The sequence below is a fragment of the Epinephelus fuscoguttatus genome, linkage group LG13 (genome assembly GCF_011397635.1).
Source record: "Epinephelus fuscoguttatus linkage group LG13, E.fuscoguttatus.final_Chr_v1".
NCBI classification, from domain to species: Eukaryota; Metazoa; Chordata; class Actinopteri; order Perciformes; family Serranidae; genus Epinephelus; species Epinephelus fuscoguttatus.
In genome coordinates, this window is record NC_064764.1 from 4753916 (window position 1) to 4826004 (window position 72089).

A 72089-nucleotide genomic window follows, 5' to 3' on the forward strand; every position below is an offset into this window, starting at 1 on the left:
ATTTTCATTTGTGGGTGCACTATCCCTTTAAAAGCAAAGGTAAATGTGAGTTTCGGTTATATTATGTCAATTCCACTATACAGTTATCAGTTTTGTCATTATCAGCTACTAAAATGCAAATGTTGGACTTATTTCAGCCAATAAAAACATTATGTTTTATTATTATGCTCTTTAGTTTTTCACACACTATATTGATCTGTTGCCATGAACCACCCACTGGCCTCTCTTTCATACTCTGCTACATGTGTGGTCTTGAGATTGGGTTGCCTTCTTGACTAAAAAATGAATAAATAAAAAATCTAACACTTTCTTCTTGATGTGAAGCTGCTTGTATTAACATAGACATAGGCTGAGACATTTCACAGTAATCAACCATCTGCATCTTAACCATTAATTGGTGATATTATGCTTCAAACATTAGCATGTGCTGCATGCTAATCTGCAAACACCTGTAATGAACCAACAGAAATGAACGGCAGCATTTTGCAGCCACCCCGTGTCAGTGGGGTGGCTGCATGCTGCTGCGTTGATCATTACTGAAATCTTGTCTTGCACAGAGGCAGGCAGGTAAAAACTGTTCACACACATGCTGCAGGTGTTTAGGACCATAGCAGAAATACACACACACAGAACAGTTTTACAGTAATCTACCCACAACGCCAGTCACATGAAATACATGCACAAACACACATACGGCTATTTCACACATACAGATTGAGTGTAGCACACACAGTAATTCCCTCCTTCAATCTACTGTCCATTCAGTGTAACAGTGGTGTGCCAGTGTGTGGGGTTTATAATAATGGGTTGGTTGGTTGGTGGTAGAGGGGGGTTGACAGAGCGCCTCACATGTATTAGTGTGGTACAAGCTCACTGATGAGGCCCGCTGAGAGACTAGCGTACGGCCTCATCTCGGAGAACAGGCTCACTCTGTGCAATGGGACTTGATGAGAGAGGATATGATTCATGGTTCCTGTTGGCTTCCCAATGCAGATTCCTCCATTTCCCCCCTTTGTCTGTGTCTCTTTCTCTCAAACTGAGGCTGACGACGGTAGAACTGGGGGCCCTGTTTTTTAAGTCGCACCAGATGGCAAGAAATTTTCATTTTTCATTTGGATTGTATATGAAATGGGGAAAATGGCAGAGGGATGTTTGACATGTACTGTAATTGAAGCAGTTGTATTAACTGCTGCAATATTAGCTGATTAATTGGAGACAGAAGAGGGGCCCTGAGGAGTAATTACCTGCTTTTTTCAATGTATGTATGTACGTGTGTGTGTGTGTGTGTGTGTGTGTGTTATTCAGTGACAATGACTTTGTGTTGACAGGTCATGAACATCAACATTTGTTTCCTATTTCCCATTTGGATGAGGGAAAATGATCTGCATCTCAAGCTGCTTCAAGCGTCTGTCTTAATTAAAATGTCCTCACTGAAGAAGAAGTCAAAGGGTCAAATATTTCCTCCCTTGCTTCCTTTCAGCTACAGCCTCAAACGCACACGTGGAAACATCAAGTCAAAGGTCAGAGCTTTGAACTTTAGCTGCCATAGCTGGACAGAGCAGTGCTGACAACTCATTCATAAAGTCACAGTTTTGCGTGAGAGCACTGCATGGTTACAGTCACTTGCCTGATTTATTAGACCAGTACAAGCATCCGTAACACATTTGTTATCCTGCTCTCAATTTAAAGAGCCCATTCATTACACATTAATTAGTTGTTGATAACAGCCCCCAAACACCACAGCACAATACCAAAACACTGGAAAGATGGTCGAGATCGGGTTTGTTGCCAAAGTCTTTATTAACTTGGGGGCCTGTGAAAGTTGATCACCCGTGCACTTGGCTGCAGAGGCGGCTCCGCTGGGGCTTATACTGTTATGTGGAAGTCATAAACACAGGAACTACAGAAATGCATTAGTCAAGTGAGTGCTAATGGCTTAAGAAGCTTTCATTCATGGCCTTTGCAAAACATAAAGTGTATTGGAAATCCTTCAGGCCAGTTGGGAATTTGTTCTAAATGTACTGTCAACATATATTTGGCAGGTAATTATACAAACCGTGTTTTCCAGCGGGGGTTACACAATATGGCTCAAAGTTGAACACACTCCCCTTAAAACAAGAGGAAGATGAACATATTGAGACACAGCTAGTTGATAACAAGACTGCAGTGGATAGGTATGCTAGTGGCTCTGTGAGGATGCAATGATCACTGGTGCTAGAGGAAACGTCAGGGGATCACAGTGTTGGCATGATTTATCCTCTGGGGATCATGAATGTCTGGACACATTTTCATGATAACTAAACCATACCAAGCAACCCCAGTGCCACGTCACTAACAAGGCTAGCAGGTTCTATCTATACACAATTAACCAATGATTAGCAGGCATTTAAACTGAAAATAGTACTGTTTAATTAACAAAAGGCCAAGAGCTGTATTGTTGTTGTGTGCTGTGAAGACATCTCTGTGACAGTCATTTCACAAAGTTAACTATGCATCTGCAAAGTTATGCCAATGTGGAGGTGCCAAAAACTGGAGTTCCTCAAATGGCCACTTGAGGCTGGCTCCAAGAACGAGTCAAACCCCATAGACCCCAATGATAAAATGCTTTTACAGTTTACAGCAGAAATAAACATGTTTACGGCCTGGTACAAAAAACAGTTTTGGTCTCTATAGCCAATTTCCCCCTTCATGACAACTGCATGGGGCTGAATTTCTATATAGCTCACCCATTTAATGTTCTTAAGCCTTAAAATTAAGTATTAGAAAGGGCGTGGGCACTTTGAGTGACAGGTAGGTGCCATGCATAGGCAAGTTGCTACCACAGCAACAACATTGGTAAGGTAACGTAATCATAGCATAACTCCAGATTCACAAAGTATAGGTGTAGCTGTAGCTGTCACTGTTTCAACATGTTTTCAGTTCAGTGCCTAAAAGAACACCCTGCTCATTGTTTAGTTGTATTAAAAGACCCTTTAAGGACCCCCTTTTTCTGGCAAGTACATTTGAAAACTAGCATAAGCACTATCACAATTAAACATAGCTGTAAATGCAACATGCTAACCAAGCTAGCAGCTGGCGTTACAGTTAGCTCAACCCCCTCGTCAAGTCATGGTCACTTCTGGCTCCAAAAATCCAAGATGGTGACAACCAAAAGTCAGATTTGAGGCTTCAAAACAGGAGTCCACAAACCGGTGGATGACTACATGGTGACTACATCCATTATTTTATATGTCTATGGTTGCAAAGTAATGCTCCATCTTTAATGTATTTCATTGCTCAATGCTGTATATAATGTATTGCAGCAAATCTTAAAACAGGTTTTAACTGTTTTGCAGGATGACACAGACGACAGCCTAAGCTTTGCGCCATCTCCGAAGATACCACTGACTGTATAGAATAATTGTCATAGTCACTGTGATATCACCCATTGGTTTGTGTTTTCCCATTTTCAAGCCTAGAGTTTAAGATATGGACCATTACTATCTTGGTTTTTTTTTTTTGTTTTTTTTTTTAGCCAGAAGTGATCATATTTGCGTCATAGGGTGGATCTGACTGAGAGTTGAGGGTCACCGACAGCAACTTGTCAGTGACAAGGCAGCCAAGCCTTAAAGCATTCCCTGATTTAATTGTCTATTTACTTAAATTAGGACTATAATTTAGAGATTGCACATCATGCTGTATTGAAGAAGACATGAAATGACCATGGACTAGGCAGAGATGGGACCAAATCACACATGTGCAAGTCTCAAGTAAGTCTCAAGTCTTAACCTTCAAGTCTCAAGTAAGTCCCAAGTCATTTTTTCTTGGTCAAGTCCCAGGTTATGTCAAGTCAAGTCAAGTCCTGTAATAGGTCAAGTCCAAGTCAAGTCACCTTATTATTGTAATTTTACCTGCAGAATCTGATCTTAATAAAGTGAAAAGACAAGATAACTGTCAGTAAACACTGACTTCATCGCTGCAATGTTTACTTTGCAGGGACGACCCCCATGCGTGTACGCGCACACACACACACACACACACACACACACACACTAACCAATGCAGTGGCCAAACTCGCCCATTTCGCTCATTTAACCCTGTGTTGCTCGTTCATAAAACGTACAGCTGGTCTTAGATTGAACCGGTCAGAATGTTCGCTCACGTTTTCTGGAGTTAAAAATAAATTTAAAAACAAGCCAAACCGACCAAACCACCCCCCCCGCCTTTTCGTATCAAGCTAACGTTAGCTAACCACCGACTAACCAGATAATATTAGCTAATTGACAAGCACTTACTGGGCAGAATGGCTCTTCAAATGACGAACAAAGTTTGAAGTTGTCGCCTGGCGGTCCGAGATGTTTATGCCGCATGTCTTGCACTGTGCTGTTCGTCTTTTGCCGTAATAATGGTAATTCCGAAAGCCGAAGACGATGACTCTCATTACCCCTCCCGCTGACATGTTGATGCCTATCTGATATAAGAGGGCCTGTTTCTCCAATAAACACGTAAGGTACGTAGAGAGGGCATGACTGATTTACAGGGTAGTGATCCAGTCATGACAACGCCATTCTCAGCCTGCGCTCCTACCGGGTAATTTAAAATAAAAAAAATACCGGGTAGTTTAAATTAATTTATTAATTTTATATTCTAACCGAAAACATGATGTGAATAACACTCAAGTCATTCAAGTCATCGTGTCTCAAGTCAAGTCAAGTCCTGAGTCTTTAACTTCCGAGTCGAGTCGCAAGTCTTTTATTTTTTGTCAAGTCAAGTCACAAGTCATCAAAACAGCGACTCGAGTCGACTCGAGTCCAAGTCACAATGACTCGAGTCCCCATCTCTGGGACTAGGTATGAAAATGTTTACTGAGGTAGTAAGTTAAGTGAGAAGCTGGCCAAGAGAAAGAATGCAGGTTTAAGGTTCCTCTGCATTGGCTTCACTTTTCAGACCTGCAGATATCCCCTTGGAAGATACACATACATCTTTTTTTTGCAGGTCTATGCATAGAAGGGAGATCTGGGTAATAGAGCTGGGTTGAAAAAATCGATTTAATCAATTTGAAATGATTTTCCTTTAAATGGCACAATATCGACTCATTAATTAAAAAATCGATCTTTTACTATGAGTATTTTCCTCCGTGGACGTGTTGTACAGCCGGTAGCATACTGCAGCAGCCTGCAGTACTATCAACCCAGGTAGTCTTGCGAGATCAGCATTTAGCACCTTAGGTCATGGCAAGAGATCTTGCGAGACGGTGGGACACTGAATGAAGAAAGAGCAGCAAACAATGGTGGGAGCGCGTCCACTCAAGGCATGGGTCTACAATGCGAGTATTTTCACTCGCATTTTCCCCTAAAAATATAACGCTAATAATGTACGCATGTTTATTAAATGCACATTAGTTTCACAGAAAAGATTAAGAAATACCACTAAGCATCAGCACACTGCTAACTGTAGCCTCAGTTTGTACCTCATACAGATCTGCTGGTAAAGTTAACTTAGCGTTAGCAAGAGTGATAAAAGACGGCAGAGAGGCGACGTTGTGCAAATAAACCAAAGATTTATTATTTTTCTGTAGCAGTAAACACATGGGCCGATAACAAATGTGTTAACTAACTATGCTAAAGCTTTACAAGCTATTCAGGGCTGCCGACGATAACGTTAATATGACAAACAGCAAGACTAACGTTACGGCTAACAAGCTAACGTACTGATGCTCCTCAGACACTCAGACACACACACACACACACACACACACACAAACACTGGACAGCCTCTCAGTCCTTAACCGCTAACGTTAGCTCATGTACAACACAAATACCACACAGAAACTTTTACAAAGGGTCATAATGTGCTTCTAGTGACTGTCAAATCGCCAGCGAAGTTGTTTACACTGCGGACACGGAGAGCAGCATGCCTGCTCTCACGGGACAAAGATCCTCTGAGAAGAAAGACAGTTCACTCTGCTCTGCTGCCAGGAACAAACTGGGAGGCAAAGATCCTCTCTGTGGAAGAGGGTTCACTTTGCTGCAGGGTTCACCTACGTATATTGTTTCTCCTCTGATACAGTCAATGTATGCATCACAGCCACTGTGGTGTATTGCGGAAAAAGCTTTATAAGACGGTTACAGGCAGCAAACTTGTGGATGTCCTTTGTTTACATTTTTTGTAGCCACTTCATTTAAATTGTCTGCCTTGTGATTAAAATATTTATTTTGTATGTGTTGGTCAGGTAATGTTAAATAAAAGTACATGATGACTAATGTACTTCTTTGGGGTCAATTCTTAATGTAAACAGTATTTTTAATAGTAATGCACCAGGTCAGAGGGTTCCTTGTTAAATATACTTCGTTAGTTCTCAGAAAATATCTTAATATCCAAGCAAGTTTTGTATCATAATTGAAATATACTTGACTGAATCGATATTGAACTGAATTGAATTGAATCGAATCAAATCGTGAATCAGATCGAACTGAGTCCTTGAAAATCGAATTGAATCGATCTGGAAAATCTGAATTGATACCCAGCCCTACTGGGTAACTAAGCTTAGTGCATACACCTCCCAGATCTCAGAGCACTGTGTGAAGTCATGCGTCAAGAAAGCTGATTGGCCAATCCAGTTCCTGTTTAAAGTTCTAAATGGCAAAGGAAAACATAACATTATACTCACCTTTGTACAAATAGAAAAAGAAACATCCATGTGCATGTCTACAACCTACACCCATGTTCATATTCATGTTCATGCCACCTAGAGAAGTAGGCCTACATCTCAGAGTTTTTACAGTTTACAGTAGGGTCCATGTCATTGGTCCGACAGCCCATTGGTCCGACATTCCATTGTTCTGATATGTGATTATACTAGGCTATATTGTATTTGTGTACCACAGAGGATCAGCAAACGCACCAAAAGTAGGCTACTGGTTGAGATACAAGTGTCATAGAGAGAAGAGAGTGAAACACCATAACCTCCAGTTATTAACTCTGGGGTCCGGGTTGTGTGGGGAGCTCTCCGTGGTGCTGAATGGCTCCCGGCGGGCGTATTTCTGCCTTGATGGTGCAGCGCGACCGACTCTGGGTCAGCTGGGAAAGGCTTGAGGCGAAGCAGGCTCACAGCTTATGTGTTTGCCACTTTCTTTTTTATTTTAACCCACACCATGATCTTTTCCTGAACCTAACCAAGTGGTTTTTGTGCCTAAACCTAATCAGACCTTAACCACATGGCATCATCATGATTTCGGAACAACAGGACTTCGGAACAATGGGTTTAATATGGTCGGAACAATGGGATGTCGTCGGACCAATGGGTTGTCGGAATAATGGGCTGTCGGACCAATGGGCAGGCCCCTTACAGTATGTTATCATCATTTTGAACAGTACTACAGTATCAGCTGTGTATATTTTCTTTCTTTTCATGTAATTAAATAGATTGCACACATGAATTAAATCACCTTTTGACTCTCAATAGCTGGTGGCAACTCATTTGAGTGCATTACCTTTATGTCAGAATAGTAAATCACTGTAAGGGGTGTGCACTTAGATCCTTCTCTGATATACAGTGTTAATACTCATCACATCAAACCAATATAATACCCAGTTCTGATGCACGCATCCTTTATCATTACACATGCTTCGGTATAACATTTCAGATCCAATAAATAGCAGAACAGTTTGTCTCATATTTTGCTATTGGTTGTTCCTTTATATCTATCCTTTTAAGAATTCATGTAACCCAAATTAATACATTTTTCCAAGGTGGTCAAAACTGTGAAAATCCTCCAGTAAATGCTGACAATGAATAATTGTTCCCCCCTCTCCCTCTTTCATCAGCTCTCACATTTTTGGGAGCATGGGACAGTTGTGAAGGTGTGATGGTGGTAGGGGATTTTGGAGGGGGTCATTTAAAGTGCATGGCACATTTCCCCCAGTGAAGATCAAGAGGTTAACTTCTATCGGATAGGGGCTGGGGGACTAATCTGTCACACCCTCAATAGGACAGGCCATATCAAAATGTCTTCATGTCCCGTTTTTTTCCATTGGCGCCAGTTGTCGGCTAGTGGGTTAATCGGCTTTCATTTCGTGCTGGGTCTTTGGGAGAACATGAGTTCTCGATAATAAAAAGATGACATGCTTGACCCTGACTTCCAAAGGCTGAGTGGGGAGGTGTGAACATCAGCTGGCGGCACGTCTGCCTGCTGAACAGACCAAGCATGACATAAAGTTCTCCAAAAGGAAGGGAAGCAGCAAGCGCTAACAAAGGTCTGCCAGAATCGGTCATTGAGAGGTTTCTGGGTCAATCTCAACTTAGTACTGTCAGATTTAGCTCAACATATTTTGACTACTATAATAACAACAATAATAATGATGATAATAATAATAATAATAATAATAATAATAATAATAATGATGATTATAATAAGCCTCTGGACTCATTTTAAGGCATTTTTGCGCCATTTGTATTCTTTCATATGGGTAGACAAGAATCATTATCCCATATTAATATTTTGCTCATGTAGGGTTCATGCAGAGTTCAAATTGAAGTGCACAATGAAAAAAATGTGCATCTCACAGAGTTCAGTTCGCCTCCAGTAAATATTCTCTCTCGCTCCAATTAAGAAATGTTAAAGATGCAGTCCAGACACTCTGTTCATATTTCTTTTGTTTGAAATGAAAAATAGGGGATAATTATTACAGTAATGTAATGTACATTAATGTGATTTATGTATGCATTTTATCTGTATAAAATGAAAAAAAGCAAAGCCATTCATTTGCAATTATGCTAATTTGAAAGTATGAGAAAATGATGGATGCTTTTTCCCCTCCTCTTTTGGTTATTAGACTTTTTTCACAGTCATACAATCTTAACAATATTTGTAGGCTGACACATTTTTTGGGGCCCCCTATTATTCTGTTTGCAGTATTTGCTGACTGATATGCAGTGATCAAGATATTCAGCATTAAGTTAGAAGAATTACATGTGACGCTGAATACATGCATAAGCCCACTGCACCTGCCAATTTTGGACTCTGCTCTCTTCTAATTTAAGGATATAGCTCCAACTGCTGCTCGCTGCCGGTGGCACTTTTTGAACCATTCTTTTACAGTGGCCCACATGAAGACTATCAGAGGTCAAGGTAGGTAGGATTTTCCAAGGGCTTTGACAAATTGGTGAAAAATTTATGGCAGGGGGAAAACGGCTCAAGTGTAGCTGTCTGAGCCCTGCTGAAGCCCTGGTCCGATCTTGTCACTTGCACCGTCCTACAGTAGAAGCACAGACAGAGACAGACAGAGAGGAAGGCATTTGAGTGCTCACTATTTATTATTTAGTGCAGTAATGTAGCGAAGAGGAAATTCAGTTTGTTCACGAGAATCCATCTGCAAGTAAACACTCATGCAGTAGTATTTTCTTTTGAGCTGAAAGATGTGTTTACACAGTGACGGCAGGCAAGCCCATGTTTCAGATTCGAGAAATTAATATGAAATTGAGTTTACTATTAATTATCAAGGGGTTCAGTATCATGGGCTATCCTTTTAAGAACCATATCTGCACACCTTAGATGGTTGTTGTGATGTGATTTTCTCTCTCGACAATTTTTATGTTGGTGATGGAAATAAATCTTGTGTTACAAGTCCCCACAGATGAGTCAGAGCTATGAATCACAGTTTTACAGTTTACTCAGGATGCTGGTTGTGGCAGAGCAGTAACAGCCGGATGCACTCACATGATGAAGTTATCATTTAACATGAGAAAAGGATGAGTACTATAACGGACATGAATGAAACATACAGACATTTTTGCAAGCAGAGACACATCCACACACACACACACACACACACACTCAGAGCCTGAAGCTATGATCCATCAGGTTGGGTTCAGCACTCGGAACAAATTTCTCTGTCATCATTTATCTGGATTCTTTTACGAAGCTCTCCAACTTCACATGCGGGCCGTCAAGCTCATTTCTCCTCCCACTAATCCCTCCATTCTAATGCTTGTCCACAGTCGGGCTTGGCCACAGTAAACCGATGATTAATGATGTATTGATTGGACTGTTTTCTACCACCAAGCTAAGGTGCTGAGTTGACAGCACGCTTGCTTATCGGAGCCACCCAGCTTGCCAGAGGAGAATGTTTCCTGCGGGAAAATGAAAGCTCAGTACATACTAGAGAGCTCAGACACATTTGTACACTTTTGTTTTCCCACTGAACGTTCAGATAAACACCGAGGCAAAAAAAGAAAAAAAAAATATTTGAATAATATTTCCTGTTTCTTTGTTAACTGAAAATTCCCCATTTTTGTAATTATGTGCTTTTCAAAAAATATTTTAGAGAGCCCCAGAGTGTCCAGTATTAAATAAATAAATAAGACATCATATAATTTCAATTATACAACAGTTAGTTCCGGCCCTGCAATCTGATTGGTTGAGAGACAGTAAAACCGTGACGATATTGGAGTACAAGATCACGGTTATTTCACTGTGTATGTATCACTCCGCCTCACAGCTGATTGCAATCAACAATCAAATCAAAGCTGACAGTTAGTGTCAGTTAGGTCAGCAGTTGCGTTGTAGGCTAATTAATTCATCCACTGTCAAACAGCCAAAAATATGGATTTATTTCCTAAAATAAGTTTTGAATTGAACTATGAATGGTCATCAGAGGAAGATGAGGGAGAGGAGAAGCTGAATCCATCTGAGCACACATCCAGGTTTGTCAGTGTTTCATCAGCGGAGCTCAATGACTTGGAGAAAAGCAACATACTGTCAGATCAGAAGGCAGAGTCGGCTGTGCCTGTGAAGCGACAGTCCACCATGCAGTCACCAGAGACTTATTTCACCGGCTGCACAATTAATGGAAACGTGCAGATAAATGTGTATAAAGAGTAAGTGCCTGGCGCACCATGTCTGCGTTACATAGCAACAGTGACAGGGAGTCCTGAGGGAACTATTTTTGTTGGCGGAAGACAAATAAAACGCTTAAATTATCTATTTTGTCCTCATTTTTCAACATTTCTTAATCAGCCTTGCTTATTTAACTGTTGAACTGCGGCCTCGTGCCTACGATGGAATCACAGCCGTGACACTATCACAGTACAACATCACTACCTCTCGTGTGATATTGCTTAATCATGTATGAAAAAAACACATTGTGAAATAAATGAATTAGTTATGATAAAAAAAAACTGAAATGTTTTTTTATGAAAACTAATTCTTATGATACATTTTGATTTCATTATTGAAAAATGCACTTTTCAAAAGTTTGCTCCTATTTCATAATCACATCCTTGCATAGGCTCTGTTCACTCGTTACCTACTGCCTATTAAATGGACTTTCAGTAGTTTACTTAACAATAAACACTAACAGCTGTTGAGTCATGCAAGTGAAATTTTCACATTTATAAAATGTGGTGCTTTGCATCGTGGGACTGTTTGCAGAAAGTAGTGTACATGCAATGGGCACAGTTTAAAAAAAATATGTTTTTAAGTGCAATATGTAGAACCCATTCTTGAGAAGCAGGGCTAATCATGTCCTACCATGACCAAAAAAAAAGAACTTTAAGATTATAATTTCTCAACACACTTCTTTGGAAAATGAGGTCGTGGTGGTGTGCTTGAGGACTGTCTTTATTATGAAACTCAAGAAAAACACAAGTGCTCTTGAAGAAATGGGTCAGCACATGGGAAGAAAAAAATGAACTCATGCTTGGAGCAGGAATAAATGCACATGAATTAAGTTAAAAAGCCTTTTTCAAAAAACATGGCTGCTTTGATTAAAACACAACCTGCTTTAGACCCCAAGGTCAGGGTGCAAGAGGGACAGGAGTCAAACAAACACCTGCCTCTCCTTGTCTCCATAGGTTTTACTTCCTGTCTGGCGCTGTCACACCCGCTCCCTAATTGTTCCTCCCCAGCTGTGTCTCATTAACCCCTATTACCTCATGTATTTAACCCTCATGTCTTCCCCTGTCTTGTTGCCAGTTCGTCGTACTTCACAGTCCTCGTTCCAGCACTCTATCTTGTCTCGTCTTGCCGGTAATAACAGTTTTGTCTTTTGATCAAGTCTTTGTCTCACGATTTGGATACCTTTGCCAGTCCTGATTGATATTCTGCGTACCGAACCCTGCCTGTCTTTTTGAATAAACCTTGTTCTTGTCTAACCGGAAAAGAATCAAGCCTTTGTGTCCTTCCCGAGCCACGTTCATGACACTAACTGTGCGTTCACACCGGGCTTGAGTGAAGCGAATTACTTGCACGTAACGCGAGTAACGCATGAGTTTGGATGCCTGACCATTTTGTTAATTTGCGTTATCGCGTCAGTCGCGCAAGTAGCGAGCCCGCCCATTTTCACTAGATAACAACATCTGGCCCGCAATTCTCTCCTCAATCATGGCTGAGATAACCACCATCGCTGCTTTGTACCTGCTCTGGAAGTCCCAGATGCGTCAGAGGGCCCAACGCCGTCGTTTTTGGGTTCACCTTATCCTGCAGAAGCGCATCCAGCTCGGCAAGTTTCACCACCTCCTCCAGGAACTCCGTCTGGATGATAGCCGCTTTCAGCGGTACTCTAGGCTGACTGGGGCCCAGTTTGAGGACCTGTTGGTGAGGGTTGGCGCCAGGATCTCCCGGCAGGACACCAACTACAGGCACTCCATTTTAGCTGCGGAGCGCCTGTCCATCTGTCTCCGGTGAGTAGCAGTTCGTTGTTGTGTAAACAACTGGACGTCAGGGCGTCAAGAATCTCAACGCTGATTGGCTTTCGTGGCACGGCGTCACGCAAATTCGCCTACGTGTCAATCGCGTCGCGCTACACGCGTCCATTGCGTCGCGCTAGACGCGTCCATCTCGCCACCCGGCGCGAATTCGCGTCTAATCATGTCTTTGCCAAACGAGGTGTCAATCACTCAAATCGACCAATCCGTTGTGGAGATATAGCCTCCAAAGCACAGAAGAGAAAATCTGCTTCACATTTAGATGGTGTGTTGTGGTCAGTTTGGAGTGGGAAATACATGATAAAAAGGAAACGGACAGTTGTATGTGTAGAAGACTAAGCAAAACACGACGAATCGTGCTGGCCACCAGTATGCACAATAAATACACACTTGTAATACGGAGTAGCTTGCTGCCTTGCGCGCATCAGATTCAAGCTAACGTTAGAACCTAGAAGGGGTGGGGCCCCTACCAAGGGGGTTTCAGAGCTGCAGAGCTGCGGTTGCACTGGGAGGTTTAAGATGGTTGTCATTGCAAAATGTGCTTGTACGAGTGGCCGTTGGAGTCCCTTTCTCCTGCTTCAGCTAGAAGGGGCCCCACAAGGGGGGTTGGGAGAAGCGCAGCAGTGGTGGTGCAGACAGTTGCACTTCATGTCATTGCAAATGTGCCTAATGGAGCCTACCCCAGCTGACATTGGGCGAGAGGCAGGGTATACCCTGGACAGGTTGACAGGGCAAGGGCTGTACAGTATCGCAGGGCTGACATATAGAGACAGTCAACCATTCACACTCACATTGACGCAGTTTCACTGACAAAGACCACGCCATGTCTTATCCGTTGTATAAGGGGAAAAAAATCAATAAATACTGTTAAAAAAAACAAACAAAGACCATGCCAACAGAGATTGCATACAAACAGTTTATTGGTTATGATGGATTAATGAGAGCTTGGATGATGAAGTAGCGGTCCTGAAGAGGGATGCAGGTAAGGAGGTAAGGGGGAAGGGGTTAGGGTTTGAGGGATGGTGGGATGAGGGTAAAGGGATGCGGGATGAAGGGAGGGGGATGAGGGTAAGGGTAAGCTGGGGAGTCATGATGGACCAGCGACCAAGAATTTTGATAATGTGGTCAGAGATCTGGACAGGATGTGACGGAAATGGTGATGGAACCAGAAGCGGGAGGTGGCTGTACCTGCCTCAGTGATGAATAGAGGGTCTTGCGGGAATGCTCGACTGGCTAGTCTCGAGGTAATGTAGTCATGTATTGGTTCATATGGACTCAGGTATGAGTCTAATCGGAAGAGGTAAATGGGTTGAGGTGGGCTGGACTGGTTTGTTTTGCTGCATTTAAGGTGGAAGACCAGGGTGTCAGTCGACTGAATTGTCATGTCCAACAAGGTTGCATGTCGCAATGGTTGGAAGTTAAGGGAGGAAGTGGTGAACTCAGCAGGAACATTGATTCTAGGACCTTGTCTATGGGAGAAGTCAGATAGCCCGAACGGAGTGTTGCGATGCAGCAGGCAAGGAGGTCTGATGTGAGGGGCAAACGTTTTGGTTAGGTATGCACCGAAATGAAAATTTGTGGCAGGAGCCAAAGCCGAATATTATTAAACGCTTGGCCGAATACCGAGTACCGAATACTGAATGCCGTTGTTTAGTTTTTCATTAGTTTTTGCAGATGAACCCCCTCCAGATTAGTGTTGTCACGGTACCAAAATTGGGACCCACTGTGCGATACCAATGAAAATACCATGGTTCTGAGTAGTATCACGATACCACAGCGAAAATGAGGCAGATGTGCCTTTTGTCATTTATGAAAAGATAAATCACTTTTCTACAATACACCAATGATATTTCAATGGAATAAATTACTTATTGACTTATTCATACTTCAAAAACAGCATCAATAAGTGATTAACATAGGGGGGATCAAAATAAAATAAATAAATAAAATAAAAATCAACCAGCCACCCTCCTTCCCTGCCAGTCCCTTCATAAGTAATGAACAGTCCCTAAAGTGCGGTGAGGTTTGTGGCCCGTTACCTGCGACAAGAGAGAAATGTGAAAGGCTCGTTTCTCCTCTGACACGTCACATACCTGTGTTCAGCTGGCTCGGCTATTCAGGTACTTCTGGGCAGTCATGACACCAAGAAGAGGATATTATTGGAACCGACTTCTCCGTCGCCCGGTAAGCCGATGGCCGCCATATTTGACAGGAATACAGTAACGTTACTGTCTGTGTCTGTGACCCCCGTTCAACCCACAATCGATGGGATTTGCCTTTCATTTCTGCTGCTGGTTGAAATATGTAGGCTGCTCGCACAGCGTGCTGAATGATGTAAGCCTATTTTGCTTGCTCAAAACTATTTTTAGTCGCAAATGCGAGTGCCGTGACGGACAGATCGCCACACTACTGACATTTTATTCCACCCGTCATGGCACACTGTTTGATTGCGTTATCAAAACGCCGCTATTATTCGACCTTGCTTTTAACTTATTCCACCGAATAACGAATGTGTGTTTTTTTGCAATATTCGGCCAAGTATATTCGGTTACCGAATATTCGGTGCATCCCTAGTTTTGGTGTCGGGTGATGGTGTCAGATGTGAGAGTCAGACAGTGCTGGGCATGGTGCTGCAGGGGACAGTTTAACTAAGAAGTTAATACCAGAGAGTAGGGAATGGCAGATTATGGGAGGCATGGAAGGCCTTGAGGCAATTCCATCCAGTCAGGTAAGACGAGAGTGTTCGAGGGGCAACGCTGTTGAGAATGGCATTTTAGGATGCGACTGCTAGATGTTCCAGCTGGGGATTCAGTTCAACAGTGACAGAAGTTGGCATTTGGTGCATCTGTGGGCCAGGAGGAAATTGGCGATCAGAAGGGAAACCTGGTGGATTTTCTCAGTTTGCAGGGATGCTTGGAGCAAGACTGAGTCGAGGATGATGCCAAGAAATTCCAGGGATGTGCTAGGACCCTCTGTTTTCTCAGAAGAGAGAGAAACTCCGATTTCTCGGAAAGCAGAAATCAGAGTGGAGAGACCGTATGACAGGAAGGTGGCATGACTGTGAGAAAGTCATCTAGGAGATGTATAACAAACGGAAGTTTGTAGTTGTTTGTCAGGATCCAGCAAAGTGCTTCGGAAAGGGAATCAAAGATATTTGGGCTGGTGTTGCACCTAAACGCGCACTGCAAAATAGTAAGCACCCTTCCAGAGGACACTGAAGAATTGCTTGTAGTCAGGGTGGATCGGGAGGACCTTGAAGGCGCTGATGATATCCATCCAGTCAGGTGGTATATCAGTCTGGTGATATCCGCCATGGACGGCCAGGCTCCTGGGCCTGCGATGCGGATAAGTGAGATGGCGTGGTTGATTTTTGTGGCAGACTGCAAGTTGTGGCACTTATAAGAGGAGTCTGGCATGTCCTGCAAACTGGGGTGGAAGCCATGGGTGAAACCCTGAACAAGAAAGTTGACAAACTCACGGTCTGGGTGGTTCTGTAAGGGGGAAGCAAGGGTGTTGATTTGAACTGGTGTGTCAAGGTACTTACACAAGCTGTGCTTGGTTGGATTATGTGGACAAGTTGGCCTGGCGTGGGCTCCACCAGAGAAGGAGCGGGTGTGGAGGAATCTGCAGCTCAAAGTGCTGCATCCGAGGTCGTTAAAACTATTGCAGATTATCTTCCCACCTTGGGAGAGGACTGGTCTCCCTCTTCTATCTATGCCCTTGGGAAGGGGGCCCAGGGAGGTTGGTTGGGTGTTGGCTGGTTTATGGGTGATGGAAGGTGGGGGGGCCGCAGGGGGCAGCCTACAAAAAATGGTGGGGTTCGGTTTGTTGGGGGCAGTGGTGCAGGGCAAGGAAGTGGTGAGGGTGCATGATGTAGCTGGGTGGGATGGTGTGCCACAAAGATCGCAATGCAAGGAGGACCGAGCTAGACTTCAAACTCTATTGGTTAAACTGCTGCAGGTGTCCAGCGGCTTGAGGGGCAAAAAGAGTGTGGTATGTGTAAAACCTGTTTCCCCCAAACCGTAAGGCAAGATCAACAATCAGTGACAGGAAGTCATCGAACTCTGACCTGCGCTCTGGGAAAACATAACAGATGATGTCACGGTACAGGGAGGAGGAGCAGGTGAATTCCACGGCAGGAGCTGAAGGCTTTGGCCGATGGTGCCACCGTTGTTTATCAATGCAGGAGCGGTCTGTGGGGCTGTGGTGGTGGATGTCAGGGTGGAAGGAGCTGGAATTGCTGATGAAGATTGAACAGGAAAGGTAGAAGGAAGGGAAGAGCAAAGGATGCTGGGATGGAGGAATGCATGTGAGAGCATGAGCTTGGTTTGATATGCCCTGGCCCTGAGAGAGGGCTGATGTGGAAGGCTGGGCATCATCAGCCGTGGAGTACATCATCGGTGTGGATGCCGACGTGATGCTGCGAATTGGGATGAGAGTAGCATGGCGAGAGTGAGTGGTGCTATGCTGTGACTCGGTGAATAGTTTGAAGAGTTTTGCGTCTTGTTGCGTGCTTCAGGCGAGCTATTGTCCACTGGCATATGTTGGGAGTGGAGGGCCGGTGTGAATGTTGGTTGGGCGAGTGACGGTCTCGGTGGGTAGGAGATGCGCGTCTTGGAGGTGGAGTGTCCCCCAAACATTGATGCCAGGCTCTCTCCCTGGAGCTGCTGGATGGCGAAGGCCTAACAATGTTGGAGGTATAGGAGGATGGAAGCACCGGGGAACATGGATGGCTGACCGCAACCATGGCTGCTGAGGTGGTAGGATGTGAGGAGAAGGGGAGGACTCAGGTACGACAGAAATGAACTGGTCTTCCTCAAACTGATTGCTGTCAGATGAGTTCAGAGAGAGTTCTTTGTCTATGGTTTTTCAGGTAAGTTTCTTTGTCTGAGTTGTCGTCTCTCACAGATGATGTGGAAACAGAGTCAAAGGATGCGGAAACGGGTGAGGTGTGCTTAAGTAGTCGTAGTACGGAAATGAGTTTGTCAGAGGCGTGGTCTTAGTTCCTGAATCTTGAAACCTCATTTAATGTCACCAGTTAACCTAATCTGCATGTCTTTGGATTGTGGGAGGAAGCCAGAGTACCCTGAGAAAACCCACGCTGACATGGAGAGAACATGCAAACTGGGCTCCCCCACCCTGGTACCAGGAACCCTTTTGCTGTAAGTTGACAGTGCTATTCACTACACCACCGTGCCACCACTGTACAGTAATAAGTCATGTTCTAATGTCTAAATAATGTATTTAAAGTTGAATATTTGTTACTCCATAATATTTTGGGTTTTAAAATATTTTATAGATAGGGGGTGAATTTTCAGCTTCCCACTCCTCTTCACACTGTGCATATGGCCATCAGCCTCTTTCTCCTGGCCTTTGCCATTTTGAAGAGCACATTTTAAGCAGGGTAGAGTAAATTACCTGTATGGAGATGACATTTCCATCTAATGTTCACTTTGAGGCAAAATTGGTATCTTCCCCAACTGTGCGAGGTGAAAAAAAAAAGTCTGATGTTCTCTTTCCATTACATTTTCTTTTTCCCCTCACTCTCACTTATACTCACCCATTTTCTATTTGTCTGAGTCACACTTCTTTCTCTCCCTGCACACCTTCCTTCTCTTTCATGACCCATGTGTGCTTTTTCAGGAGCAATCTATTACCTACTCCACATCTTCCTCCCTCGCTCTCCTGTAATCTTTACACTGCGCTCTCTGTCACTCTCCCCCTTGTATCTCTCACCATGACTTTCTCCTTCACCTTCTCACCCTCACCTCTGGGCGAACACCTTACTTCCTTGTGTGTCTTCACCTGCTATCCGCTTTTTCTTATCTCTGATTTCCTCTTTGATTGGCAGATAAGTGTCATTTTGGAGAACCTCCACAAGTCGCTGCCTTCTCATTTCCTGACTGAAATGGCTTTTCTGCCTATTTGCACTGTCAGTGATCATATAGAACATTCCCTGCATACAGCAGTGATTCCTATCTTCTCCACGGATACAGCAAAAGAAAAGGGCCAATTCTGAGAGTGAGGCAGTCTAGTCACCTTTAAAGGATAGCATTTTCATGTACTGTCTTCCCCAAAGAAATGTGTTCTTTACTTTGGTTTTTGGTTGTGAAAGGTCACAGAAATACTCTGAATGTGCTCGGCACTGTAGTGAAAGATACAATATGAAATCTGCAACATGTAAGAGTCTCCCTGCATGTCTCCACAGGCAAAGGAATTTTTTATTTTATTATTTTTTTTTTTTTGTGAAGGCATAAAGCTGTGTATAGCATATGATATATAGGGCTATAGTCTCCTGGTCGACTATTTGGTTGATATGCTCTTGTTCGACCAAATTCTCATTGGTCAAATAATCACTGTGTTACTTTCATGAGGAGAAAAGTGCTAGATCAATAGCTTTCCAGGATTAACCCATTATTTCCTGCGGGGGGGGGGGACTGGCTAAGTTACCTGTGAAAATGGGGGTGTTTTCAAAACACCCCTGTTGTTGACAGAACAATGAACTCACCCACCCTACACTCAGCATCGCGGTGACGCAGACCTCCTGTCAGTGGAAACGAAGCTTGTATTTACTTGTATTTCACAAATAAGAAACAATAAATTGTGAAGACAGTAACGCCTCCACTAAAATAGCATTTTAAATCTTGTGTGTGATCTGTCCTTCAGGGATTTATACTTTGGGAGTTATCCTGGCTTCATATGAACAGAGTAAATCTCCGGTCGTTGCTAGGCTAATGTATAACGTTACAATGTAAAATGCCATAGGCTGGCACGAATAACGTTAGCATGTTGTATTTGTTTGGAAAACATGTTTAGTGTGACAGTTGTTTTGTTGGTGAATGTTGTGAGTTGTAATGGAGCCAAATGGCTTGACGTTACTTTTGTTAAATGCTGCTGTTGTCCCTTGCTTTATATGAGACAAGGGAAAGTTCGCAAGTTGCTAGGCTAATGTATACAATATAAAATGCCATAGGCTGGCGCTAATAACGTTAGCATGTTGTATTTGCTTGGAAAACGTGTTTAGTACAGAACAGTTGTTTTGTCAGTGAACTTTGTGAGCTGTTATGGAGTCAAATTATGTACCGTTACCTTTGTTATATGTTGCCGTTGTCCCTGGTTTTATATGAGAAGAGGAAAAGATCGCTAGACGCTAGGCTAATTTATATAATGTAAAATGCCATAGACTTGTGCTAATAATGTTAGCATGTTGTATTGGTGGGGGAAATGTGTCCAGATAAAGACAAGTGTTTGTCTGTCAATTCTGCGATTTATAGCGAAGCTGATTTGTGTACTTGTGTTTGAAATTATCTCTATTAAGCCATATTTAATATGTGTAACTGCAGAGTGACACAGACACGCCACCGCATAAGTAAAAATAATAATGATAAAGATTTTTTTTTTTCCACGACTAATCGATTAGTTGAAGATTATGTACGACTTTAGTCGACCAAGATTTTCTTTGGTTGACTACAGCCCTACTGATATGTCATCATTTCAGCTGTGAAGATGCTGCCTGCTGTTGTCTCCATACTGCTACCAGCATGTCACACTGCAGTACAAAATGAAAGCTGCATCAAGTATATCTGTAGAGATCAAAAATCAGAATTATTTTCGTTTCAGATTTTTAGCATTTTTTTAAATTATTTTTCTCCAAACTTTAGTATGTGCATCACTACAAAACAATATCAACTGAAATGCTAGAGACCCAATGTGTTTCACCCCAGGTCATCAAATACAGGCACTTTGTTCACGCCCCTTGCATGCGATACTGAAGCTGAAGGCACTCTTTAGTATCTCTATGAGCAATGTTCCCTCTAATTTTGAAAACTCCTGAGCACGTACACACTACAGCCACATAGCGGTGCCATGCCGGGAACTGCCCATACTACAGACAGTGCTGTACTGGATGAAGTTTTTACTGGCAAAACACAGTGCTGGCCTGGCCAGGTAGTGCAGAAAAATATCAAAATATGTTTATGTTGTAAGTGTTTGTGCATACACATTCTGTGTGTGTGTGTAAACTCGCCTTGTACTTTTGCTTCATGTCTTGCACGTCTTGCAAACAACTCCATTCTCGCTTGAAAAAGAAAAAATATTGGCGAGTTTCACCAGTGGCATTCGCTTGTCTGAGTATGTACTCCGACAGCCACTCCACCTTAAACGACACACATTTTTTCTTAAGATTTCCAGAGGACGAAGCGCCACAGCCCACACATTTAGCCATAGCTATGATGCTATAGCTAATGGCTAACAACAAATACGACAGCAGCCAATACCCAACATAATGCCATTGATTGGCTGTCAAGCTAAACAACCATTGCAGATATTGGCTGGGCAGCGCCTGGTGGGCATGTTTTTTAATCGTCACTGACTGACAGTTCACTGTCATCTGTCACTCATTGCACAGACAAACGCCCACAGTGGAGTACGTATTTACTGTTCAAGTCACAAGATAGTGCATTTGAGAAAAATAAATAAAAACAGTAAAAACTGGTCGGGGATATTTGAGCGCGCAACTTTTTTGTCATCTGCGCAAAGAGGTGTGGAGCAGTGCGCAACTGCGCAGTAAAACAGCTTAGAGGGAACAGTGTCTATGAGACACACTCTTTAACATCTATATCTAAGATCAGTTGATCTGTATTTGATGACCTGGGGTGAAACACAGTGGACTCCTGTTTGAAACTCATAATGTAGTTATGTTGTGAAACAACCATGTTTAGGCAACAAAACTACTTTCTAAATAGAACAAACATATTTTGGGTTAAAATAAGTATATAAAACGTATAGATGACTGAAGTATGTGAGTCCCTCCAGGATGTTGTGATCGTGACAAACAATGCAAATTCAGCCATAAATTCAGCACATCCTTGCAATTTTGTCCAATAACCGCGACTTTGGGGCTCTTACTCTGTGGCAAAATTAAACGAGTATAGATGTGATCGCGTTGTGCTGTGTTACCTCATGCTAACCAGGTAGAGAAAAGAGGAGGGCGGCAGCTGACGAAGAGGGTCCTTCAGTGCTGCCTCAAACAGCAGCGATGGTTGATTGTCGGTGATCAGTTGTTGCTACTCCCTCAGGTATGTCCCAGACAGAAGTAAAATAACATTGCATTAGAACAGCACTGACTTTTGGTTTCACTCAGGACATGAAATCCGGCCTCCTTGCTGAGAGTCTGTGTTTGTTTGACCCATCCACCACCCCTTCTGCCTACCCTACACGGACTTTCTCATTCTTTCTACGATGTCAGCTGGTCTTAGTGTCAAATATTTCTGCGGATGGGTTTTCTTGGAATTTGTTGAAAGCCTGGTGCATCTCATAGAGATACCAAAGGGCTCATATATACTCTCTTTACATATGAAAACAGATATGCCCTTTTCAAATATTGGAATATCACTGCCCTTATACCTGCATGCGTCCTTTATGATGGCATAGATACAGCCAATAGATGGCACTAGAGGGTAGAGTCCAAAGTTACATGCAACAAACAAGGTGACAGAGGAGAAGTTTGTAATAATATGCCTTTTAGAGGCAGCATTGTTGATTCGTTCCGTTCTCACTTCAAGGCGCAATCTCTGGTGGTGCTGCTCTATATTGTCTATATTCGTAAGGTATGAGAAAATACAGACAAAATGAACACAGAGTATGGAAGGAAGGCTCCATCCATGTCTGTGTACGTGACTAACCTTGCGCATAAATGACCCCAAAGGGTGCTTTTGGTGTCCGTATCACACACCGAGAGGTGTGACAGACATCAGTATTTGACGATCTGGGAATGAGAACAGGCTATGCGATGAGCTCTGCACCATGACTTCATTTTCAGGCTAAGTCGTGTAAGAGGGAGCCAGAGTCAACATCTAGTAAGAAAATCAACATTTTTACAATGTACTTTATCGAGCTGTTCACACACAACCTTATGACCACCTTGAGAACAACAATATTTTCCAGGTATGTTGTGTCTCTTTCTACCCTTTTGTTGTGCCGTGTGGTGCTGTAATTTCCACACAGCCAGGTCTCCAGTGGACCATCATTATGGTATCAGAAGTGGTTACAAAAAGATTTATGATTCAACTGAAAAGCCTCTACAGGTTTACAGAGCACACTGAGCTTTTTTATTGGATTATTACAGTTCTGATACCTTCATATCAGAACAGTCACAACTAAAATACAGAGAATGACAGAATCACAGTACATCTGCTCCCACTAAATCACTGGTAGTAAAAACCATATTGTGTTGTTTCGTGTGTGTTGATAAAGCTCAGATATTTTGGAAGGATGTCGTCATCCCCCGCCCTCCCTGCCCTCAATTCAATGTTCTCAGTGTCCTCTCCATGCTCTGCTCCTGCTGAACTAAAGCTGTGAATCCTGTCAGCTTTCCAAATTGTACCGTTAAGCACCCGCTCTGTATTGTCACCTTGACACTAATGCCTGCTCAAGGCCTGGCTTCAGCCTGCCCCACCCCAGGTGTGTTAGTGAGGGGAGAGTAAGTCATTGTCCATTCTGTGTGTCTCCTGAGCTGTCAGATCCGCTGAGATGACAGGATGTGACAGACAGAATGAGAGATGGATTCAGGGAAATGGGGAATATTAAAGTGAGAAGAAAGAGAAGAGAGGCAGAGAGATAAAAGCAGAGTAAAAGACAGAGAGACAGACAGTGTGGTGGAAGGGGAGTTAAAAAAAGAGAGATGAGAGACCATGGGGGAGAAAAGACAGAGAAGAGAGCTTGTTGAAAGGGAGAAGAGAGACAAAAAGATCAAGAAAAGCAAAGGGAAAGGGAGAGGACACAGAGTAAAATAGAGAGAGGAAAGGGGGGGTTATCTGTCATTTAGTTCCAGACGAGGTCTGATGGTTGCTCTCTGTGCTTTTGTCAAGCGCAGCATTGATATAATGGCTTGTTGGATGCTTGGTCTCTGTGGCCCTGCACACTGCTTCTCTTATAAATGAGTGAGACAGGCAGTGCAAGCCAGGTCTGGTGCCTCTTGTGACCCCAAAACATGGGGTATGGTCCTGCAAAAGACATCTTACCAGCAGCCTCATGAGTCCTGTACAGTGCATGTACAGTACGTCAGCTAGTGATCATTTAATTTTCCTATTTGTTGTGTTCTTAGTGTTCCATTACATTTCTTCACCTTATGTAAAGCACTTTGAGTTGGCACTATGTTTGACAGGTCCTATATGAATAAGCTTTCCTCCCCATTTTTTTTTCTTTCATACTGTCATCTTTGTAGATCTCACAATTCCCATTTGCGAGAGCAGTAAAATAGAAATTACCCTCTATTTGAAACACTGACAGAAATATACAACAGTACCTGATCAACAGTTCAAGAACTCTCTCATAGTCAAAGTAAGAAAGTTCATATCCAGTCCAAAGCTATAGCATAGTGAATTGGTAGGAGCTATTTGGGTATCTGGGGCACCACAAGACAAAGTCATGTTTCTTTACTTCATACAGAGTTTGGAGACTGGCAGTGGGAGGACACCAAGTCTTGGATGGGCATGAACATTTTAGTTTAATCATCAATATGAAAGATGCTTTAGAAAATATCTGGTTCTTTTATAAAAAGTCAGCATTTATCGGTGGCAGTAGCTCACTTGGGTTGGGAACCGTAGGGTTGCCTGTTCAAGTCCCTGTTCGGACCAAATACGGAGCGTGGACTGGTGGCTGGAGAGGTACCAGTTCGCCTCCTGGGCACTGCCGAGATGCCCCCAACCACTCGGGGCGCCTGACCAAGGTAGCCCCCTCATTCTGACATCTCTCCACTTTGTGAATGTAAAGGTCCTGTTTGTGCATGTGTGTGTATTTCAGACCTTTGTGTTAATTACAGTGGAGTGAAAAATTGAATTTCCCCTCAGGGGGATTAATAAAGTGTATATAAAATGAAGACACTTAATCTGAGCCACCTAGTTTCTTGAGGTGAAGCATATAATGCACTTCAGTGCAAACATCACAATAGCCCCTTTTACACTGCCTGTTTAAGGTGGGAATTATAAAAGGTACAATCATGGAATGGGGGGACAGAGTTGTCATGCCTGTACGGCATTATTGGAGGCAGTAACAGCTCCGCAATTACTATATCAAAGGGACAGTCAGCAGGACAGAATCATGGATACGATGGGTGTGATGCTTTGACAACATGCTACCCACCCCCAGAAGATTTCAAAAGTAGCTTGTTGTACAAGCTACTTGTAGCTTGTACAAAAGACATTTCGGAGCTGTTACTACCTCTGATGCTACCCTACAGGCACATCAAGTCTGCCCCCCATTCTGCGACTGTACCTTTTATTAAGGACTGCAAAGCAAGACTAGGCAGTGTAAAAAGGGCTGTTGTGATGTTCACACTGAAGTGTATCTTCACCTCAAGAAACCAGGTGTCTTTGTAAGTACTGACTTTTTATAAAATAACCAAATATTTTCTTAAGTATCTTTCACACTGATAGTTCAGCTTAAATATTCATGTCCATCCAAGCCGTGAAGTCCTTCCACTGCCATTCTCATAACTCTGGACCTATGAAGTAAAGGAATATGACTGATCAGGAGCCAGAGTCTTCAGCTATCAGGCTCCTCTCCTGTGAAATCATCTTCCTGTTGCCGTCCAGGAGGCAGACACCGTCTCCACATTTAAGACTAGACTTAAGACTTTCCTTTTTGATAAAGCTTATAGTTAGGGCTGGCTCAGGCTTGCCCTGTACCAGCCCCTAGTTAGGCTGACTTAGGCCTAGTCTGCTGGGGGACCTCCTATAATACATGGAGCACCTTCTCTCCTTCTCTCCTTCTCTCTCTCTCTCCTTTGCTAACACTCATGTCCTGTTACTGTATCTCGCTAACTCGGCTTCTTCTCCAGGGCCTTTGTGCTCCACTGTCTCTCAGGTTAATTTATATCGCAGCAGTGCCTGGATGGTGTGACGTGTGTGGTTGTGCTGCTGCCGTGGTCCTGCCAGATGCCTCCTGCTGCTGTTACCATTAGTCATACTTCTACTGTTATTAAACACGTGATTATTGTCACATATGTATACTATCAGATATTAATATATACTTTCAACATATTGTGCCATAATAGCGTAATTAGAATTATATTACTATTACTTAAATTAATGTTGTTGTAAGCTACTGTCATTACTGTCTGTCCTGCATCTCTCACTATCTCTGTCTCTCTTACTGTCTCATTGTGTCATACAGATTACTGTTAATTTATCATGTTGATCTGTTCTGTACGACATCTATTGCACGTCTGTCTGTCCTGGAAGAGGGAAATTGTGATTTGTGATTTGATTGATTGATTTATTGATACCTGTGCCCAGATACCCAAATAACCCCTACTAATTCACAACGCTATAGCTTTGGACTGGGAATGAACTTTCTTATCTTGACTTTAAGAGGGTTCTTGAACTGTTGATCAGGTACTGTTGTATATTTCTGTGAGTTTTCAATATTGTAATTTCTATTGTACTACTTTCACAATTGGGAATTGTGAGATCTACAGATTTGACAGTATAAAACAAAACTGGTGAGGAAAGTTTATTTATATAGGACCTGTCAAACACAGCAGCAACTCAAAGTGCTTTACATAAGATGAAGAAATGTCATGGAACACTAAGAACACAACAAATAGGAAAATTAAATGCTTATTTAGTGAATGTAGTAGAACTTCAAAGCCAGGGATCAGACCACAGTTGTCACAGACTAATATCAGTCAAAAAGCCCAAATTCCAGACTTCATCAAGAATACTGTGTTTTTGACTAATTCTATGTGGTAGCAGCAGTGACAAAGTAATGAATGATTTTTTGAGAGAGATCAACTAGGTTTGTGCCGATGGGCGATCCGATTGCCTCCGCCCGCTGGACACAAGCATACTCGGGCATACTATAAGCAGAGCGGACTCCGAGGAATGTTCGCAGTCATTCGGGCTTTCATAGTCGAGCGCACTTCCGCGTTGTAGTTTCCTGTAAAAATGTCCGTGAAAAATCCCCGCGATGTGAAAAATACATGCCGAGCAGTCACTGGTGCACGGAGCGGAGTCTGCGCGGTTGTAAAATCTGAGCTTTGTGTGCACAGGGCCTGCTTTGAGTCCGCGCGGACCTCCGCGGAATCCGTTCCGCGTATGTTCCGCATGTTCCATATGTTTCAGCGGCGACGCATAATGACCCCCCCCACCCCCCCCCCACCCCCTTCCGGGCAATGACATTGTTCATCGGCGATTTCACTAGATGGCGATAGGATGATAGGATATGGACAAGATCGCCCAACTCTAAGTTCAACATATTTAATGGTTATATACAGTATTGTTTAGCCCAGTTGTTGTGAGGTGTTATAAACACTTGCAGTCCGAGTTATATCAAAAATATGGTAAAGAAGTGAAATTGTGATGAATATGTCTTAACCTGACGTCACTTACCTGAATCAAGACACAACAATGACAAGAGATGGCAGTCACTCTTATTTGGAGAGACATCCCAGTTCAGTCAAAAGTCAAAGGAGTGTGCCAAACCCAAAAATGAACTAAAAACTGAAATGGATGTGACATCCTCTGCTGCTGCTTTTACTCTGCATAGGCATGTCTTTTTGAAAGTGCTGTCAGTCCATGTGTATTGTTTTTTATCCAAGAATAGATATGAAGGCTCGTGATAAGAATGAAACCTTGGTATACTGAATATGGATATTTTAGTTTCTACATATGAAAAAAGGTGCCTATTTGTTTGTTTGAGTTTATGTGAATAAAAATGTATTTGTGAGTACATATTATAGGAGTATGTATTTCATGGACCCAACTGAGGAGTGCAGATGGCCCTTGAATTTTCCACTCAACCCTTCACAGGATGCAGCAGGACCAAGTTTAACTTGTTTACAGCATCTGCCAGATGAGGGCCAGAGCAGAAGGGATGGGTGACAGGGTCAAGGGTGTATTATCTCCCCTTCATCCAACACCCAAATTCTCCAACTCGCTCTACTGAACTGTTTATGACCTCATCAAGATTTGTGAGCCAGCAACCTTCAGTGCTGGTACTTTAGTAGTACAATGTAATAGATGGACCTAGAACTGAAGCTGAAAGAAAGGATCTGTTCTCATAAAACAAGGAGACTGAACAATGAGAAATAGTTAAAAGGTGCACAGATTTTCTGCATACAGTATGTGCGATGTTGGGTGACTGGCCTGAATGGGTGTCATAGTGGTTCTTTCTGGTTCTTTGATCACCTTCACATTTGAATTCCGGGTCAGTATTTGATTAATTTGGCAGCTGCTGTGTGTGATTTGTTCCCAGTTGTAAAGACAAAGGGTTCTGAAATGGTTACAGCTCTGATTAGTGTTTCTAACTGGCTTCTCCAGCGCCTGAAGGTCATGGGTATCATGGGAATTTTAAAATAATTAAAGCTGATAGCAATAATATAACACATAGGGGAACACTGAGGATATTATTACAATGAGGCTTTCAAATTTACAGTGGGGGGAAACTATTTGTAAAATATCATGTCACATGATATGTTTCCTTTTTAAGTCTGGAAAACACATCAGGATAACACAGAGGAGCCCCAAAAAATAGTTTGGTCTCTCAAGCTAATTTCCCCCTTCATGATAGCTGAACAGGGGTGATTTTTTTCTATAACTGACCTGTTTACATTTTATTGCATTTCAAAATTACACATAATTAAGGGTGGGCCACTTTGAGTGACAGGTTGTCTGCTGATAGTGTCTTCAGCTTCTCAGTCAAATCCAACCCTCGTTCCTCTGCAGCTCCAGCCTCTCACCTAAATATGGTCACTTCTGGCTCCAAAAAACCAAGATGGCGACAGCTGAAATGCTGAAATCGAGGCTTCAGAATTGGAGTCCACAAGCAAATGGGTGACGTCACAGTAGCTACTCCCGTTATTTTTACAGTCTGTGGTTGGGTGCATTGTTCTGCCTTCTTTGTTTCATCAACAAAACATTGTCAATGATGAACAAAAATATTTGGAATCTATGAATCAATTCAAAATCCTAGAGGACCCCTAACATCTTCTGTCAGTATTATGTATGTAGTTTGCGCTACGTGCATCAGGTGATGTATGTCAAAGACATGCTATGTGACATAGCCAGTGTGTGTTGGAGATAAGTCTTCACAAAGGTAATGGATGAGATGAAGTGAACAGAATAATTGAAAATGTCTGGTCAAACAATATCATGCTGTACCAACAAGTCTACTCACTCTTTACATACTATAACATACTCTCTCCATCAAGATATGTCTCGAGAATACATGTAATAAAGCAAAGACTGAAACATTTAATCACAAAGGATTTTATTTGTCTGAGGAAGAGAGACAGAGAGGAGATTGCAAGACCTCCCCAAAAAACACCTAAGATGGCTAACTGTATGTGTATATGTACGTTTTGTTCTTTTCTTCATATAAATAAATGAATTAGCTACATAACCAGGCTGGACAAGAGGAATTAAAGCTAACAAACCAAACACATTCACCCTGTTGGATCATTCTCAACAAACCTTTGATATTGTGTCAAAACTAAAAAAGTGTGTGAGTTTTGTGAGTAAGAGTTACCTGCTTTCATAGGCACCCAAAGGCATCCATTGATGAGTCCTTCCATAGACAAGTGCACCTGCTTTGTGTTTTCTTCCTTCCTTTCTGTGGACAATTCCGAATCCATCACTAAAAGTCCCCATCTGTTCATCGTTTTTCATGTACACTGTGTGGTCAGACACACTGTGTATACAGTACCAGCTGCCATGTGACAACTAGATTCCAGCTCTGGGATGGAGCACATTAAATGGGTTTCTTATGTCAGATATGTTGTTCCATGACCCACAAAGTGAAGTGAAGGGCAGCGTTCCGCAGCTGTGGTTCTGACCAGTTTCAAAAATTACTAGAAACTCCTCTTGTTTTTATTATTTTCCATTATATTCCCCTCTTCAGTATCTCTCTACAGATTCATCAGAGTGACTCATTCAGGTCTAGGATAATTAAATTTCTTTCTTTTTTTTAAATATACTGTAACATTTCAGCTTGAGTTAATACACATCCATTTAAGTCTCTCCACTGACTCCAGTCGTCAGTTTTCCCTGCTATAAAAATAAATGACCAAAACTTTTGTACAATTATTTTTTTTGACTCAGTACTTCTTCAGAATTGTTTTAATGAAGTACCCACAATTCTTTTCGCACGATTTGCCAGAATTGAAGGCGGGGCTTCTTCAGTGACTCACACCTGGATCACTCGCCAGCCTATGCATGTTCACTTAATGCTAGGAAACCGTCTTGCCTAGCATCTGTGTAACCCAACTCGGAAGGACCCATCCTACCAAGGAAGCATCCTTTACTTTGAGAAGCATTAGCAGTGTCTACAGCCATCACAAAACATTCACTCAGTTAATCAGTTTTATTTATAAAGCCCAATATCACAAATCACAGTTTGCCTCACAGGGCTTTACAGCATACGGCATCCCTCTCTCCTTTGGACTGTCACAAAGGATAAGGAAAACTCCCCCCAAAAACCCCTTTAATCGGGGAGAAAAAATGGTAGAAACCTCAAGAAGAGCAACTGAGGAGGGATCCCTCTTCCAGGACGGACAGACGTGCAGTAGATGTCGTACAGAACAGATCAGCATAATAAATTTACAGTAATCCATATGACATAATGATACATAAAGAGAGACAGAGAGAGATGCAGAACAGACAGTAATGATAATAACTTACAACAACATTAATTTAAGTAATAATAATATAACAATTACTGCTATTGTGGTACAATATGTTGTAAGTATATGTTAATGCTAGTATGTGACAATAATAATCCTATGTGTATAATACCAGTAGAAGTATGACTAATGACTAATGATGGCAGCAGCAGTAGGAGGCATCTGGCAGGACCACGACAACAGCACAACCACGACACACCATCCAGGCACAGCAAGGTAACCTGCCAGACAGTGGAGCACAAACGCTCAGGAGAAGAGGCCGAGTTAGTGACATGCAGTACAGCCAAGTTAACGATATGCAGTAACAGAACATGAATGTTAGCAAAGGAGAGAGAGAGAGAGAAGGAGAGAGGGTGCTCGGTGTATTATAGAAAGTGTATTATAGGGGGTCCCCTGGTAGACTGGCCTATGTCAGCCTAACTAGGGGCTGGTACAAGGCAAGCCTGAGCCGGCCCTAACTATAAGCTTCATCAAAGAGGAAAGTCTTAAGTCTAGTCTTAAACGTGGAGACGGTGTCTGCCTCCCGGACCGTAACAGGAAGATGATTCCACAGGAGAGGAGCCTGATAGCTAAAGGCTCTGGCTCCTGTTCTACTTTTGGAGACCTTAGGAACCACACGTAACCCTGCATTCTCAGAGCACAGTGTTCTGGTGGGATAATAGGGCACTATGAGCTATTTAAGATATGATGGAGCCTGACCATTTAGAGCTTTGTAAATTAGGAGAGGGATTTTAAATTCAGTTCTGGATTTTACAGGGAGCCAGTGCAGAGAAGCTGAAACAGGAGAAATGTGATCTCGTTTCTTAGTTCCTGTTAGTACACGTGCTGCTGCAGTCTGAATTAGCTGGAGAGTTTTCAAAGACTTATTAGCACTATTACACAGATGAAAAAATGCAGTCTGTGAAGTTTGTTTTACATGGGAGTTAAAAGACAAATCTTGATCAAATATTACTCTGAGGTTTCTTATGGTAGTGCTAAAGGCCAGAACAATGCCATCCAGAGAAACTATGTCATCAGATAAGGAGTTTCTGAGTTGTTTGGGGCCAAGAACAATAAATTTTGTCTGAATTTAACATCAGAAAATTGGAGCTCATCCAGGTTTTTATGTCTTTAAGGCATTTTTGAAGTTTAGTTAATTTATCCGTTTCTTCTGGCTTTGTTGATAAATTGTCATTACAATTGTGTATCATCCACACAACAATAGAAATTGACAGAGTGATTTCTACTGATGTCACCAAGGGAAGCATATATGAAGTGAATAGAATTGGTCCAAGCACAGAACCTTGTGGAACTTGAAAACAAACTTTTGTATGTAACCATGATTCATTGTGAACATGAACAAACTGAAATAGATTGGATAAATAAGATTTAAACCAGCGTTGCATAGTTTCCCGCCATGCTCACAAAACTACACTAACCTCCCACTGAACAATCAAAGACTGAAAGTCTACAGTCATGCCAGCAGCTTTGGGAGGCTGTACGGTGGTGCTTTGACCTAAATGCTAACTTCACTGTGCTAACAAGCTCACAATGACAATGCTAGCATACTGGCCTCTAGAAGGTATAATGTTTACATGGGTCACCCTCTTGGTTTAGTGTGTTAGCATACTATCATTGGCTAATTAGCACTGTAAAATACAGCTGAGGCTGATGGGAGTGTCATTATTTTGTAGATAGTTTGTCCTAAACCAAAACCTTTTTGAGACTGATTTAAATTTTGACCTGATGACAAGTCAGGGGATTATATACCAAAATATTGGACAAATGAAAATTTCAAAAGTTATGCATTGGGAACCAAGGTGTACCCCATTTCATGGCAATCCATTCATTGATGTTGAGACATACGACTCAAAACTGCAACTTCATGAGGCCATGAAAAGAAATGTCAAGGGATCACCAATAGTTAATAGTTGTAGAGAAATTTTGGTTTGGTCCAAAGTGGTGGGTCAACAGACCAACATACTATCCCTAAAGCCATAGTGGTTGGGTTGAAAGAAAAAAAAAAAAAGACAGTTGGGAGAAGGAAAGAGGATAAGTCAACGTCCTATGCTGACAGTCAAGCACAGCACAGTGTGACCGTGCATTCTCCCTCCGGCTTTAGTCTGAATCAAATAACTGCTGAACTGTATTTGAAGATATTTGTTAGAATAGTTTTGTTAATGTTCAGGATGTCAAGTTTGAGGGGTTTCAAAGTGACAAATGTAACCATAGAGACAGATTTCTGCTTGTCTTTGTCTCTTCATCAAACCACACTGCAAACAGTTTGACTGTTAAATATTTAACATCTTGTTTTATGCCTCTGTATTTACTTATTCTGAGTGCACCGCAGAGGCACTTCATAATGTTTTTATTAACTGAGCAGTAAAAACCCCTCAGTCCCCTGAGAAGTGGATATGTACATATGGAAAGATTTCATCAATAGGCCATTAAATGATAGTTCTTTATTTAAATGTAGACTATCTGACTAGACATATTGTGACTAAAAAGAGATCGACTGTCTTTTTACCATTTCAGCATCAAAAGATCTTTTATTGTATTATGCAAACATGCAATTGTACCCCTGTGGTAAAATGTGGCCCACAGAACGTGTTAAATAGTATGAGTTATTAAACACTTTAACAAGATAATAACTTTAACAAGATAATAATAATAATAATAATAATAATAATAATAATAATAATTCAAAGTTTTATTTACTGTGCGAAGGCAGTCCCTCTCCAAGGATGCTTGTTCATGGAAATAAGTGTTTATGATTCAATCTAAGCCACTTTACTTGTTTGCTTTCAAAAGTCAATTTTTTGATCATTTTAATGTTTAGCAGGTATGACATTAACCATGTTCACCATATTAGTTTAGTAATGTGTTAGCATGTCAGTGCTTGCTAATTGACTAACTAAACACAAAGTAGGCCTACAGCTGAGGCAGACAGGGATTGCATTATTTTTGCAGGTATTTGGTCATAAATGAAACAAATGCTGACCTGGTGAAAAATAATGGAATCTCCTGTTAATATAGTTTATCCCGAGGGGAAGATGAATGAGTATAGCAGATTTTATGACAATCCATCCAATAGTTGTTGAGACATTTGTGGCACACTCTATCTATTCAGTCAGATGTTGCAATGCCTCATTTATAGATAAACATGGATTTATGTCAAAATTTGGATATTTGGTTATTTTGGGGATTGTTTGAATTTAAATGAACACAGTCTTGGCTTTCAGAGTATGAACTTCTCATTGCCAAATTCAGATGATAAAAATAGCCTACAATTTTGAAGCTTGTACGAGTCAGTTGCACTATTGCTCTACTCAGTGCCACTCTCCCTCCCTACCTTCCTCTACGTCTCCCTGAAATTATGAATTAAAGGCTTCCGTATAGTAACAAGGCATTGTTCAACTAGCCCAGAGCTAGTTCTTAGTGGCTTCTCATTGCAGATCAAAATATAATGTTAAATGTTTTTGTCAATGTGAACATGCAACACATTCTTAGCTTGGTCAGATTCTCCACGATTCAAGTTGCTCAAATCAACGTATGGGAACCATGATCACCTAAGTAAAATTCACTCAGATTTACCAGTACGATAAACAAGAGAGACAGGAAAAGTGGTGACTGCCTACCTCTGAAGTAGTCATAAAATCTGAGTTTGTCCATTCCTCCATTAACAATGTATATTTTTGTTGTCTGTGATGGTCCACCCATCAAAGGACTCAAAGGAGTTTTTAGAAAAATAATCCAAGTTGTGAATGGCAAATCCATTGCTAACTGTATGCTAATTTTGTTTGTCAAATGGACAGCCGTTCACTCAGCATAAACAGTACTTGCTTTTGTTACTTAAGATGAAATTGTCCCCAAGATTTTCAAATCTATTTATTTTTTTGCTCTGCGACAGTCCCAGGAGTACAACCTGCGCTCCTGGTGAATGAGCTCTGTCATGTGTCAGTGCACTTCAAACCTTAAAGGCCTTTTTCTCACAATTATGCCTCTGTGTCAGTCATCATGTGATGTATTTTGCTTAAAGGGATAGTGCACTCAAAAATGAAAATTCACCCATTATCTAGTCACCCATATGCTAATGGAGGCTCAGGTGAAGTTTTAGAGTCCTCGCAACACTTGCAGAGATCCAAGGGGAGAGGGGATAGCAACACAACTCCACCTAATGGAGGCTTACGGCGCCCCAGATTCAAATGTCCAAAAACACATAATTGTAACCACAAAATATCTCCATGCTGCTTGTTCGTAGTGATCCAAGTGTCCTGAAGCCCCAACATAAAAAGTTTTTTTGGAAAAATGTCATTTGAGGCAATTAGAGCTGCAGGCTACAATGAGGATAAAAACAGAGTTCAAATGACGTTTTTCCAAACAGCTTTTTATGTTGGGGCTTCGGAACACTTACAGACGAGCAGTATGGAGATATTTTGTGGTTTCAATTATGTGTTTTTGGACATTTGAATCTGGGACGTCGTAAGCCTCCATTAGGTGGAGTTGTGCTGCTCAGAGTCATCCTTGTCAAATGGTGATTATGACACAAAATTTGGCTCAGGATCAATGTGAGGGTCAGTGGTCAAGTCATTAAATGCTGAAATTCTCAGTTTGGAACAAAATTGTGGACAGACAGATTGCCGTCCTTTGAACCGTGTTACTAGCATAGCTAAAGACTTGTCCTGCGGTTGATCTTAACAGCATAGTTCAGTTTTTTGAAGTGGGGTTGTAAGGGGCACCTATGCAAGGACAGTATATTACATACAGTGGATGTCACTTGACACGCCCTCACTTTGGAGAAGCAGGCTGAAGTCAGACATGGAAGCTAGGCTATGTACTGCTGTGGAGGGGAGGGGGTTTGAGTATGCTATATTGAGAGTATTTTCACTGCTTCACCTTAATGTCAGCCATCTCCAATGGGAAAATGAAGCCATTATATCGCTCTCTTGAAAGCCTGACTCCATTAAGAAAAGGATTGATTTAACATTGCTGAGCATGGGAGCTGCTGGTCGACTGCTGCTTCAGTTAGTTTGTTTATTTGTGTTGTGTGACTTTGGCATTTTAAGGGGTTGGTTCAGATTCACCAAATTCACACAATTACACAAATTGACTAATTGAAGAAACGTGGTCTCAATCTTCAGTCTTCAAATACAGGCGCTTGATCAGAGACTTAGAACATCAGACACCGACAAAAAAGCTGTCCTTTCACAGCAGCATGATACACGGCCAGTCACCATTATTGTTTAACAGTGTACAACGGCATCAGGGGGAAATGCAGCGGGATGACAACGGAAGTCAAGGTGGCAGAATTCCAAGTAGGGCTGGTGGAAGGGGTGGTGGACAGGTCCAACAACCACCGACTTTCACCTGGGAAGCCAGTGTTCACTACCCCTAAGATTGTTCTTTTTTTCAAACACAACCATGTGCTTGTGTTGGCTAAATGTGACCATGTGTGCTTGTTGCTGAAGGAAACAAAATGTCAATTCAAGGTGTTATACCAACATAGTGTGTTTATTTTGAAAGAGACTGTATGCAAAGTGTACATATCCTGTGAAAACGGAAGAGTATTAAGAAAACAGACATTGCATATAACAGGCTGAAGTTGACACGGCATCTGAGGAACCAGTGCACCCAGGGTACCTTGCACGTCATTTCTTCAAACGTAGATATGTGACGAGGTCGGAGTAGACCAGCAGCTCCTGTGTTCAGCGTGCTAAAATTACTGTTTTGTCAATGGAGTCTGGTGACTTCGAAAAGAGAAGAGATGGGAAATGGATGCCATTAATGGTTTTCCCACCAAAAAAGGCTGTCTGACAAAAAGGTAAAGCAGTAAAAGTATTCTCAGTATAGTATACATTTTATTCATACATTTATATTCTTTTGGGTGGCTTGAAATATGTTTTATTGCTGACCCCTCCACAGCAGTACATTGCATAGCTTCTGTGTTGGACTCCAGTCTGCTTCTCCAAACTGGAGGTGTGTTGACTGACATCTACTGTATGTAATATACTGTCTGTGGATATGTACCCCATAAAACCCCACTTCAAAAAAAAGAGAAAAACAAAACAAAACTGAACTGTCCCTTTAATATCCAACCCTTGCACTACACCATACTTTTTTTTTCTTTATGAATTGTGTTCACAAGAATGATTTCATACACAGCCAGAAAGAGACAGATGCCACCAAGGCAACATAATGTCCTGCATATGGTGTACCAGTGCAAACATGAAAACTAAAGTGAAGTGTGTAAGACAGAAGGATGGAAGAAAGAAACGAGAGGAAGAAGTGGAGGTCATTGTGCAGTCTGTTACTTGGGCCTAATTAGTTGCCTCACAGAGTACTCAAAAATGGAGAGACAGAGGGAGCAGTGGAGGGAGAGTATGGCGACAATTGAAGTAGAATTCTGAGGCAAATTTACTACTGAGCTTCTCACAACGACACAGGTAATAAACTACTTTAACTGCTGCTATCCTCGCTAAGTATTTGTAAATGCGTGACTGTGGCAGTTTTGTGGCCAAAGTAGTAAGGCAGTTAGAGAAGACATGTGCAGAGCTGACACCAGTAGCCAGGAGAAAAACAGCCAAACATTTGGATCACATCTTAGTCAGTGTTGCATTAAATGTAAAGTTGTAAAATCTTCCCCATCCAGAAAAAGAGGGAAATACTGGGGCAGAGAGACAAAGAGAGTAGGTGAACAGAGGGGGAGAAATAGTGGGGAGGAAATGGAGGGATAATAAATTAGGTCTGCTTGGTCATGTATGGTGTAATGTGAAAGGAGCTAAATCAGCAGCATTACTCCCCCATGGCAAAGATGGAGGTGTTGTAAAGAACGCTGTAGCCTACTTCTGGAATGAATTTCACCTTGTTCTGGGAACAAGACATGACACCTACTGTTCTGCATGTGTTTGCCAAAGTGTACACATACACTCATATGAGAATCCACCTATAAATATGCACACAAATGCATGCATGAATGTGTATTATAGAATTACATATAGGCTAATGCAATCATGATAGACGTAAAGGCACACACTGAGAGTGCTGAATATGGGCCAGAGCTGCAGTGTAAGTGAAGTGAATTCAAAGTCATTAATGCATTTTGGCTGCACTGTCACCAGAAAGTGGCATCAATCACACTAAATTGCAACCTGAATTACCTGGTTGATAGCTGATGACAAAAACGAAAATGCTCTCTTTTTGGTTTCAAAGAGAATATTGGAATAAAAGTCTGAAGGGGGCAATAGGGGGCAAGTAGGAGATGGACTAATTAATTAGAAATAGAGTGCAAAAGTACAGAGTGTCATCAGGATGGCATTAAAGTGCTATCAAACCTCATGGCTGTTATCTTTGAAAATTGTTTTTTTCACTTTATTGCAAGTTTACTGTGTCACTCAATCAAAATTAAGATTGGCAAGGCATTTGGCTGCATCAATTAATCAAATCATAAAGTCCTGAGATATGTCGTCTTTGATACCAGGACAAAGCACTCTTAGACATACAGATGGGTGGCAAGTTGAAGTAAAACCCTGATAAATTGGTGAAGAACATTGTTGATGTTTCTGCAACTTACTGACAACACTCTTTACCATCATCATCAAATGAGGGATTGTCTTGTGTTCAGTGGTGCCTCTGGTATTCCCTTAGGGTTGTTGTTTTTTTTTTTTTTTTTTTTTTTTTTTTAAGTGTAGTTGTATGGGATCCATAGTCAGTATATTACATACAGTAGATGTCCGTCAGCATGCCCTCAGTTTGAGAAGCAGGCTGGAGTCCAACACAGAAGCTAAGCAATGTACTGCTGTGGAAGGTTCAGCAACAAAACATATTTTAGCCATCTAAAAAAAAAATAATGCCAGTTTAAGTGTACACTATGTTGAGAGTGCTTTACCTTTCTGTCAGACAGCCCTCTCCAATGGGAAAGCTGTTAACAGCTTTAGTTTCCCATCTATGCTCTCATCAAAGTCACCAGACTCCATTGACAAAACAGTAATTTTAGCATGCTGAACAAGGGAGCTGCTGGTCCACTGCTGCTTCAGTTAGTTACTGTTATTGTGTGACCTTGGTCAATCTGTACTAACACCTTAAAAGTGCCCATGACTTAAATTGTTAGTCATAGGTTAATCTATTAAATTTCCTCAGTGGCACATGAAGCCAAAGAAGTTCAACTTTCATATGTAAAATTACATGAATCCTCCACTCTGCTTCTGCATCATTGGGCCCATACAGCAAGTGCATTAGAGACTTCACCATTTGAGTGGCTAACTTCCAGCTTAGTCCCCCTTTAACTTGAATTGAGATAAAATCATGTAATTGTTTGGCTCTTCTAGACTCTAGAAATGTAATCGGACCAAATCAATCAGATCCTGGCAATGAAACAAGTCTGTCATGGGTGTTGTGATGCTCGAGAAATGCATTCACTGATTCACAGACATCTTTTTTTAGAAAGTAAGTCAATGGGAAAGTCTTTTTGGTGGGATTGCACGATAATATCGGCACATCATTTGATAGTCACTTTAAAATGAACTATAAGAATCGGCAAACATGCTTTTTCTTATTTTGCACAATGAATGAATATCACATGCATTGAAGAACATTCTATTTCATGTCTCTATCTGTTGGTGGGCAATCACAATAAGAGTATGCATGCATAATATGATGTTAAATCCACGACAGAAGAGACTTGATCACTAAAATTAGGTGAGGGAAAAAGTGGATATTTTGATATCAGTATTGGTTATCAGCCCAATAAGTTGTTAAATATCAGCATATCCGATATTGGCAAAAAAAATCAGTATTGTGCATCCCTACTTTTTGGGTCGTATGGCGTCATGTCACAGACTTAGGAGTTGTAATGCCAAAGGGCTTCAAAGCCTGGCACTGTTCTTGGGGGCTTGGTAATATTGCCTCAGAAAGGACATAGAAAGAGCAGCAGTAAAATATAGAATCACACAAATTGAAGTGACATTATTCTTGCATTGCAGAAATAGGTAAACCCTATAGACCCTATAGGGGCACTGCTTTCATTCACAAGGAACTCAGAGGTCAGTCAACTGCAGAACAGCAACTCTGGAGTCAGGAGAGACTTGTGCTGACATACTGTTGAGCAAGGTGGATGCTAGCTGGGGGATGCCTGGTCTGAAGAAGATGTGTTTGATATAAATAGCAGCATTAGACTTCCCTCCATTTCCCCCTCAAGAGTAGAGACTTCACATAAAGAAGCATATTTTCCATTCCAATAGTATTCTACCACCATGTAAAATGAATAAGTCATAAACAGAGAAAGTCTATGCTGATGTCAACAAGCGGAGAAAATCCCCAGATGTCATACAGTCCGATTGCTAATGGATTTGGCTGTCACGTGTTTCTTCAGTATCACTTACAGAGAAGTATGTTTTACCTTTTCAGTCAGTTACATAAGAACTGCCAACTTACTTACAGGCAGCATGGGGATGAACACTCTGATTCACACAGTCTGTTGCCGACAGTCAGGTGACAAAATATTCAGAATATGGTTCCGCCGCTGTGTGTACATATTCCCCTGTTGTAAAGTCTGGCACAGAAAGTTAAACAGAAGATATGCAAATGGAAAAGCTGCCAATCGTCATGTGCTGATACCAGTTTCCTCTCTGCGTCTGTCACGAGCCGCGGGGGGAATCATTTCAGTTGATTACTATACTGTGTCAGATGTCGTCATTAAGCCGAATCAAGAGACACAGACAAGAGAAACCAATAGGGAGCAAAGAGGAGGGAAAGAAGAATCAGGGAAGGAAAGAGGAAAATTGCAAAAATGCAGCGGAGCAATGCAGACAGGGAGAACAAGAAGTGTGTGTGTGTGTGTGTGTGTGTGTGTGTGTGTGTGTGTGTGTGTGTGTGATCAAGAGGAAGAAAAAAAGAATTTTTGAAAAGTTCATTGAGGCAGGTTTTTTACGACAAGATGTGTTGGTTTTGACAGCGGGGGATCAAAGGGAGCTATGTGTCAGCGGGGCAGACAGCGCCTTTTCAAGGCCTGTCAGCTTGGTAGCATTTTAAGTCATAGTTATTTAGTTTGCTTGGACAGACACAGCACTAAAGGAGAGTGGAGGAAGAGACAGCATGGCCACAACTGGCATGTGGATTGAATGGCACTGAATTACAGCAGGCAGTGAAGATTTATGCTACCATTAGTGGGCCGTCAAAGGCTCAGAGGAGCCAACTGTCAGTCAATGGCAGAATCCTTTTGTGGATTATTTGCAGTTGTCTGTCATACTGTTTTTAAGATTAAGTGAATAAGATGATCTAATAACAGGCAGCAGATATACACAGAGCCAGGGTTGTCTTTTAAACTCTTGCTGATCTCTTCACCTGATAATTACAGAACAAAGACAAAAGAGTCACAAAAACCCCCTATTTTACCTCTAATACTGACACCATATGGATGGAAGATGATGGTGGCAAGCGTGTGAGTTAACTTTGTGCAGCCATATCTATGTGTAAAATTAATGGCACGTTAAGGCTCTGACACACCAAGCTGATGGTTGATGTTGTTAATGTGCTAATGAGCTAACTAGCATCAAGGCGGTCTTGCGATTTCCCTTTTGAATGACGAATGCACACTATCCAATGTCTGCTGGTATGGGGTTATTTCCTCTCACACTGTGCATGAGGTGAAGCAACAGTCTGCTTCTGTTGCCACAGTTTGTTTGAAGTCAGTCTGGTGTGTCTGGACCTTTAGCTGTCACTAGCTAACATGGCAAAAAGTAATTTAAGCAACTTAGCTGGAACTAGAAAAGCACTCAGAGAGTGCAGACCTCCGCCAAGTAGGTGATATTCCCTCCCACCCTGCATCAGATTTTGCAGCCTGCATCACAGTTAGGTTATTTGCATCACTATCATTATTAGGTTTTTTATGCCGTCACCATGGAGACACTGTGGTGTATTTATTTCATTTTTATTTTGTACCAACACAGAATATAAGTTTTTTTGTATTTTTCACTTTCTTTTGTTCCAACACAGAACATTAATTTCAACTTTAGAATTGCAACAATATTTAGCAAGTGGAACAAGACGTACTTTCCAGCCACCAGATGGTGCTATTTTCACCGTGTTTAGAAATTGGAATTGCTGCTGAGGCTGTCAGACGATAGACTTTATTTATTATTTTATCCACTTTGCTTCAACCGATCACCAAAATTTTATCATCTGTTCCTTGTCCCATTGTCCACCTTTCCTGAAAATTTCATCAAAATACGTTCATAACTTTTTGAGTTATTTTGCAGACAAACAGACCAACGCTGGCGAAAACATAACCTCCTTGGCGGAGGTAATAAGTTTGGCTCATACAGAATGTCTGGGTTATTCACACCTGTGTATTTCTTAGCCATGCTTTTGCCGTAGCTTGGGGATATAAATGTCAGTTGATCCAAAGCTATAGTCAAGATTCAGATATCCAAAAAAAAAGTTAAAGTTTAGTGTCACTCTGAGGTTGATATTTTGCAACTTTGAGTGAATTTTCTCAACAACTATTGAAATGGATTGCCACTAAATTTGATACAAACATTTATGTCTTCCTCAGGATGAAGTGTAATAATTTTAGTGACCCCTAAAGTGTTCATTTAGTGCCATCATTAGGTCAGTTTTAATTGGTCTGATTTTTTGGTTCATGTTGTTTGCATCAGCCTCAGCTGTACCACTTGGTGCTGTTTGGCAAATGTTGGCATGCTAATATGTTGAGTGAGGGGAACATGATGAATATTACCTGCTAACATCCCCATGTTAACATTAGACAAGTTAAATGAAATTAAAATTAAGTGCATTTTTAAAACAAATTTCAAGAAGATCTGCAAATAAAAATGCTAATAAATGCATTTCCATCTATGACTGTCCTGTGGATATTAATTGGCTTGGCTGTTGTTGGCGCTAACTCAACAGTCAGGTGCCATTAAACCACTGGAGACAGAGAGAGCACAACAAAATGATGTACTTTAAAGAGCGTCAGTCAGACCGCAGTTTCCTCATTACTCCACACAGACATGTTGTTTTTGCCTGATGCAATTGGCAATAGCATTTGTCCTGACAATGTAATCTCATCTCTACTCAATATATTTTGATGCTTGGGCAGAAGGGTTAGGATTAGAGGTTTTGAATCTTGATGCAGAAGCTTTATTTTTCTTTATTCATTTTTTATACGTATACTTTATTAATCCCCCTGAGGGTAAATTCAATTTTTTCACTCTTTTTTTGTCATTAACAAAGGGCCAAAAGACACACACATGCACAAACAGGACCTTTACATGCACAAAGTAGAGAGATGTCAGAGTGAGGGGGCTGCCCTTTGGTCAGGCACCCCGAGCGGCTGGGGGGTTCAGTGCCTTGCTCAAGGACACCTCGGCAGTGCCCTGGAGGTGAACTGGCACCTGTCCAGCCACCTGTCCCGCTCCATATTTGGTCCGGATGGGGACTTGACTCTCCGGTTCCCAACCCAAGTCCCTATGGACTGAGCTACTGCCACTCCAAGGCAACAAATCTACATGGTTGCACATAGGAAAAGATTGTGGTTGACATTAGTCACATGAGTCAACTCATATGACCATGAAGATGTCAGTGGCCAAGTTTAAGTAACTGCCTGGTCAACACATTCTCACTCCAATCTTATCACACATCGACATTTGTGGACTTTCTATGTCAACATATGACGTGCAAGGTAACCTGGGTGCGTTGGTTGTTGACATTTTGGGATGCCGTGTCAACTTCAGCCTGTTACATGCATTGTCTTTTCAAAATACACTTTCATTTTCACATCAAATGTACATTTTGCATTCACTGTCTTTCAAAATAAATGCACTATGGTGGTACACGACCACCAATTGAAACTTTTTTTTCCTTCAATAACAAACACGTGGTTATGTTTAGTCAACACACGCACATGGTTGGATCTAGGCAACAAAAGCAGGTGGCTGGGTTTAGAAAGGAAGAACAGGGTTTGGCTTTACAATCTTACAGGAAGTGAACACTGGCCTCCCAGGTGTCGGTCGGTGGTTGCTGGAAACCACCCACCACCCCTCCCATCTAACCTACTCAGACTTTCGCCCCCTTGAGTTATGTTGTTGTCCCACAGTCTTTCATGTCTGACACTGCTGGTCGCTGTTCCACAATAACAGGGACGGCCAACGTTCATGCGGATGTGAAAGAGCAACTTTTTTTCATCAGTGTCTGATACCGAAGTCACTGCCCAAGCACTGTTATTCAATGACTTGGGAGTGAGACCGGGTTGGCTTGGTTAGGGTTAGGAAAAAATCGTGGCTGATATATCACACATATTGACTTGTGACTAATGACTGACTGACAACTGACTGATAATGACTTATGGGTCATGTGACTAACAACTGACTCAGACCCATTCACATTCTTTCCCGGCCACCCTAATGGGATCCTCTCAGTCTTTATACTAACTCCATTGCTCTGATCATCTAATAATAATGTGAATGGGTTTACATTGGAGTCTGTTGGAAGCCCAGTGTGTCTGATACACAATAGAAGGTGTGATGTGTATCTATATCTGACGCAGAAGGCCACTGACTAAGCAGTAGTCAGTGGCCCTGACTCGTCTCGTCTTGACACATCTCCCTGCATCTGTCAATCCCTTTAAAATACGTAGTGAATGTGCTCTGTTAGATGGACAAAAAGCTGTGGATTGGCCTTCATCACGATAGCACAAAATCTCCTATAGGTGTTTAATTAATTGAAGATCAACTGACTGAGAGGATCAAATGATTAACATCATCTTTATAATGAACAAACCAATCTGTGAGCCCCAAATCCTGCACAAAAGCATCTGCATGAATGATGTTTTTATACTTATTGATGCAGATCTTATTTTAATGCGACACCAGTCTAAACCTCTCAGCAATCACATACTGACCACTTTCTTCAGTTCAGCTTCTCCCTGTGTTGTTTCACTCTCTTTGTCTCTCTCTGTATCATAAACACATACATACACAGTGCTGCTGTTTAGAAAATTACAATTTCTTAAAAGCACTTGGTTGCTGCTGTTTTTAGGTAGTTTAGCCTATACGATGGAGCCTGCTGGCATGGGGTCTGTGCAACACAGCAGGGGGAGGCTGTTAGGCGAGGAAATGAAGGAAAAAGCGGGGCAGTCACACAATGCATATCATCTTGCTCAATGTGAACAGCGCCTCACATGACGCTGACTGAGTGTAGCAGTGTGGAACCAAGGCTGTCGGCAGCCCCATGGAGATGATGGCTCACACTGTGTCCCTCATGTTTATGTTTCTGTGTTTCTGCTATATTCAGAAAGTGCAGTAGTATTCAGTAGGTGCGCCTCTTTTAGATTAGGGGAGTCGTCTACACTGGACTGTGTAATAAATCTTTATTAAATTAAATTATACAAGCACTTTTGATCTCCATGGTTATATCTTTTGCCCTGTCTGAATAAGTGCAGCTGCCTAAATGCTGCGGGGATAATGTCAGCTTGTAGCATGTATTGCTCCTTGTTTGTTTTTGTTTTTTTCTAGTTCCACCTATTGATACACTGGGGGGAGGTTGGTGTAAATGAGTTGACAAGTCAGAAGTTTTCCCACTGATGTAACCTACCATCACCACTCTCTCTCTTGCCATCACCCTCATGATGCACAGTGAATCAGAATCAGAATCAGAATCAGAAATACTTTATTGATCCCTGAGGGGAAATTATTTATGTGCTCCTTGCAAGAGAGGAAAGATATGTGAAAATATAAGAAATTTAAACAATAGTATTTACAAATATATAGTTAAATAAACAATTATTAACATATATATATATATATATATATATATATATATATATATAGAGTCAGGGTGAAATGGGGTTATTGCACAAGTTATATTGGATTATTGCAGTGTGTGAAAAAGTCTCAGGGCCGCAGGAAGGAGTTGTACAGTTTGATTTCCTGTGGCGCTCAGTGGTACATCTTGGTGGTATGAGTCTCCCACTGAAAGTACTCTTGTGCCTGACCAGCACATGGTGGAGGGGGTGTGAGACATTGTCCAAGATAGTTCGTAGCTTAGACAGCATCGAAACCAAAGTAGCTCCAAATGCCAGACCTGTAGGTTATCGGAGGATCTTCTATTTCTTTTCTGGTAACGGCATTACTAATAGTATTGCAATGAGCTGCCTCAGCGTAGCTGCCTCCCAGTGTGTCTAAATGGAGTAGGATGTTCTGGTTTGGGGGTGTGAGGGGCAGCAGCATGTTACCCGTTACGTATTGTTGGCTGCCTTGTTGAGTCCAATGGCACTGAAAACATTGGGCCTCATTCACTGATATGTTCATAAAAACATGCTTATTCTGGGCACGTGTTCTTACCACCATGTGCATGTTGGTGAATCAGAATCACACTCCTGTAATACTGCCATGCCCCCATCTCTATATACAAGAAAATCTGTTTGCCCAGAGATGTATCATGGACAAAGAGGTGAGGTTGTTTCTATGCACATATTAAGGTTGTGACACACCCATGTAGGGCCATCAGTGTGTGTGTGTGTGTGTGTGTGTGTGTGTGTGTGTGTGTGTGTGTGTGTGTGTGGAGGCAGTTGTAAACAGCTGATAAGCTGTTCATCGCTCTCCTCAACCATCTACAAACATGTTGCTCTCTGATGTGCTGTCACCTTAAGGCACCGACTGCAAGGTTAGATACTACATCTTAACACCTGCTTGGAGGTAAATCTTATTCTTTTATATAGCCTGCATGCCTGTTAATAGGCTATCAATTAATTAGTCGGCTACATATGTCAATGTGCACGATTTCTTTAAAGTAAAAACTGGGAAACTCTGTTTTCATCCTTGAATTTTTTCAATTAATAATTGACGAGGATGAAAGAGTGTCAATTTCATAGTTATTAATACATATGAATAATGCATTAGTAAGTTAACATTTTTATATATTGTCTATTAAAGCACTTTTAAATAGCTATAGTTTTAATATGCTTTACATTTAGTTAAAAGGTGTATGTTCACATTTTCTAAGACAGTGCTTATTGTGTGTGTGTACCCATGGTCTGATGCAGTTCTAAATTTATTTGCAGAGCTGCAAAAAATTCAGGTAAGAAAATAGTGTTGAATCTCAGATTTCCACTAAAACGTTTCTATACATGGTTTAAGCACAGCTTTGTGCGTACGCACTGTTTGTGAACGAGATCCACTGTGTTTCAGACTATTTAAGCTGCATATTTTATTTCCCAAATGTAAACAGATACTTCAACGCATTGTTGGGTTTGTAATGCGTACCGAACCAAAAGCCTTGTATGAAACGGTTCAAGGTGTATGTGTGTATTTTGATACCTCTGATGTTTAAAAACTAAAATTATTTAAAATGAGACGTGAAACTTAACAGAATTAAATTCTGTTTTATCTTCAAGAGGTCAGTCAGTCCCTGATGGGTCTCCACTGAATGATTCATTTTCATGTTGTTGTAGTGACTAGGTGTGAACTAGCCATACTGTACAATACTGTTTTCAGACTTTAACTGCCCAAAGCACTTCTCCACTACACATTACATTCACCCACTGGTGGCTATGGCTGCCTTACAAGGTGCCACCCACTCATCAGTTAAACACACACACACACACACACACACACACACAGGAGCAATTTGAGGTTCTGTATCTTGCTCAAAGATACTTTGAGGAGCCAGGGATTGAACAACCAATCTTTTGATTAGTAGTGGAGGCTCTACCTTCTGAGCCGCAGCCACCTCCTGTGTGACACTGCTCTCTCAGCAGCCCTTTCCCTCCAGGAGCCTGGTGGGCAGACTCAGATCGTCAGGGAGATTCGTCTCACCTGGTCTGACTGCCAGACTAGATTAGCTGGTGGCGGTCAGCCAGTCTTTCTCTCTCTCCCCTGACTTTCACCCTGTTTGATTTTGTTGTGTATAAATGTGTTTTTATTCACAACTCAAGCGCTCTTCCCTCTTTTGTCCAGCCTTGAGGCTTGTGACTACTCTCTGACAAGGTTACATATTGCTGAAATGCATGTGACAGCAATATGTGGCCTTTGTTGTTTTTCTTTTAACGCTCTCAGTGATAATAGTGATATTTATTCTAAAACTGACTTCTTGACATTGTATTTTCTGAGTTTACATTGTCAAGGTTTCAAATGTTGCACAAAGCTTTGAGTGACGGTCAAGCCTTCATCGGACAGTGTTTTTGTGCGATAAACATCACACAGTAGGGCATCAAAAGGCCAGTGATTCGAAGCAGGAAGTGAGAGGAGAGTGGCCTTCAGTGCCGCTGTATCGATGGGGTAATGGAGAATGAAATTACGTCTGTCCGAGGTCATCACAGATGAAATGAGTGCCGATAAAAGAACCAATTCTGAGGGCAGCCATGTGAAGAGACAAGGCTGAGTCACTCAAATTCATGTTTACCCCACTGCAGAAATGTTCGTCTTAACAACTCATTTAATAACTCCAGTGAACAAAATCTGTTGATGTTATGTTGCAAACAACTCTTAATATTGGGAAGATCACAACACCATTGTTTCTCTGTTCAAGGAGTTCTTAGTCATTTTGCAGTAAAGACAAGCATTTAAATGGGCTGGTTTTATTATTTTGTTCTTTAAAACTATGATGAAACATAATTCTTAATAATTAATCTTACAAGAAAATGAGGGCAGTGCATCAGGAAATTTAATATAATTCAGCATGCAGAGAGACCCAAGGGTTATTCAAAGTATCTGGAGAATAAAACAATTGAAAAAAAAAACAAAAAAAAAAAACAATTAAAGAATATCTTTTATGCAGTTTTACAGTAACTCCCCAGAATATAGCAGCAGAGAGACGAAGTAAGTGATCAGCGAAACATAATAAGACATTGGCAACTTAACAACCAGGTAGTGGTGGAGACCACCACAGAGCTAAAAACAAGGGTAAATTTGACTATTCCTCCAGTGGACAGGAATGAAGTTTATGGTATTTGTATCCAAGGTATCATTAGCTCAGGCAGAACCTTAATGGACTCTGTGGGTAATATTCCCCTCCAAGTATGAGTACACAATCACCTACTAGGGTAGCTAGCCAATCAGGACATGCCTACCGAAAATGTGTAGAACCTACATTATAAACAATACCACATATTGCTGTCAGCCATGCTAACCCTCTTCAGTGAGTGGTGTAGGAGCAAAAGAGCCCTGGGTACAAGGCTCTGCCTGTGCCAATAGAACTAGGGTTACAATATTTTTTCAATATTACACAGGCTCCACCCTCTCCTGGACTCTTTCGGTGCAGTGGGTGGAGCCTGATGAATGAAAACCCTGTTGCAACATAACATCGACTCAACTACACTGTTCCTGACCGGCTATAGTCGCTGTAGCCTACCTACTTCTTCATAACCTGGACGGCCACAGCAGCGAAGTAGGGGAGCTTAGCCAACCCAGGGGGAAAGAAACTGACTTGGGCAGAGTAATACTAAATGCTTTTGATTCCGCATCTTGAAAAGTGAAATTAAACTAAGAGGTTTCAGACTAAATAGCAATTGGTCTGGCAATGTCATGCTAGAGTACCACCACCAAGTGGACAAAAAGCAGATAGGGTGGGTCCAACGCTGGTATTGAGGTGGGATGTGATGTATACCCATCCTTCTCTTATGATCTTGGTAAGAATTTAGTCAGTGTGTCAGTAGTGTCAGTATAATAATATCATACTGCTCTCTTCATGGGTTGTTGTTGAAGGACAGACTTTAATGGCCCTATTTAGATGGTCTAAAACGCGAAGTGCCAGGCGTGCAGCGCATGGGCGTGTCCCAGTCACTTGCTAGTTAGACAGCGAGTTTTTAGACTGTGCGCCATGGCGGAGAGTCTAAAAGGGTTGGACTTACTCTGTGTTAATTAGTCATGGGTGTGTTTTGGGCGTATCATTCAATAAGCCAATCAGAGTGTCACCTCTCATTCCCTTTAAAAGAGGTGCGATTGGAGCGCATGGCGGAGAGCTAGTTAGATGGCGGACCTACCAACTGGAAAAAGTCAGTGTTTTACAGCTGAAGAGACGGATCTCCTCGTGCGGGAGGTGAAGGCCCGTCAGAACCAGATCTACGGGGACAGCAGACAGGCACCCAAGCTCCCTGAGGTAAAGCAGGCGTGGGATCACTAATACAAGAAAGATCTTACTAAATATCTGTGGAATATTATTCAAACCTGTTTTCATCATGTAACAGAGCACAGCTGTGCACGCGCGTTGTGCACCCGCCTAGAGATACATATTACTAACTTGTTTAACAGGGAAATACTGCACTGTTGACTTTAGACCAGGTTTTTGTTGGTCACTGGCACATTTGCTTTTTACGTCATCTAACTAGCAACGTGCCATGACTGCGCCTGACCACTCCTCATTTTTAGACCAACACATCCAGAGAAGCGCAAGTTCATTTGCTAGTTAGATGACGGGGGTGCAGGGCATGAAAATGACAACTGCGCCTGCATCTAAATAGCAATGACACTTGTGACATGGATTATGCGCCCTCCACTGTCCGCTTTAGACCATCTAAATAGGGCCCTAAACCTTAAAGTCACATGTGGGAAAAATCTCAACCACAGTATGGGTGTGTTCACTCCCAGTCTATCAAACACTGCTGCTTTATCAGTCAGCTCAGCGTCAAGTACTTCTCAAATCTACTTGCCCCATCTAAATTCTTACTTGCCCTGCCTAAGAGGTTCTTTTTCTGGCTGTGTGGTGCATATTTTCACTCATGACTCATGACGTCAGCAGAGACGCTCAGCCAATGGAGGCAGCAGCACATAAAAAAGCAGGACACTGAAACTGGCCCCTCCGAGGACAGAAACAGGAGAGAAAATACACGATTACAGGCCTGGAATTAAGTCATTTTTAGGGCAAGGCCACTTTGGCCTTTGATAAATACAAATTTATTGGGGCATCACGGCCAAAATGTGGGGCACCAAGGCCAAAACCAATGGCGCAATAACAATATGTGCTAACTACATTGAATGAAGACAAAACAATATATGTGTTGAAAAACAGTACTGAGTTTATTAAAACTGGGTGTGCATGACTGGGGATATATCTCGTTTCTTGTTGTTTTGATTCATGTCCCTTATTTTTTAAGTCTTTGAAATCTCTTTATTCTTTTGTTATCTCCTAGTTATTAAGAAATTATTATTAGAAGAAGATTCTTTATTGTCCTTTCTCAGCACATTACGTACATTTGACCTCTGCATTTGACCCATCCTACTGTATACACTGGGAGCAGTGGGCAGCCGCAGTGCAGCGTCCAGGGACCAAATCCAGTTCTTTTGCCAATGCCAGTGGTCAGGGTCACTGACAGGAGTATTCACCTAACATAGCCTACATATCTTTAATTATATAATTATTTGTATGTCTCTATGTATATTTCTACATACACAGTGTTTACTGTATTGTATTAAATGCATTAATTCTCTACAGGATCTTGTATGTTCTTTAATGTGTGTTCAATTTATTAAAAGAAAAAAAAAATTGGTGAACCCTGCAGCAAAGTGAGCCCTCTTCCTCAGAGAGGATCTTTGCCTCCCAGTTTGTTCCTGGCGGCAGAGCAGAGTGAACCGTCTTTCTTCTCAGAGGATCTTTGTCCCATGAGAGCAGGCAGCATGCTCTCCGTGTCCGCATTTAAAACAACTTTCGCTGGCAATTTGACAGTCGCTAGAAGCACATTATGACCCTTTGTAAAAGTTTCTGAGTGGTACCTGTGTTGTACATGAGCTAACGTTAGCGGCTAAGGACTGAGAGGCTGCCGGTATGTGTGTGTGTCTGAGTCGGGGCTGCCTGCCCGATCGGGCATGTCTGCGCAGGGTCTGCTGGCCCGCCGGCTATTTTTATTTGCCCAGGGCATTCGGGCAACCGTTAATGTCGGACCCTGTTTTAAGGTATGTCCTCACCATGTTTTTTTTTCCTAAACCTAACCTCTGTAACTTTACGTTATTACATATATCATATTAAGTGTTGTGCTTGCATTTTTTGTAGGAAATACAAACCATTCCATGAGAATACGTTGATCTAGCACATCATATTTAATGTTTGGGTCGACTGAAAAAGTGGCGGCATTTAAAATGGGATGAGAACAGGTTGTTTGAGCTGAATGATAATGATTAACTCTGACATTTTTCTAGTGAGTACAGTCTAAGTGATTTGTCAGTTGAGGGCAAGGATTACTAATTTGCAGGTGTCTCTCAGTAAGTTTCCTATGTGACACCAGGACATGCCTTACTACACAATGCAAATCTGTGTCAGAGTTTTCCATGAGGAACATGTGGTCATGCAGAGAAAGAGCCTTCGAAATGTGCAATAAAGAGTGGCGAAGAGATTGAAAAGAAACATAATGTAATAGTTAACCAACGTGGGGCTAATCATAGCATCTTCTACTGGTGGATAAGACTGAAGTGGGAACAGAGGAGAATGTTTTTTGTTTTTCAAAATAAGTAATAAGTATATGCTTTACAATAATAATAATACTGTAATCAGTAGTCATAGCAAGTACACACCTGCCACACCTATATTATGTTGTTGCAAGAGAATGTAACCTGGGGTTCTCTTCAATGCAAAACTGTGTATTTTTTTAAGGGCCACAATGAAGGAAAAACATTACCATCTATAAATTTGCAAACAGTGTTCATCAGCGGTGAAACTACTGGATGTCTGCTGGCGGTTGCTTTGCTTGTTTGCTGTGCTGATGTGCTCTATTCTTATGGAGATGAAAATTAAATGACATTTTCCTGAAATAACTCATGTATAAGCAAAAGAGAATATGAGGCCTGATAAAGGCCATCCCCCTTGTGGGCAGAAATTATCAAGTACGCCGCTCTCGTCAACTAAAGAAAAAAAAAAAGAAGGAGAGAAAGATGTGAGCTAAAGGGGAAAATAGCAATTATCATTTCGGCAGCTACAAATGCACTTGTTAAAATCTGTAAAAATCAGCCACTGCCTATGAACTTCAATCAGCATTCTCCACAAAGATTCTCGGTGCATTGATGCCCCCCCCCACCCACTTGCCACCCATGCTTTTGCAAAAAAAAGCAGCACAGAAACAGTTTATCTCTTATGCTCGTGCTGTGTATTGTTATTGTATTAATTTGGCTGCCAGATATTCTCTGTGTATGCATTAGTCCCCAGTTCTCTGCTTTCTGTAATTTTCATGTTTATCCCCATCACTAGCCTTACCAATAAATTAGACTTGCTTTCAGGGAAGAGCCTACACCTGGTAAATACTGATCTCAACCATTGCGAGAGACAAAGAGAGTATCTACAGAAGGAATATATGAGCATCGATCGGCCCTCGTGGCCACGTCTGGTCTCCACAATAGCACACTATTGATGTGCTGGAATTGCTTTTGAAGGCAGACAGATTGATATAATGGTGTGGTGTGGGCCCTTAAGGGCTGGGCTGCCAGAGCTGAAGTCTGATTCACTGACCTTGGGTCAATCTAGCCATTTGCATCAGCCCTCTTTGGTGTTTGTGCTGAAAGCCACTGAGCCGGCAGACAGGCAGAGTCCTCTGAGAGGGGCTGGAGTCCTTCTCTGAATCAGCCACAAACAGGAAATGGACCCTTATTACTCTCACGGTTGATTTTTACTGCAAACAGGTTAATGCCATTGATTTTGTGCCTGTTGTAACTCGTATAAACTGATCTGATGGCGCACTTTGAGTTTGAGTTTGCCAGAAGTGACTCACCTGCCTGAACACAAGAACTTAGTCTGTGTATCAACCTCTCTTTCTTCTTGTGTAATGTGCTTCTAAATGTCACAGTAGATCTAGACTCTTTACCAACCTCTCTTGTCCCTTATTGTTTAAAGGCTAATTACAGTTTTTTTTTTTATGTATTGGAGCTTATTTTACCAAGTAGGTGCTGAGATCTCAAAACATCAACTCTGTTGATAAAAGGCAGATGATCAGAAAGGTTTAAAAGCTGCAATACTTGCGCCACTCTTGTCCACAACAGGCTAAAACCACAACACTGGCATAGCTGTTTGGCTGTATGTGGTAGCAATTTGGAGATGTGACAAAGAAAGTCTGATATTTACTCTTCTCTGTCATACATTTAGTTTTGTTTTACAAGATAAGCCTGTTGATGTTAATTCATTTTTAAGAGGGCCTTGACAAGTCAATCAATCAATCAATCAATTTTATTTATAAAGCCCAATATCACAAATCACAATTTGCCTCACAGGGCTTTACAGCATATGACATCCCTCTGTCCAAGTATTACATTTCATAATTATGACAAATAGCACTAATACTAACACAAAAACACTAGCAAGCTGTTGAAACTACAATGCTTCACTGCTACTATGTGTAGATATGTACTATATGAAGGCACATTTGACTGTGTACTAGAAAATAAAACTAAATTAAAGCTGCAAGCAGCGATGAATGGGCCCTTGCACCTTTGCGCACATCGGGGTTGCTGGAGGGACGCCAGCTGATGGGGCTGTTCTTTTCTGTGAAAGTCAGATACTGCATGTAGGAGTGAGATGGTATTTCCTGCATTGAGTGTGGACACTGGCAAGTGTCATCATAACAAATGATACACACAAAAATGACACTAAATTGTAAAAATTAGCATTAAAGTTGCCTAAATTCTCTTTTTTGCCTCTTGGGGGCAGCAGGACAAGCTTACAATACATCTGACATACTGTTGCCTTGTAACCTTCTCATGGCAAATGTGCTGTGAGCACAGTATTGGCAGTACAACTCCTGAGACCAATATCTGCCTCTTCAGATGCTAAATGCTTTACTCTGTTTATTGACTAATAAACTATCTAGTAGCTAGTCTTTTTTGTGTAGCTCTTTAAATCTGCTTTAAATCTTATTTATCTGATCGTTTTCAGTTTGTTCACGTTCATAATGAATCATCTTTACGTACTAAAGTTTGTTTTGGAGTTCCGCAAGGTTCTGTGCTCGGACCAATCCTATTTACTCTATATATGCTTCCTTTAGGTAACATCATTAGAAATCACTCTGTAAATTTCCATTGTTATGCGGATGATACAGAGTTGTATTTATCTGTGAAGCCAGAAGAAAGTAATCAATTAACTAAACTTCATAATTGCCTTAAAGACATAAAAACCTGGATGAGCACCAATTTCCTGATGTTGAATTCAGACAAAACTGAAGTTATTGTTCTTGGCCCCAAACAACTCAGAGTCTCTTTATCTGATGACATAGTTTCTCTAGATGGCATTACTCTGGCCTCTAGCACTACCGTAAGAAACCTCGGAGTAACATTTGATCAAGATTTGTCTTTTAATTCTCATTTAAAACAAACCTCACAGACTGCATTTTTTCATCTGCATAATATTGAGAAAATTTGGCCTATCCTGACCTGAAAAGATGCAGAAAAATTGGTCCACGCTTTTGTTACCTCAAGGCTGGATGACTATAACTCTCTATTATCAGGTAGCTCTAGTAAGTCTTTAAAAACTCCCCAGCTAATTCAGAATGCAGCAGCACATGTACTAACAGAAACTAAGAAACGAGATCATATTTCTCCTGTTTTAGCTTCTCTGCACTGGCTCCCTGTAAAATCCAGAATTGAATTTAAAATCCTACTGTTAACTTATAAAGCTCTAAATGGTCAAGCTCTGTCATATCTTAGAGAGCTCATAGTGCCATATTATCCCACCAGAACACTGCGCTGTGAGAATGCAGGGTTACTCGTGGTCCCTAAAGTCTCCAAAAGTAGATCAGGAGCCAGAGCCTTCAGCAATCAGGCTCCTCTCCTGTGGAATCATCTTCCTGTTACAGTCTGGGAGGCAGACACCGTCTCCACATTTAAGACTAGACTTAAGATTTTCCTCTTTGATGAGGCTTATAGTTAGGGCTGGCTCAGGCTTGCCTTGTACCAGCCCCTAGTTAGGCTAACTTAGGCCTAGTCTGCCGGAGGACCCACTATAATACACCGGGCACCTTCTCTCCTTCTCTCTCTCTCTCTCTCTCTCTCTCTCTCGTATCCTATTACTGCATCTTGCTAACTCGGCCATTTTGGATGTCACTAACTCGGCTTCTTCTCCGGAGCCTTTGTGCTCCACTGTCTCTCAGGTTACCTCGTATAGCAGCGGTGCCTGGATAGTGTGACGTGTGTGGTTGTGCTGCTGCCGTGGTCCCGCCAGATGCCTCCTGCTGCTGCTGCTATCATTAGTCATTAGTTCACTTAGCCTGGAAATCCAGACCCAAATCTAGAAAGATTTAGGGTCTGGCTATGAGTAATGCAAATGGCCCAACTCGAGGGGCAGCACCAAGCATGCATTTGAAAATATCACTGCACGCAATTGGATAACACTACGACCAATCAGAATAATACACAGTGACGTATCCAGAGCGCTGCCAGTGGAGCTAACTGGTAGATTAGACTCTTGCTGTATCCGGTCGGCAAAACAGCAAAAATGTCCTTCTTGCAAAAGAAAGACTTGAGCGCCGTCTGTTCCTCTTTTACAGAAAAAGCCAAGTCTAACTCATTCATTGTAGCGGCCAAAGCCGTTTCAAACAACTGGTGTTCATCCGTAGCCATCTTGCAATGTTTACTGACTGATTCCGGACTTCATCGTCACAGCGCTGTCGTCATCTGTTTAGCTCGTCTCTGGCCCGCCTATATCAGATACACCGATGCGATTGGTGCAGCTCGGTTACAAGGTCATGGATAATGAGCATCATTACTGATTGCCAGAGTGACTCGCTGAGCAAATTCAAATTGTGCTCTCGCGAGAAGTCTGGATTTCCAGGGTAGTGTTCACTATACAGCCCATGTAAATTTCATGTACATCAAATGATGACTGCTAGACAAGGTTTACTTCCTGTTGCCAGCAGGTGGCGCAGTGACTGTGACACCCAACTGTCATGTTAATGGCTTCAGGCCTGGAGTCTTTTCAAACATGTGAATTCAAACGGCTGACCTCTTGTTGGGTTTAAGGCATGGCTCCAAGACACTTTTTTCTTTTCAACATCAACCCAATATTTGTACCTCTTAGTGAAACTTAATGTGGGGGCTGCTTTGTTGAAATTTGATAATGTTGATAATAACAATAAACGGAATGATTACAATAGGGGCCTTGTACCACTTGGTGCTCGGGTCCTAATAATATTTTTAAGCAGGGTGCCCTTGAGGGCCTATGTCCCCTTTCTGAGAGGGCTTCTTGCCGAAAGTATCTAACTTGAGGCTTTTTTTTTTTTACTTCAAATTACTTATTTATTTCCTAAATCCAACTGAATGACTGCCCACAAATCCCCCATCTTCATATAGCTTTTAATGTATAACTGAGTATAAATACATTAATCACTATTGACCAGTGACTAAATAGGCTATTAGATAAGTTTACCCTTAAACAGTACTGGGGGTATAAATTTCAAGAATGCAGCAATTCAGATGTAATGTCACATTTCACTATAGTGCATAGCCATTCAACATGTGTTGAGAGTAGATTTAGCGCTATCTATTGGTGGTTAGGAGAGGAAGTGAAGTGGGGGGACAACATACCCTGGGGGCATCTTTTCCCATCTTACCCTTATGTTTAGTTCCCAAAATGTCAAAGTCTTCCTTTAATTCTGCAGCAATAAGAATTATTGACTTTGAATCTTTCAGCAAGACAATTGGACCCAAAGGTAAAAACTGATGGTTTATCATAATACCTGCTTTATTGTACTTTGCACTGGGCTCTGAGTGTTGACTACACTGAATCTAAAATATGAAAACTGTCAAAGTACCAAAGACTTGAGGCTGACAACAGGGACGCAGTCTCACTACTCATGTCAAGTGCATTTGTTTGTCTCCCAGTGATTGCTGGTGTGTTTGTTGCTCTCAGCAACTTTTACTGTTTGTTGTTTCACTTTTCCGTGCCTTCATTTTCAGCCAAGATGTGTCTATCTTCTCATAAAACGAGGAAAAAAAAATCACACCAGGCAAGAACTAATATCTCAAGCGGTAAACAGTCATAGTAGGTGGTCCATTTTTTTCCTTCCAAAATGAAAGGACAGACTGAAAGCTCTGACCTTATATGTGGACCTCAGTGGAGCAGAGCTCATGAGATTGTTTTTAGCTTCAGGCGCTTTACTTTGTCTCAGTGTATTTCTCAGCTTTTATTTCACTTTATTTACCCTTCTTTTGATCTCTCTACATCTACCTCTCTCTGTCTACACAGGGCGCTGCTATGCCCAGTGAAGAGCAGCCCGTGGCTTGATCCAATTCTGGATTACATTTAGTTCCTTAAGGCTAGTTTCACTCGTGTGATCTTTGTACCTTCCTCTTTATACTTTCTATTCTTATTGAGCATGTTATACATCTTGCGGAAATAGGTTTTCTTTCTGTCAAGATATTCTTGGTAAAGATGCTTCATTTTTAAGAAACCTGATGTCTATTTCTCATCATGTCATAGAATATTTTACATTGCATTATGAGATGTCTTCCCACTGGTGTGCTGTGCTTTTTTTAAGTGTATGAGGAAATACCTGAGCAATATTCACGAGTTTGGGTGTGCAAGCTAATTTTAATATCAAGAGCAGACTCTCCTTGAGACAAAGTTTGCGCTTGAAGTAAAGGAAAGATGTCTCCCTGCAGAGTTCCTGTGCATGACATGTGAATGATGGCTTTTATTTTACGTTGGGAAAGTATCAATTTGAGCGTGTATGCATTCTCAGACAGGAGGCAAAGACAACATAAATAACATCTGTTCCAGAAGGGATGCCTGTGTTTTCATACCAAGACATGTCTGTGTCAGGCTGCTGACAGAGTTAAATTCAACACAGGTTTCCTCAGTAACTGAAGATGTGTTTGCGTCTATACCATGCTGCTGTATAGTTTTTAGCATATGTATGTGCATCTGTGATAAAAGTACTAGTTAGTTCTCTATCCATCGCATAGGGACACATATACATTTGAGCCTGAGCATCCTTGTGCGTTATGCTTATCAAGCTTTAGGAGTTGGACAGCAGCAATGTGTCCATTCCAGAAACTGAGAAATTTGTCATGTATTTCCAACATTTTCTCATTCCATGTTATCACATATCACCACTTTGTCAGTAGATTGTCAGGTCTACATATTTCGCTCTAGATATCCTCCTGCATCTGCTGTTCCAGGACACACAACTAATGCCAGGACATCAACAAAAGCACACGGTTAGGTTTAGAAAAAAACATCATGGTTTGACTACATTCATATGGGAAGCAAACACTGGGCTCTCAGCTGATAGTCAGGGGTTGTTGGACCCAGAAGCCACCCTTCCCACCCGCCCTATAGGGGCTTTCGAGCTTCTTATATTACGGCATTACCGGCAGCATTTCAAACTGATGTCATCTTAGGTGTATCATATTGCCCTACATGTGCTATCTGGCCGCGTTATGCACTGCTGCCGCCCGTCTGCATCAAACTGCCACAACAGGTGCCATGCAGGTGACCGGCGGTATATCATGCGCATGCGCTGACCGTGCGTGCAGCCTGTTGCAGTCGCTCCTGCTTGTTTTCTTAGTTTTCCAACTTTTTTTGCTTTATTACATTACTATTTGTATTTTGTATTTTTGTGACTGACATTTTGAAGCTGCGCCCTCTCCAAACATGATGATTGAGAGAGTTCTGGTCTGTTTCTTCACTCCGGAATTACTACTTTCATTCGGACCCGGCACCATTGCGCAACAACTGCTGGCAATGGATGAGCTAACAGTAGTCACCAGGAGTCAGAAGGAGTACCGGGAGTAGAGTCTCATGTGGTTTACTGAGACATGGCTGCACCAGGACATACCCAACAACAACGTCTCCATCAGCGGCTTTCATACTGTTCAGGCCGACAGGGATTGCACTGAGAGCAGTAAGCTCAAAGGATGGGGCTTGCTGTTCTAGTCAGCAACCAATGGTGCAGTTCTGCCCACATTACTATCAAAGAACGAATCTGTTGCTCCGATATTGAACTGTTTGCAGTTGGACTCAGGCCGTAGGGAGTTTTCACATGCCATTATGGTGGCTGTTTACATCCCCCCTCTGCCAACCCGACGTCGGCATGTGACGTCATTCACTCCGCCATAGCCCGCCTGCAAACTCAACACCCAAGTGATTTCATAGCTATCTCAGGTGACTTCAACCATGTCACCATGGCAACAATATTGCCCAACTTTACTCAGTATGTGAGCTGTCCTACGAGAGAAGGGAGAACCCTGGACTTGCTATATGCAAACATGAAGGATGCGTACAGCTGCTCTCCCCTCTGGGTCGGTCAGACCACAACCTGATGCACCTCAACCCCTGCAATGTACCTCTAGTTAGGAGCCAGCCTGCGACCATGAGGACAGTGAGGAGATGGTCAGAGGAGGCTTATGAGACACTGCAGGGGTGTTTTGGGGTGACAGACTGGCAGGTGCTCTGTGAGCCACATGGGGAGAACATTGATGGGCTCACAGAGTGCATCACGGACTATATCAGTTTCTGTGTGGACTCTGTCCCAGCCAGGACTGTCCATTGTTATCCAAATAACAAACTGTGGGTAACAAAGGACATCAAAGCTATCCTCAATGTGAAGAAGAGGGCCTTCAGAGCTGGTAAACAAACCTCTGAGTGGCCCTTAGACTATTTCACCCACTGTTACATAACTTAACCCACATAGGTGAGTTTACAAGTATGTCACATGATGTTAACTAGGATACTCTGTAGAAAAATCTCAACATTGTCATTTGGGTTCACACAGGACACAAACACCACTCTCCTTGGGGAAGTCCTGTGCTTGTTTGACCCACACATCTTCCCTCCCTTGCCCTTATACTGTCACTGCCAAGCAGTGGTTTACAATGGAGTTCCTGAAAGCCCGGTGCATCTTTTACACTGATGGGGCCTTGTGCATTTCTGTCACACACCAAATACCACTGACCATGATCCTGTATATTTGAAGCTCTGGGAATAAGATCACAGGAGTCAAAGTTAATACACCTGAAATATTTTCTCCAACCTCCAACTTCATGATAAATTGATGTCTTGACGTTTCAAAGACACCCTGGGGGTTGAGAGAAATCTTGGTTGGAATCTTAGTTTTTGTTTTTGTTTTTGATGAATTGATTACATACATAAATATGTTTAATAAGGAAAGATCCAATTGGATTTATCTATTAAGGTTGGGAACACAAAATGCCTGGCAATTTTACTCCACATTAATGTGAAGTGCCTATATTACAAGTTCTCCACTGCCTTGCACCCCTGGAATACTGTTGGGCTCACATTGGACAGCTAAAACAAACAAACAAAAAAGATGAAAATCGATGCAGCAGAATCAGAGATATCATCTTTTCATTCCAGACATTCATCCTCTTGCCCGAACCTAAAGCTTACATTATCAATGCAACCAGACTGCTGGTAGTTCAGTCAGAGTTTTTAGCTTCAGGCCTTGAGCCTCTGGCCTGCAGCAGAGCACTTTTTTTCTTGTCATCTTCAGACCCAACCACACAGTTTACTGGATTCCCCTCAGATCCCTCTGGTACATTATACATTTTCAAATGTGCAGCAGTGCTCCCCAAGCTCTGTAAACAGGCTTTGATGTGTAAAATCAGTGCAGTTCCCCTTTATGTATAGGCCATGAAGATATTAGATAGTACAGAATCCCCTTGAAGTCTAGATAGTGATGGTGGTGGACTAAAGCCAGCAGGCGGTTGATGGAAACTCTCAGTTGGATCTCCTGGAACATCCAGGAGGAAATGGTGTTGATGGGACATGGTGGGTTGCACAGAAGCAGGTCCGAAAGACAGAAAGACGGGCTCACCATAATGTTATAAGAATAATAGCAGTTCCAAAGATTGATTAGCTTAAGGAATGTGGGCAGAAATATCATTGGTGGCATATGGTGCAGTTAAAATTTGTGAATGAAAAATACTTTGACAGTGAGGAAGAGTGGAAGTGAGAGCAATAGAAAGAAAGAGTAGAAATACAATGGAGGAATGAAGACAAGAGGCTGAGAGAAAATATGTCCTCACTGGTGTCATGTTTTTATACACTGTCAAACATTTTTTTCATACTGCACAAATCATATCATGTTTCTTTTCTAAATCAGAAGCCCCAAGGATAAGTATATCTGCATCATGGTGGAAGACACTTGCATTTAAATTCCAAAGGCAAAAACTCCTACTAAAATGAAACTGTATTTTCTGTCGCTTGTCTTGTGCTTTCCTTTGAAAAAAACATGAGGGGAAGTTTGTATATATATATATATATATATATATATATATATGTATTTATACACACACATATTTGCATTGATTTTGCAAGAATACCCTTCCTTTATCTGTCTACATAGATGCAGATTTATAGCGTTTTAGCAGTGGCAGAGCAGATAGTCACACTGAGCAGGACAGCAGCCTGATACAGAACACTGAGGCCCCAGACTCTGAACAACAACCACTTAACTTTCTTGCAAAAGTCTACATCTTATCTAACTTGTGAACACATCTTGTCCTGCACCTTACCAAGCCACCAAACAAATATTCACTGAGTAAAGTTAATGTCAGTTTGCAGGCTAGATAGCTAGCATATTTAACACAATGTAAATGTGTTTTGTAATTTCAATAATTGTGGCGGAAATAAACAAATTCTATGATTCAACAACATCTCACCATGGGCATTGAGTAATATTACAGCCCCATAGGTAGTGTAACTAGCAAGGAAGTCAACGTAGGGAGGAGGACTTTTACTTGGGAGACTGCTGTTCATGTCCCTTATGAAACTAAAATGTTGACTTCTTTCAACTAAACATACTCACGTCCTTTAGATAGTTACTTGACCTACTTATGTCACTTTACATTGTACTTGCATCCCTATGTAACCATCTTAGTTACTTTAACTGAAAACATTATGTCTTCCTGAATCTAACAAAGTAGTTTTGGTGCCTAAGCCAAATTGTGCCACTACCACGTAATTTCAACACAATACATATCACCCCCACATTACACAGTGTTCAGAGGAGGACTCAACAAACCCAGCCTCACTCCAAAGTGTTTGAATATCTGCACTTTATTGGTGACTTCTGGCATCAGACACCACCGAAAAAAGCCGTCCTTTCACGTCGGCATGATACGCAGCCGGTCACTGTTATTCTGTAACGGCGTCCGGCAGCATCAGGGGGAAACGTGGCCAGGCAACAACATAAGTTAAGGGGGAGAAAGTCCAAGTAAGGTGGGTAGGAGGGGTGGTGGAGGGGTCCAGCAACCACCAACTTTCACCCAGGAGACTGTTGTTTGCTTCTTATTTGAATGCTAAGCCAAATCTTGTTATGTTGTCCTAAACCCAAACACATGCTTTTGTTGCCTAAACCCGACCATGTGCATGTTGGCTAAACATAACCGTGTGTTTGTTGTTGAGGGAAAGTCAAAAGGTCAATTTGTGATTGCATTTATTTTGAAAGAGACCATATGCACATTGTATATTTCCTGGAAGTGTATTTGACAACAGACAACGCATGCAACAGTTTGACATGGTGTCCCAGAATGTCAACAACTAATGCACCCATAGCTTGCATGTCATATCTCAGTGTGAAAAGTCCCCAACCAAACGTCGATATGTGACGAAGTTGGAGTGAGAATGTATTGACCCAAACATCAAAACAATACAAGCCACCACCACCTAATGTGGTCTTCAGAAGTCATTGTCATTTCTCATATTTCTGTGAGATATTTCTGTGAGACTGCTCCTCATTTGAACGAAGTTGAGGTCTGGCTACTTTATGCAAATCAGGGGCATCTAGCACGACTTGCCACCTCTGAAAACCTCTGAAAAATGTTTAAACTGACCATTGTCGATCTAAAATGATGACAGATTTAGCTTATTCGTAGCCTATTTCAGACACACATTTCTATGTTTGTACCATTAGAGAAAGTTTCTTAACAAGCCGCCATGTTGGTCTGGTTTGAATTCCGGGAACAGACCACCCACAAGTAAGAATGGCATGCCCATCAAGCATTCAATGCTGGAGCTCAGTGCGCACCCTCACTTACAAATACGCCTACCACAGGCACTCTGGCAGCCTGTCAGCTGCTGTCAATCAAACACAGACAGGGGCACGCCCCTCCAGCCAACAGAGCGAAAAGGGATAGTTCTGATTTTTTTTTTTCAAAAACATTTATTCTTCTGTTCACTAATAAAGATCTTTTAACAATACACATTGATATTATTTTTGACTAAAGACTTCAGTTGGACTTAAAGGAAGTACTTTTACTAATTGTGGGCTTTCTGGGTTTTTTTATTGCAACAATCTTTAAGGGGGAATAAGCTAGAGCATCTACCCTTGCACACACAAATTTATCCTTGTGGCAAACCTTTCAAAATATCTGCCATGTAATGATGTTTCTTTTATTCTGTTATTCAAATGACAGTGAGATGGTTATGAAACCATAATTTAACCATCTGTCTCCTAGTCCAATACTGGATCTACTTTAGCTTTCTTATTATATTATTTTCTACCTAGAGGTTGCTTGGATAAAGAGTGGAGGATGCTGCCATGGTAACACAGTGCCACTGGCCATTCGGTCTCCAGATGTCTTTGAAATGGACCGTGTGCATTCGCTTCAAACAGCACATCACATGGTGAGCCCTCTGAAGTATCCCTGGTCTTACCTCATCCTTTCATCTCTGGCTAAATAAGCCTTTCCTTTTACCAAACCGGAGGAGGAGAGGAGGAGGAAAACAATAATCATGTACTGGACATTCGGATCATTACAATTGCAAAAGGAAGTATTTGAAATGGGGTTCAGTTGAAAATAAATGTAATGATTTTTTTGTTCCTTCGATTGCCTCATGAATTCCCTCTAACAGTCTGAGGCATTGCTCAAGGCTGAAGGTAAGAGTCCATGTCCAAATAAATCAGGGGTTTTAATTGCTAAATACTCGGAATTGTGTCTTTTAGCAGACTATTTCACACTCAGAGAGACCTATGGGACTTAGATGGCAGAGGGCAGCCCATCCAGAATGAACATATAAATTGCAAAGCACATTACAACCAGTCTGCCTCATTTGACTTTCAGCTTTGTACATGGCTCACAGGTTATGGTAATGGTTATGGACGCCTGGGCTTGGTGAGTATTTGCAGTTTTGCATTCATTATGGCAGCCAAATACAGTCGGCTTTCAGGGCGCTCCAAAGGCAGCTAGTTATTTCCCTTTCCTGTTAACACTGTCAATGTGTTGCTGCGCAGGCAGGGCTCTGAATCTATGCGGCTTCTTATCATTATTTTTGGGCCTTTACACAAGCTCTCAGGCTTCTTTCCCACCTGTGCCCGATGCAAAGGCTGTTAAATTGAAAACCACAGCTAGGAACAGTTCAGGGTGCCCTATTATCAGCCGCCAGCTGGCTCCATGGAGTGCCCACTTCACCTCGTAACACAGGCCTCATTCAGGTACAAATGTCCTGTAATGTGCCCCCCTCCACACACACACACACACATGCTTCCACACCATCTGCTCTCAATTATGCTGATTTGTATCTTTTTAACAAGGAGGCTTAACCGGTAGTTTGACTCACATGCCTGGCTAACAAGAGCAGAGGAAATGAGGTGCGTGTGTGTGTCTGTGTGCATGTGTGGCATGTGTTTATGTGTGAAAAACTGGGAAGACAGAGGGAAGTATTTCCAAAGGAAGTCAGTCAGCTGCAAACTTCTGAAGAAATGCCACTTGTTCAGCTAGAGATGCATGTTGTTGTAAGGTCAATATAAAAGGCAGGAAAGTAGAGACATGACTCATTAAGCTGTAACTCTGAGTCTGAAAAATGGCAGAAGCTGACTCAATGTCGCACTTTTCTATTTATAAATCAGTGCACAGATGGCTAGTGTTATGAAAAGTTCCTCTGGTGGTAAAAAGCTACCTCTTACACTGCATTTACTCTGCAGGGCAATTCATCATTTTACACACATTCTGAATCCCACATTAACATCAACTAAAAGATGAGGAGAAAAAGTTTGACAAACAAGGTTCAAATGTTGAAGAACCTATCAGATTCTCTACCCCAGTGGATATTTACCTCAGAGACAAAGCTAGAAGATGTTAAATACAGCCAAGTAATGTAAAATCTTTAAACTGAGTATTGCCAGTCTTGTCATTCTAAAGTTGTCAAATAATACTGCCTTGTCAGTGATTTCGGTGTCAGACATTGATGCCAAAGACCACCTTTCACAGTGGTATGATATGCTCCTGGGTGCCTTCAGCTTGCAACGCAGCCAGATGGCAACTGTCGCAGCAGTGTGATACAGCACAGGATGGCGTCAGTTTAAAAATGCTGCTTGTTACAACAAAATATAAGGAGCTGGAAACTCCCTGTAGGGTGGGTGGGGGGGGCGGTGGATGGGTCCACAAATCCCAGACTTTGACCTGTATGAATGTAGAGCCAAACCATGATGTAATTTTCTAAACCTAACCATATGCTTTTGGTGACCCCCCAGCACTGGTTGCGGCAGCCCGGAAAGTCAACAGCAGATGCAGGAGGATACATAGTGTGTAATATGTAGATGTGAAAGTCCACTGACAAAGTGTCTATGTGACGAAGAAATACACTCACTGGCCACTTTATCAGGTACACCTTGCAAGTACTAGGTTTGACCCCCTTTTGCCTTCAGAGCTTTTTCCTGGTGTGGATTCAATCAGGTGCTAGAAACATTCCTCAGAGTTTTGGTCCATATTGACATAATAGCATCACACAGTTGCTGCAGATTTGTCGGCTGCTCATCCATGATGTGAATCACTCCTTCCACCACATCCCAAAGATGCTCTATTGAATTGAGATCTGGTGACTGTGGAAGCCATTGGGGTATACTGAACTCATTGTCATGTTCAAGAAACCAGTTTGAGATGATTTGAGCTTTGTGACATGGCATATTATCCTGCTCATAGTAGCCATCAGAAGATGGGTACACTGTGGTCATAAAGGGATGGACACAGTCAGCAACAATACTCAGATAGGCTGTGGCATTTAAATGATGCCTAGTTGGTACTAAAGGGCTCACATTGTGCCAAGAAAATATCCACAAATCATTACACCACCACCACTAGCCTGAATTGTTGATACAAGGCAGGATGGATCCATGCTTTCATGTTGTTTACACCAAATTCCGACCCTACCATCTGAATGTTGCAGTAGAAATCAAGACTCATCAGACCAGGCAAGGTTTTCCGAGTCTTCTATTGTCCAATTTTGGTGAGCCCATGTAAATTGTAGCCTCAGTTTCCAATTCTTAGCTGACAAGAGTGGCACCCAGTGTGGTCTTCCCGCTGCTGTAACCCATCTGCTTCAAGGTTCAACATGTTGTTCTTTCAGAGATGGTCTTTTGCATGCCTTGGTTGTAAAGATTGGTTATTTGAGTTACTGTCGCCTTTGTGTCATCTTGAACCAGTCTGGCCATTCTCCTCTGACCTCTGGCATCAATAAGGCATTTTCAGCCAGAGAACTGCCACTCACTGGGCATTTCATGTTTTTAGGACCATCCTCTAGATATGATTGTGTGTGAAAATCCCAGTAGATCAGCAGTTTCTGAAATATTCAGACCAGCCTGTCTGCCACCAACAACCATGCCACGTTCAAAGTCACTTAAATCACCTGTCTTCATTCTGATGCTCAGTTTGAAATTCAGCAAGTTGCCTTGACCATGTCTACATTCCCTAAATGCATTGAGTTGCTGTCACATGATTGGCTGACCAGCTATTTGCGGTAACAAGTAGGTGTGCCTAATAAAGTGGTGGATGAGTGTAGTTTATTTAAACTAGTTTGAGGAATTTAATAGGGTTGCTGGCTTTTGTTGCCAGGTCAAAGCTGACCAAACTACAACCACAAGTATTTTTTACTGTTCGAATGTAATAACTAACAATGAATTTTTGTTGTTTTTGTTTGTAATTACTTTGACTGTTGCTTATTTAGTCACAACTATGTTAATCATCAAGAAATCTTTAACATTTCAAACTTAGCTTTCATTGTTTTAACAATGACAATAGAGACTTTCCTCTGGTATTTAGTTAAGAGCCTTTCCATTCGAGTAACAGCTGTTGAATACAGATTTTAATGTAAATCTCCACAAGCTGTCACAAGTAACATTGGTAATGGTAGTGAAATTTCAAACAGGATTGTAGCATCAGTGGGATGACATGTTTATCCTTGACATTAAATTAAATACAAAGGTTTGACCTCTAAAGAATGCCCAGACCTTTGATTACTTTTTTAATAATAGTGTCTATATGAAGGTTGAAAAAATGCTCTGAATCAATAAGATTTGTTTGGTATTTTATAGTCTGTGTGATAAAAAAGGACTCAGTGTTTTTGAAGGTCTTTTGGTTTGCTGTTGAGTGCAAAGAGGCATACTACACGGTTTCTTTTTATTCAAAGTGCAAGGCCAGTAAGACCCAACAGATAGTGAATGAATGCAGAGGGTTGTGTAGTCTACTGTCTTTTGTATAATCGTCCATATGCTCTGTGTGCATTTAGGCAGCTGGTTATCTGGTTGATGTTCATCTTTAACAATCACGGAAAAAGAACCATGAATGGTTATTGAGAGGACTTTCCTCCTTTCTTTATAAAACACATTGTAACTACAATGTTTTATGATTTCCACATGCGTTTATGGCTCTCATTTAAATTTGATTGCTTTTCACGCTTACCTTCTTTCAGCTTTAGTCTAATTGAATTTACTTGTTAACAAGTATATCTATATGTCCCTGCCATTAAAATGCTGCTGCAATATGACACAGTAAATATGTGAACAAGAGCACATTAAGACCATTCATTAATTGGTAGAGAGAATTACAAGCTCTGAAATAGCTGGGTATACTTGCACTCTTAATGAATTTTGATAAAGACTATTACAGTATGGGGTTCTCACAGCATAGGCATTAGGAGGGTGACAGAGTAAGGATATCTGTGCTGTCTATGAAAGCCATTATTGTAGTCACATCATCATTGACAGTGAAGTGGTCATGATCACAGAAAATAAGCAATGTCTCAAATCAAAGCTTTCTGGAATGAATGGACATAATGAGGCCTTCATTTAAAGCTACAATATGCATGTTTGTGCTTTGTCACTATTGTAATTCTTATTCTCGCATCTTGATTGAGCTGTTGACCTTCAGATGTCAACATCCATAAAGCATCCAGACGTGCTGGAAAAGCAGATGATGCAATCACAGGAAATCTACAATTTAAAAAAAGCAATACTAACAAAGACTGTATTTGAGCAGATTTTCTGTTGTATGTTAAAGCGACACAATGTAGGATTGCTCTTTTTACCTCACGGGGTCCCCCTACAGACAACAACAGTATTGTCTGTTACAACTGTCGCAAAAATCTTTCTGCGTGTGCATTTGTTGACAAGCAAACGATATCCTGGTGAACTTCCTGAAGCTGGCCGTGTAATGCGCAATCATCATGTCTTCAGAACAGGTAACGTAGCCTTATAGCATTTTTGTACATACATGATTAGGCCAAAACTCAGAAATGAGTTGCTCTCTGCATGTCAGGGCTGACCTCCTCTTCACAGGGCGCATGCGTGCACACACACACACACACACACACACACACACACACACACACACACAAACTCAGAGTGAAGTCAGACAACAGCAGAGAAACTGCAGTGCAGATGAAGGGAATATAACTTCAAGATTACTCTAGTTGACGACAACTAGGCTTGTTACTCTAAGTAAGTGTGATAAAACCTCTGCCAGCCAAGCCAATACTTTATCAATACATGTGATCAGCATGTAGAAAGACATATTTCAATCTGCTCTGTCCGCAGTCTCTCATTCACCGCTATTATGATTTATGATTGCGGTCGACACAAGCACATCACGCTCTCTGTGCTAACAGCAAACTGTTAAAGACAAACTAAATGAAAGCTGTCTGTGTGTAGGTTAATACATGGGCCTCTAGTTTCCCGTCGCAGCGCAGGGTGGAGCAGGGTGGCGAACCCTGCGCAGAGCTAGTTTCGAGCAGCGCAACCCGAGGTGCACTGAGATGGGTGTGGCGGCGCAGCAGGGGGATGTGTCAACAGATCCAGCTTGGCGCAGTGACAGTTTCGCGCCAAAAGGCTTCACCAAAGGTGCGCTTAAAGCTCGCCAGCTGAAACCAGGTCTACTGTCAGCGCAGGCAGAGCGCAGCCGGTGTAGCAGAAGTTTGGCTGACCGGCGGACAGTGCGCACACGTCACCAAAACCTCACAGGCAGGTTTCCAGAATGTCAGGCACATTAATAATGCAATAAATACCCAAAAAACCACTATTCAATGCAACTATCTGCAAACAGCACATAAATGTATCTATATCGACTGTCCCGTCACATCTGATGTCAGATCAAAGGGAATTGGCACCGTTTGGCACGCGTAATGGAAATCCAACCTGATTTGAGTAACACAGCTACAAACTAATGAGTTCACATCCCTCTCAGCCAACCACAAACAGCCACAGCATCAGATAGGGAGTATATATTCAGCATCTGTCATCTTAGAAAGGTCAAAAGAAAAGAAACAGAGTGAGACTGCGAGAGAGAAAGAGAGAGGGCGCTCACACGAGAGAAACGCAACATTGATTTACAATTGTGGTGACCTCCTCCCAGGCTACCTTTGCATCATCAGCCCGTGGAGGTCTGCTCGCAGTTCCATATATTCGGACACTGCGAGCTTGGACCTCCCGGACCAAAACATCAGTTTCCTCCTGGGAGAAGTTTGGCCATCTGACGCTGCTGCTCTCTTCTGCCATGGCGAATTGAGTAAACTCTCATCACGCCTTCGCGCGGCGCATTTAAGGGCGAGGAGAGGGGCTCATTTGATTGGTGTGATATGAATTGGCTGTGTAAAACCCATTCTATGCCTTCTCTCCTCCCTGTTTCCGACTTGCGCAGGTAGGAGGGCCCGAACCCCGAAACTGCATAGTGCCAGTGCAAGTGAAACAGATGCTCTCAAGCAATGATGGAGGTGTCATCCAACTTATTTTGAGTTGATGTACATGGCTTAAAATCTCCATTGTGTTGCTTTAACCAGTGTTATCTAGCTTTGCACTTTCCTATTAACTGTGTTTGATTCATCCACGTCCCCTCCCGCCTGCCCTATAAAGACTTTCACACCCTTTATACCACAAGAGTTGCCAGCGGCATTACAAACTGCTGCCGGCGACTTTCAAAATGCCTGGTAATGTGCCCTTGTGCATCCATATCTAATGTAGACTTCCACTGACAAAACAGCAGTATTTGAAGAGTTTGGTTGTTGCCTGCTGCATCAACAACTGCAATCACCTGGTGTGTATCAGACTGCTGTGAAAGGTGCTTATGTGTGTCGGTATCTAACGATGAGATCACAGACAAAGTGGCAGAATTGATGAGCTGGGAATGAACCAGGATTGTTTTTCTGAACCTAACCAAGTAGTTTTGTTACCTAAACCTATGGTAGTTTTCGTGGCAAAACCTAAACATGTCCAAAAGTGATGCTGTACCTAGAGCATCATATTTAGAGGCGTAGGCCACTGACCGAGCTGCCGTATTTGACAAGTTGCGAGTGAGAACTTGTTGACAGAATATAGATCTTGATCCTGCTCATACAGACGGTTAGTCACTTACTTAATTTCTCACCCAGAAATAATATAAATGTAAAAGGAATGCTGAAACAACAGAAAAACAGTCTTTCACCAAGTAACTCTAATCCTCAGGAGGCCCAAAAATGTATTATGATACTTTCTTATTCCATTGGGCGCGACTCAATGAGAGCCATCATCGCTTTGTTTCTGGACAAATCTCAGGTATTCTGCCAAGTATTGATGTTTTTAATCTCTTTGCATCTGTAGCTTCTTTTACTGTTCTCTGATGTGGTAAAAATCAAATTCATGTAAGAGGTTTAGTGGTGAGTTGTAACAAAGAGTCTGTGAGGGGAGTATTTTTGGTCAGATCACTGCTCCAACAGTGGATAAAAATTAAAAAGGGATGTTGACAGGTTTCTGTGTTTTTTTTTAGCTGTTTATTGTGCAGAAATGAGTAAAACTTGACCACTGAATCTACAGCAGCAAGTAAAGTGTCAAGCTTTGTTTGTGCCACATGGCTGTTGCGACTTTATCTGACCTTTGACCTGAACAAACAGAGTGCAGCTGAGGTCAGTAAGCAGGGCTTGTTGCTCGAACATGATAAAATGTCAGGAAGGCAGCCATAACACATCCCCTCACTTTCTCACTGTACTGCCCATTAAAACACCATAGTCACTCTCATCCACACACATTCGCATTACACTTTTATAGTTTTGTTCTGAGAATGTTATGTGTCTATCTCAAGCTTAGGTCCTCTACCTGAGGCCTGGGATTTTGAGGGTCCTGCGCAGTATCTTACCGAGGACTGCACTCCACTGGACAGAGACTTCAGATGTAGTAACTGGAATTTGCTGGAGCCACTCCCACTTTTGGGATCACAGCCCCGAGTGCTCCAAGTACCACTGGCACCACCATTGCCTTTACTCCCTACATCTTTTCTTACTCCTTTGCCAGCCCTTGGTATTTTTCAGCCTACTCGTGTTCCTTCTTCCTGATGCTGCTGTGGCTCAGGATTGCTACATCTATCACCACTGCCTCCTTCTGTTATTTGTCGATCAACACGATGTGCGGTTGGTTAGCCATCACCAGTTTGTCAGTCTGGATCTAGAAGTCCCACAGGATCTTAGCTTGGTCATTCTTAACCACCTTAGGAGGTGTCTTCCATTCTGACCTTGGGACTTCCAGCCCATACTTCGTACAGATGTTCTGTACACGATGCCAGCCACTTGGTTATGGTGTTCCATATACGC